At 39.7% G+C, this 67,423-nt stretch overlaps 2 protein-coding genes, 2 long non-coding RNA genes, 2 other non-coding genes and 1 pseudogene across 6 annotated transcripts; 4 read left to right on the forward strand and 3 right to left on the reverse strand.

The window, feature by feature from the left end:
• The first annotated feature begins 7,775 nt into the window (after positions 1 to 7,775).
• LOC133746341 (uncharacterized) lies at positions 7,776 to 10,871 on the forward strand (annotated as a pseudogene).
• Positions 10,872 to 12,257: 1,386 nt separating this feature from the next.
• On the reverse strand, positions 12,258 to 14,209 carry LOC133707125 (uncharacterized). The gene is made up of 2 exons (XR_009844930.1): positions 13,294 to 14,209; positions 12,258 to 12,618 (listed from the first exon to the last, which is right to left on the reverse strand). It is a non-coding gene; the product is annotated as an uncharacterized LOC133707125 (long non-coding RNA).
• A 5,438-nt stretch (positions 14,210 to 19,647) lies between these two features.
• LOC133707276 (uncharacterized) lies at positions 19,648 to 21,610 on the reverse strand. The gene is made up of 2 exons (XR_009845028.1): positions 20,684 to 21,610; positions 19,648 to 20,008 (listed from the first exon to the last, which is right to left on the reverse strand). It is a non-coding gene; the product is annotated as an uncharacterized LOC133707276 (long non-coding RNA).
• A 3,043-nt stretch (positions 21,611 to 24,653) lies between these two features.
• On the forward strand, positions 24,654 to 37,986 carry LOC133742270 (uncharacterized). Its single transcript, XM_062169942.1, has 6 exons — positions 24,654 to 24,723; positions 24,834 to 24,945; positions 36,198 to 36,300; positions 36,855 to 37,025; positions 37,147 to 37,382; positions 37,540 to 37,986. Exons 1-6 carry the CDS (start codon positions 24,654 to 24,656, stop codon positions 37,787 to 37,789), a joined length of 942 nt encoding a protein of 313 aa, XP_062025926.1. The 3' UTR covers positions 37,790 to 37,986.
• Positions 37,987 to 39,372: 1,386 nt separating this feature from the next.
• LOC133707595 (U2 spliceosomal RNA) lies at positions 39,373 to 39,567 on the forward strand. The gene has a single exon (XR_009845209.1). It is a non-coding gene; the product is annotated as a U2 spliceosomal RNA (small nuclear RNA).
• A 1,214-nt stretch (positions 39,568 to 40,781) lies between these two features.
• LOC133707604 (U5 spliceosomal RNA) lies at positions 40,782 to 40,899 on the forward strand. The gene has a single exon (XR_009845217.1). It is a non-coding gene; the product is annotated as a U5 spliceosomal RNA (small nuclear RNA).
• A 10,880-nt stretch (positions 40,900 to 51,779) lies between these two features.
• LOC133707275 (probable aldo-keto reductase 2) lies at positions 51,780 to 56,218 on the reverse strand. The gene is made up of 5 exons (XM_062132837.1): positions 55,994 to 56,218; positions 55,720 to 55,920; positions 54,440 to 54,612; positions 54,258 to 54,360; positions 51,780 to 52,287 (listed from the first exon to the last, which is right to left on the reverse strand). Exons 1-5 carry the CDS (start codon positions 56,204 to 56,206, stop codon positions 51,946 to 51,948), a joined length of 1,032 nt encoding a protein of 343 aa, XP_061988821.1. The 5' UTR covers positions 56,207 to 56,218; the 3' UTR covers positions 51,780 to 51,945.
• Positions 56,219 to 67,423: the final 11,205 nt, after the last annotated feature.

The raw sequence follows: 67,423 nt of genomic DNA on the forward strand, positions 1-67,423 counted from the left end.
GAGTATTAATATATCAACATGATATTTTCAGCAACAATAACCAAAAAAAAAAAATGGCTTAAAGCCTTAAATTGGTCACAAAATTGAATTGGACACAACTTGTTGATTAAGGACAAGTTTGTGATTATATTTATTGCTTTTACAAAAATCAGTTTTTTTCTAAAATTTCAAGTTTTTGTTGTAGAGAAACTGAAATTGAGAGAAATTCGTTGTGTGTTCTCATTGATAATAGGGGCCTCTTTATATAGAGGATTACAATGCATAGAGTCTGAATCATACAAGGAAATATAATCTCTAGATTCTTCTAATTAAACCCTATTACCACTAGGTCAAGTAACCTAGAGTTTGGGCCAAACACAAATTAGGGTTTTACTTGAACACTCCCCCTTGTGTTGCCCAAACGCGGTGCTTCTCTCGTTGCCTCATTAAAAACCTTGCCGAGTAACAAAAACCCAGTGGGACAAAAATAACCTCGGTCGAAGGGGAAAAAGAGCACAACACACCCTTCACGTTTCGAGACGAGCATGTAGACATCTCCCCCTGATGTCTGCGCCTCCCCCTGATGACTACGATCATGGAAGTTCAGATAATTTCCGCAAGCCAATTCTTGCCACATGTTTCTCGAACGTGGATTTGGGCAATCACTTAGTAAACAAGTCTGCCACATTGTCCTCAGATCGAACCTGGTTCACTTTGATCTTGAGGAGCTTCTGTTGTTGCTGATTGTAGAAGAATTTGGGCGATATATGCTTGGTATTGTCGCCTTTGATGTAGCCTTGCTTCATTTGTTCAATGCAAGCAGCATTATCCTCATAAATGCTTGTTGGCTCATCTGTGGTAGACTTCAAACCACAATTGCTTCGAACATGCGTAACTATGGATCGAAGCCATATACATTCACGAACTGCTTCGTGAAGAGCAATAATCTCTGCATGATTCGAAGAAGTAGCGACTAAGGTCTGTTTTGTAGACCTCCAAGATATCGCGGTCTTTCCCATGGTGAAAACATAACCAGTTTGGGAGCGACCTTTGTGTGGGTTAGAGAGGTACCCATCATAAGCAAAACCTTCCAAAACACTTATATCGTTTTGGGATGGGGAGAGGGAACGCAGTCCACCACGTGTGGCGTCCCTGGCACTTGATGGGTCCGAATCCATCTTCTCTCTGTAGGGATAGAACAAGCCCATATCGATCGTACTACTTAGGTATCGAAAGATATCTTTAACACCAGTCCAATGGCGTCGTGTAGGCGCAGAGCTATATCTAGCTAGCAAGTTCACAGCTAATGAGATATCCGGTCTTGTGCATTGTGCTAAGTACAATAATGCGCCTATTGCACTTAGGTAGGGCACTTCTGCCTCTAGCACTTCTTCATCGTCATCTTTTGGACGAAATTGATCCTTCATTGGATCAAGACTACGGACGACCATTGGGGTGCTTGAAGGCTTGATCTTGTCAGTGTTGAAACGCCTAAGCATCTTTTGGGTATAAGCTGATTGATGAATCAGGATACCATCTCTACGGTGATCGAGTTCTAAACCGAGGCAAAATCGTGTTTTCCCAAGATCTTTCATCTCAAACTCGGATTTCAAGTGTTCAGCGGTTTCCCTTAACTCTTTAAGGGTGCCAATTATGTTCATGTCATCGACATAAACCGCTACTATTGCAAATCCGGAACTTGTCCTTTTTATGAACACACATGGGCATAGTTCATTGTTGACATATCCCTTTCCAATCAAGTAGTCACTTAGACGGTTATACCACATCCGTCCGGATTGTTTCAATCCATATAGTGAGCGTTTCAATCTAATCGCAAACTCGCTCCGTGGTTTAGAGCCACTTGATTTGGGTAACTAAATTCCGTCTGGAATCTTCATGTATATCTCTGTATCTAGATCCCCATATAGATACGCAGTAACCACATCCATAAGCTGCATGTTCAGTTTTTCGGAAACTACCAAACTGACAAGGTAGCGGAACGTTATGACGTCCATTACGGGAGAATAGGTCTCCTCGTAGTCGATTCCAGGGCGTTGTGAGAAACCTTGTGCCACAAGGCGAGCTTTGTACCTTACAATCTCGTTTTTCTCATTACGCTTTCTAACGAATACTCATTTATGACCAACTGGTTTGGTGTTGGGCGGTATTGGCACAACTGGTCCGAATACCTTTCTTTTCGCTAGAGAATCAAGTTCTGCATGGATCGCATCTTTCCACTTTGGCCAATCAGCTCTACGTTGGCATTCATCAACGGAGCGTGATTCGATGTCATCGGTCTCAATAATCTCACGCGCCACTGAATACGCGAATACATCATCAATGATGATGGAGTTTCTTTCCCACGTCCCATGTACACTACTGTAATTAACAGAGATCTCTACATTCTCAGGGATAGGTTCTGACATTGAGGCGTCCCCCAATGATGTCTCTTGGACATAACCATAATCCGGAACATTCTCATGGGACAGATTTTGAGTATCGATGATCAAAGGATTTGTTTGTGCCTCATTCACTCTCTTTCTAGGGCGAGTATCCTTCAAACCAATCGGTCTACCGCGCTTTCTTGCGGGACCTGCGGCCATAGATGCCACATCATTGCCATGTTGGGCAATGGCGCCATCTCCTGGTGTCACAGGAGAGGCATGATGTCCAGTATTTGGGACATCGATCCTTGCAGGCACGCTTGTAGCAGGTATGTGTGATCTCGTCACTTTGGCAACATCAGAAAACGCATCAGGCAGAGTGTCTGCTACGTTCTGGAGCTCTATTATTCTTCGCACTTCAAGTTCGAACTGTGAGGTACGGGGATCGAGATGAGACATAATGGGGACAGACCACGACAATTCATGTCGTTCCTGTTGAACATATGTGTTCTTATCTCCCCCTAACGATGGGAAGACTGTCTCATCAAAGTGACAATCTGCAAATCTAGCGGTAAAGAGATCGCCTGTCAAGGGTTCAAGGTAGCGGACGATCGTTGGAGATTCATATCCAACATAAATGCCCATTCGTCGTTGTGGACCCATCTTAGTACGCTGTGGTGGCGTAATTGACACATAAATGGCACACCCAAAAATGCGTAAGTGCGAGATATCAGGCTCGTACCCAGTCACTAGCTGTAATGCAGAGTAAGATTGGGTTGCAGTGAGTCGTAGACGAATTAGCGTCGCTGCATGCAATATTGCATATCCCCAAGCAGAAACAGGGAGATTGGTGCGCATAACCAATGTCCGGGCTATCATCTGTAGTCGTTTGATAGCGGCTTCTGCGAGACCATTTTGGGTATGAACATGGGGAACTGGATGCTCTACATCAATCCCCAGTGATATGCAATAGTCATCGAATGTTTTCGATGTAAACTCCCCAGCATTATCAAGTCGAATTGACTTAATAGGATGGTCAGGGTAGTGAGCCCGTAGACGGATAATCTGGGCGAGGAGTTTAACATAAGCAGCATTTCGAGTGGACAATAGCGTGACATGTGACCAGCGTGTCGACGCATCAACCAATACCGTAAAGTATTTAAAAGGTCCGCATGATGGTTGAATTGGTCCACAAATATCCCCTTGGATTCTCTGTAAGAACGGAATGAGTATTTTGGGATCCTTTGCGTAGGACGGTCTCGGTCCTAATTTCCCGAATGAACAGGCTTTGCAGAAAGAGCGAGGGGCCTTAGAAGCAACCAAGGAGGATTTTGGTTGGGCCTGAGCGTCTGTAGCGCTATTAGAAGCAAAATGTGTGACTACATCTCCCATCATGGCGTTCGAGCCATGAGAATTTCTGTTTATGGCGTCATGGCCATTGGGAGGAACAACCATGGCGTCATGCTCATGGTTGGCGCCATTGATGGCGTCATCACATGGGACTTGGGCGGCCCTATGGCGCCCCAAGACGGCTGCAGCGCCAGATGCTGCAATTGTTGCGGTCTTGCTAAGTCCTGGAACCAATTTTCTATTCTTTCTTCTTCTCACTCTGAAGAATAGATGTCTGTGTGAAGTCTTTAGTATACGGAGCATCATATCACGACCAGGATGTCCTAGTCGGTCATGCCAAAGCCAATATGTGTCTGAATCCAAGAGATCTTCTCTTATGACATTATTGGATTCAATAGGTCGAATTGTAGTGACATAAAGCCCACTAGATTGACACATAAGCTTCTCTAAGATGCGCTTTCTTCCGCAATCATTAGAGGTAATGCAAAGGAATTCTATTCCGTTCTCACTATGCGTTTCCGCATGGAATCCATTGGCTCTAATATCTTTAAAGCTCAATAAGGTTCGATTTGCCTTAGGAGCGTAGAGAGCTTCAGTGACTTTAATCAAGGTGCCATTAGGCAAAAGGAATTGGGCCATTCCATGTCCTTGAACTAAACCTGATGGCCCAGCCATCGTAGTCACAGATGAATATGTAGGCAACATCTCCAAGAATAATTGCCTATGTCGTAGAATGGTGTGCATAGTCGCACTATCCGCAAGACATTGAAGTTCATCCATTCCTAAAAGAAAAGCTCGTAATTAAAAAGGAGTCATAAAGAAAAGAACTCAACTTTTATTAATAAGCCAAACGGAATTACATCATCGTTTCTTTAACCAAAGGAAATCTAATCCAATAAACTAGTTAATGCAAAACAATGGTAGTCGTCTAACTCCTTTTGGTAATTCCAATGTAAATGTGACCAGGTGAGTAGAGAGATGTCGGTGGAGCGAGGCTCACTTAAGTACCACTTATCTCAAAACCTTCTTAGACATCACACTCACATTGAGTACGCCTACTTTGAAGAAAGACTAATAACATTGGCATCTACTACAAAAATAATATGGCAATTGCCTACATCTCTTGGAAATAAAAAGACTTAATCAAAATCGCCAGTTTCTGGGTCTTGATCCTTGTAGTCTTCCACCCTTAGATCGAGATCTCCATCTTGATCTTCTTGTTCCATGTAATTTGCCTCCCTTGCTTCACGATACATCTTGTATGCGTTTGCAACGTTCTGGGATGCAGTACACTTCTTTGCCCAATGTCCACTTGATCCACATCTGAGACAAGCATCATTATGGTCAAGTTCCCTTGATCGAGGCGCTCTGGGAGCGTTTTGAAGACGGTTATTGCCTTTGGTGGCGTTACCACCATAACCGGAGGCTTGGCCTCTCTCTCTCTTCACACGTTTACCTCCACGGTTCCGTGCACGCCTATGTTGGCGATTTCCTTCCTCTTTAGGGCGAGAATATGGACCAGAATGTCCAGAATTATCCCTACTCTTAGGGTTTCGCTCCTTGCGTCCTCCCTTGGAGGCGCGACTATAATTAGACTCCGGATTTGACTTGGTTCCCATGGGTCTGGAGTTATAGTTCTTCACAAGTATGTTGTCGTGCTTTTCAACTACGTTCAAGGCACCAATTAGCTCATGAAATCTTGTGATGCGTCTAGCATTGACATCAATCCGATAGTTTTTGGCTATCATCAATGCAGAGACGGGGAAGGTGGAGAGAGTCATCTCGATCAACATCGTATCAGTGATGTTCTGTCCACAGAATTCCATCATAGACTTGATACGAAGTGCTTCTGAATTGTAGTCAAGTACAGACTTGAAATCACAGAAGCGGAGGCTATGCCATCTCACTTCTAAGTCTGGAAGCAGGGAATCACGGACGTTGCCAAAACGCTGCTCGAGTTCTACCCATAGTCTTCTTGGGTCTTCCTCATTGAGGTACTCATTTTGGAGCGCGTCATTCATGTGCCTTGTCATGAGAATGATGGCTTTAGCTTCATTCGCCTCTCTCGTAGCTCTATTTGCTTCAAAAGCAGCAGCTTGTTGAGGAGTACGCACGTCCTGACTTGGCTCTTGGATCGTACTCAGGATCCCATCAGCCTTAAGATGCTGGCGCACATCACGGACCCACTTGTGGTATCCAGCGCCTGTTGTCTCTAGTGGAGCGAAGCTCAACTTGTTCAGGTTACTCATCCTGAAAAAAAAAAAAACAAGAAAATAGGGTTAGTTTCGGAGCGAAGAAGGCTACCACGAAAAACTATAAAATTTCTGAGCGTAGTCGCTTCCAAGAAATTAGGGATTTTCTGAGCGTAGTCGCTTTCAAGAAAATCCGATTCCAAGAGGGGTTTTGGATTAGATCGAAACAATGATGTAAGTGGTCGATCGTTTTTCTTCTCAACAAACTCTAAGTTTGGAGGAGTCTACAAGCTCCAAGCTTGGAGTGAGCACGAACCCCCACAGTTCGGCTATTGGTCTCCCCTATGAAGAAGAAAGGGGGGGTAGAAGAAGGGATGTTGGAAGTCCCCGAGAAAAAGAAGAAGAAATTGAAGAACTTCAAAAACGGGAACTTTTAGAAAAGATTTACCTTGAAAAGTGGTCGGAAATTCTTGATCGGAGAAGTTAATGTAGTTGGCCGGAAAAAATCGCCGGAAAAGTCACCAGAAAAAGGTTGACCGATCGTTGACTGACGCTGACCGGAGGTGCTGACGTGGCGGTCGGTTGCTGACGTGGCACTCTGACGCTGACGTGGGCTGCTGACTGGACGCTGACGTCAGAGGCTGACTGGACGTTGATGTCAGTGGGCCTGCTTCTGGGCTTCTGGGCTTGGTTGACTGAAGCAGATGCAGAGGATGCAGAGGATGCAGGTCGCCGGCGGTTCGGTGTGCAGTCACTTCAGGCGGCCGGTTCTGGTGGTTCTGGGCCGGTTCCGGTGGTGATATTTCGGCTCCGGTGATCTGGGGTCATGATGCAGCTTCTGGTGGAGTATGGTAGCAGCAGGCAGGGAGGAAGGCTTCGAACCAGGCAGAGGGGTTTTCTGTATTTCCGGTGGCCGGTCTGGGTATTTTCCGGCCGGTTCTGGGGACAGTGCCGCCGGTTCTGGGCTTCTGGAGGAGAGAGCTTCAAGGAGGGCGGCGGAGGTTTCTGGGATTTGAAAGCTACGAATATTAGGTTTCAGGGTTAGGGCTTCGTGCTGATAACGTGTTGTAGAGAAACTGAAATTGAGAGAAATTCGCTGTGTGTTCTCATTGATAATAGGGGCCTCTTTATATAGAGGATTACAATGCATAGAGTCTGAATCATACAAGGAAAGATAATCTCTAGATTCTTCTAATTAAACCCTATTACCACTAGGTCAAGTAACCTAGAGTTTGGGCCAAACACAAATTAGGGTTTTACTTGAACAGTTTTAAGATTTTTGGTAAATAAAAAAACAGCTTTAATTAAAAATTAGCCTAAAAATTATGGATCATTTGGTAGCAGATTAAAAAACAATTCAAATATTTTTTTTTATGACAGAAAAACGAACACCAACTAAAAGACAAAACCTCTACAAACAAACACCCTCTCCCAGCTGATCTAAATGGAACGCTGAGAACACCGAAAAAGGGTAAACAAAAAAACCAAACAGAAGGATTATTAGCCAACGGAAGCTAAGCGGTTTGCAACAAAATTAGCCTCACAACAAACAACAAACATGTCGGAAGATTACCGAATGAAATTGAAGGGTCAAAGCCTTTATATCATGCATTAGTGTTTTAATCTGCTGAGGAGTATGACATCTGCCTTGAACACAATCCATTAAAATATTAACTAAATACAGAAAAATCGGTTAGGTTTGGCTGAACCGGTTTCATTAATGTATAAAACGAAAACGGGCACCGAGATGACCGTTTCAATTTTGTTTCTGACACCGATTAGCTGGTTCAGTCCGATTTCGATCTCTTCTCGTCAGTCCAGTGCAGTAATGGCCGATTTTAGTTTTTTTTTTTTTTTTCAATGTCAAATCGTCCACCCCACAAAACTTCAGCACCCTATGCATTCTCAAGAGGAGCTCGATCTGATGTGATCCAGGTTCTTGTGCTTGTCCACTGGTGATGGTGAGTGCACTTTTGTTTTCATTTGCTCCTTCATAAAGGGCCGTACGTATGGGATTGATATGAAAGAAAAAAAAAAATCTGAAATTCAAAATCAGAGTGAAAATACCGAAGAAGAGCCTAATTAATAACAAAGAAGAGCCTAATTAATTACCAAAATGAGTGTGCAGACCAACAACTAGTAAATAAGTTCATATCTATACTTAGAAAAATACTGTAATTAATTATAAAGTGGAGATCAATAGCAAAGCCCTGCACCCTCATAGAATAGCAACACCATATTTCTTGTTTTTTTTGGTTACAATAGCAACACCATATTTCTGTAGAGCCAAAGTATTTATGGTCAATATCTGGTCTATTGCATACCAAATATAGTTTAAGCTTATTTCCAAATAACCACCCACGTATTGGCCTGCATTCAGAAGAGAAATTTAAAAGGAAAAAAAAATGGCAATTTCATTGTAGATTGATATCTTGGGATGACCATTATTCTATATATTTTGTCTTTTCTTGTTAGCTATGAATGATTACTTCATCTACCATAGACTAGAGGCTAGCTACCGTTCCATATTGATGCGGTGCAGTAGCTGTAAGAATTAATATGGACTTATCAATGTTCACTATGGACCACAACAACTTAGCTACCTTATTTGCAGAATACGTAATTAGACAACAATGCTTTGATTATTCAAGTTTTATGACCTCTTTATGTATAATCAGTACTGAATACGGTATATATTGTTGATTACTTAATTATAGAGTAATCCTAAATGTACATGAAATAGTTTGACAAAGGCCTACATTAATTAGGACTAAGAATCCTTTATGGGAGGTACCTAGTCCTTGATGCCTATAAAAGTCTTAGATCCCTGCTCTATCAATCACCACGCGATTCATAAGCTTTGCCCCATAAAAGTTTGCATACAGGATTGGATAGAGGAGAAGATCTATCATGACTAATTCAAGTTGGTATACATGATTTATATTTTGTTCATCGTAGTGTTATGCTTATGTTAATCTAATTATGTTTTGTGTTCTTAGATTGAGTACAATCTTACTTTAGTTTTACAGTAGCTCCCTAATCTCAGCATACATCTCGTTTTGGGGAACTGAATTTTATAAAGGACAAAATTATTATAAAATTAGGCAAGTAAACTCTGCAGGTTGACTCTAAGAAGCAATGGCTTTAAGCTTTCAATCTCCTTACAAGTCTGATTCTTGCTTTACTTTGTTTCTCTGCTCTAGCTGGATCAAACAATATTTGATTGTTTCTGTCGATCTCTCATGGAAAAGATCGAGCACAAGTATGTGGAAGTAGGAGGACTAAAGCTTCATGTAGCTGAAATTGGAAGTGGTGCGTATGTAGATGATCGATCCAATATTATTCCCAGATCAGCTCTAAATTGATTTACTTTTTCCACCGAGTATAACAAATAATTATAATTAATGATAAGCATTGATTAATCTCTGATATGCAGGTCCAAAGGTGGTGCTTTTCCTGCATGGATTTCCAGAAATATGGTACTCGTGGAGGCACCAAATGGTTGCTGTTGCCAACAATGGCTACCGGGCAATTGCCTATGATTGCAGGGGATCGATATGGACTTTCTGAGCAGCCAGCTGAGCCTGAAAAGGCTACTTTTAATGACCTTGTTGAAGAGGTTCTTGGCCTTTTGGATTCTTTGGCCATTAACAAGGTAATGTGTATCTGTGTGTGTGTCTAGTAGTGTTTCTTAGAATTAATTTGTGTTCAAACCCAGTTAAGCAAGATAAATAGTGAAGTAATTTTAGAATTTTCAAATCCATATAGCCAAAAAAATTCGAACCCAGTTGAATAATGACCAGGCTTTCCTTGTTGGTAAGGAATTTGGAGCTATGCCTGCATACATAGTAGCTGCTCTCCATCCTGATCGAGTAGCTGGTCTTATATCACTAGGTGTTCCTTTTATGCTACCAGGTCCGACTGCTGTCCAAAATCATCTTCTTCCTGAAGGTTTCTATGTATCAAGGTGGCAGGTATAAAACATCTTGTCATTTTCTTGATCGACAGCTCTTTTCCCTAGATCTGCATCGGTTCTGATCATTTCCAAAGCTGAGTTATCACATATGCATATGCTAATTAAGTTGTTACCTAATTCAGGAGCCAGCTGGGAGGGCAGAAGCAGATTTTGGCCGCTTTGATGTTAAGTCAGTGATAAGGAACATCTACATTCTCTTCTGTGGAAGTGAGGTTCCAGTAGCTGCTAAGGATCAAGAGATCATGGATTTGTTTGATCCAGCTATTCCTCTACCACCATGGTTCTCTGAAGAAGATCTTTCAGTCTATGCATCTCTTTATGAGAAGTCTGGATTCCGTTTTCCATTGCAAATTCCATACCGGCAGGAAGAAACACAACTGTTGCATTTACTCAGTCCTAATCATGTTCAATTATTTTCCTTTAGCCCCTAGGATAAGAACGCTTGGTGTACTGATTTCATAATTTTCTCAAAATAACCAAAAAACAAAACAAATAGAATCATATAATCATAATTCTATATGAAGTAGAATATCTCCATCAGCATAATTAATTGTTTTTGAATTGTTTTCATTGATGTAGGTGTTTAGCAGTGGACTGCGGTTATACTGATCCAAAAGTCTCTGCTCCAACACTGCTTGTCATGGGTGAGAAAGACTACATCTTAAAGATTCCGGGGTTTGGAGATTACATACGAACTGGGGCAGTGAAGCAATTTGTGCCTGATTTGGACATTAAATACATTGCAGAAGGGAATCATTTCGTGCAAGAACAACTTCCAGAGCAAATTAATCAGCTAATTCTCACTTTTCTTGGAAAACATGGTATCTGACTTTATATTTCTCTACGTGCCTGGAGAATTCAAGGAAGAAAATCAATGTTCTGTTAGTGTATGTTAATTACATTGAATATTTGGGAAAAAAGAAACTACTTGCTTTGTTAATAAATCTTGTGATCTCCATCTGATTTGCTACTTGTTCTGAAAACTATGTTTATGAACTATGATTTCCTGTATCTGAGCACTATTCCTGGGGAATAAGTTCAGGCTATGGATATGAATCATTATGGGGAGTGTGTAAGAATACTCGGGCTAGGCAAGGTTGGATACAGTCAATAGTTTTAGAATGCATATCGGTGCTTTCACTGTGTGGTTGGCATGCATTGAATTTGGACCTGAAAAGGAAGATTTGGTCATTCATGATGACCTTGATCCAAAATGGGAGTTCGGAGGACATACATTGGAGTATAGGTTTTGAGATCGCGAATCTCAAAGAGGATTTAGATATGATTATCTGGTTAGGATTAAATGAAGATTTCATTGCTTCAACTGTAGTTGGAAGTACAGTCTTCTGATGCTAGAGAATGAATGTGTTTAGCATGGTCATCAGAACTCAAGTATGTCATGTTGAAATCTGGTTGAGATCCAATCTTGAGTGTCTTTATGAAGGCAATATGTCACGCCCCGAATTTTAAATACAATTAAAAATCCGAAACATGAATTAATACAACTCACATAAATACAACCTGAATTTTTTTCTCAAAACAACCACACCTCACATCGCTCGATATTACATAAACCAAATCTCAAATTTGTTTATTACAGCACACTCTCACCAAATTATATTGTAAGGCTCAAATGAGCATAACTCACCTCACAATTACAATTGCTGTAAAACTAAAACAAATTCTCTAACCCGCACGATCACCGTCCTGATTCTCCTGACCTGCAGGATTACCCGCTACACCGTTTGAATAGTGTACCGGGATTGCAACAATACAAACCCGGTAAGCTTTTTGCAAAGCTCGTATGAGTAAATGAAAGGATTGCACGATTTAAAGTAACAAAATCAACTCAAGCACATTTTAATTTTGTTTTGCATAAGAATTGAAGTGTACAACATCACTTCAAGCGTCAATCAACTCACATCTCATCATGACTACTCAATAATAAACAACTTCTTACTCAATATATACTCACAGGCTTATGATTTATTTATATAAATCATCCCATGCAGTATATTATACTTACAGGCTTATGATTAATTATATTAATCACCCCATTCAGTATATCATACTTACAGGCTTATGATTAATTATATTAATCACCCCATTCAGTATGTCATGTCATACCCAAGGGCATATGATAACTCGTTTATCCCCCAAGCAGTATGACGGCAGACAGACTAGAGCTCTAACTGTATCGTAAAGTGTCACCTGGGCCAAGGTTCACCTTACGAATGACTGCTTTTCTCAATTCACTCGACTCTTCATTTAATTCATCTCAACGACTCAACTATCGCACTTTACTCAATTACCCATTATCATAGACAACACAACATCTAAGATAAATCACATATTCCAAGGGTAATGCTCAAAATATAACTCAGTAAATCACACCATCCAATATATATTCCACGTAAATATATATATACGTAGTCACCCACACAAGAGTGACCACTAATACCAACTATAGTTCACATGCAATAAAATCTAGAAATTCATTTTTATAGTTTAAATACATTTTACTTACCTATGGACCGTAGTCGATCAAGTCCATATAATTTAAAACAAATATTTATTTTAGTAAAACAATTTCCACAATTTCTCAATTAAATAAAATCACCGAATTTCGGTTCGTGAATGAACCATGTGCGATTTACTCACCTCGATATTCCCGCTGCGTCTTCAATTCAACACAATACACACCGAAATCGTTCACCCAAGGGAGACCGTCAATCACCTAATCACACATGACCTTAACTTAGCCAATAGCTCAAAAACATACTCAAACGACAATCCAACGGTCGGATCGAAATTAAATGATGATCCAACGGTCGGATCCTCACGGATCGCCTTTAGGATCACCCCCCAAAAATCATCACGAAGATCCAACGGTCAGATCTTCCTGAATCGTCCTTACTAACATCTTCACAAATTTATACAAAAATCCGACTGACGGATTCTCACGAATCGCCTCCCTAATCACCGTTTTGCATTTGTACGAAGATCCAACGGTCGGATCTTCGCCCATGACCACACAAAGCCACTGGGACAGTCATAAGATCATCGTATCAAAACTACAAGACCATCTGACGGTCCTAACTTCACATATCACAAATCTAACGATCGAAATCGATCGAAACTTAAAAATTCATAACTTCATCATACGATATCCAAAAATTATGAATTATATATGCAAACGATCGTATCGACACGTAGAACACAAAAATGGACAGAAACTGTCCTTGGGGTGTCCGGAGGTCGCCGGAAACCACCATCACAGTGGCGGCACCGCCACCCATCCAAAGTCAAAATTAGACAAAACTCCCAACATCAAAGTCCTTCAACTCAACTCCAATTTCACTTTTCATAACTACACCAAAGTCAGATTATAAGCCAAAAAGTAGAATTTTACCTCGCAAGTTTTGAAACCCGAAGAACCCTAGTTTCCCAATCTTCAAAATTCGATCACCCCTGATCAAATCGCTGCAAGCCTTCTTGGGGATAGCTTCTACTTCCTCTGGGCTAGAAAAGCCCTCAAAGAACTCGAGCTATAGTGGCCGGAGCTGGGAGAACCAAGGTGGCGAAGGAAGACGATTTCCAGCTCGGCTGTGCGGCTTCTCGGTCTTCTAGCGGCCACCACGATGGTTATCTCAAGTCGATGTCTTCTGGAAAGTTGTAGAAAACTTCACGGTGAGAAAAATTGCTTTTGGAATCAGGTCGATCGGAGGCCTGTAGAGGAAGATATGGCCAGACAAAGTAGAGCCCAGAAAAAGTGGGGAAGAGCGATTTCGTCTCCGACGAGGCTCTCTTCTCGACCTTGTAGAGCCTCATACAGCTCGTATTTCACTTCGATTTCTTCTACAAACTCGTAAAGGGGGTCGAGACCAGAAAAACCCACTTTGTTTCACATCAATCGGTGGCCGGATGAGGAAGAACGAAGGTGACGAAGGGAGGGGGTCGCGGCTGGGCTCGGGAGAGAAATGGGGAGAAATTTCTGGAGTTCCAGAAATTCTGTCCTCATTTGCAATATTCGGATTTTTTTTCATATTTATAGAAAATCCCAATTTTCAAATATTCGTAACTTATTCATACGAACTCCGAATATTACGTTCCATATGTCCACGAACTCGTATCGACGCGCTCTACAACTTTCATGAAGGAAGTTTTCCCAATTTCCCAATGTATAAAAAGTCAACTCCTTTGACCCCCCTAAAACGTTCAGTTTTCAAAATAAAATCGTTCGAACTAATTCCACACTCCTCTAAGCTTCGTACTCGTGTCCACGACCACGAAATCATTTCCAAAACGTCATCGGAAATTAACTTGAATTTTTCGGGTATTACAATCTACCCTCCTTAAAGAAATTTCGTCCCGAAATTTAAGCGTAAATCAATTCCTCTCGATTAAGGTTGACCTAACTATAGAATCTCCATCTTTTCCAAATCTGTAGTAATCTACAAAGCCTCAGCCCTTTGTATAAAAATACATTCCTATGGCCACTAAATCCTTTCATCACAAACGTAAACTCACAACACAACTGCTCAACATCACTCCACATCAATTACACAAAATCATCACATGGATCATCACATAGATCATCACTTAGATCTTCACAGAGATTATCTCATGGATCCTCACATAGATCTTCACCCTGTACTGGCATACAAGCACAGTAAACACTCCCACAAAGCGTTTCGCTACTCAATTAGCATCACTCAAAACAAATCATCCCCAAAAGCACGCAAATAAATTATGTCACCCAGTGATGATGACTTGGGCTTGCTCAATCCTTGGGCTAAGCACTAGGGCTGGCCATTTGGGCCGAAGAAACCGAACCATCCACATTTCGAACCGGCCCAAACCAATTTGGGTTTAACATTTGGGCCTACCATTCGGGCCGAACAATTGGGCTTACTATTTGGGCCTAACATTTGGGCTTACTATTTGGGCCTACAAATTTGTAGCTCGGCTACGGTATGAAATTGTACATACCGTAGGTATACCGTATATACGTATGCATACCATACAGACTGTATATACGTATGCATACCGTACAACTGTATATACGTATGCATACCGTACAGACCGTATATACGTATGTATACCGTACATACCGTATATACGTCCGTATATCAAGCATATACGAGATCCAAAAATATTTGTAAGAGGTAAGGTTCGAACTCCCGACCTCGAACACGAAGGTTTTGCTCCCAACCACTGAAGCAAGAGCTGCCTTCATTAATATATGCTCACGTGTTATATTTATTATGTCATAAGCGACATAAATAAAATAACGGGGGAGGCAAGGTTCGAAACCTCAACCTGCCGCACGAAACCTTTGTCCCCCAACCACTGGAGCACAAGCTGTGCTTAATATAATGTGTACAAATGTTATACTTATTATGTCATAAGCGAACATAATAAAAATAAACGAGAGGCAAGGTTCGAACCTCTGACCTCTTGTACAAGAGCTTTGCTCTTCAACCACTAGAGCACCAGCTGCTCTCGTTACTATCCATGCAACTTCTTTTATTTATTCTATCATAAGCGATAGAATAACAACAAACTGTCGGTACACTCCACGTGCCACGACACGTCTCTTCCGTGATTTACGGAAAGCAAATCACTTTCGGCTAAAGCTGTCTGCCACAGCGTCTCGAGGTTCGGCCTGTCCCCTTACACGCTCTCCACGCGCCAACAACTTTTCCGGGTTTTCGGATGACTTTAATCCAACGCGTAGATTGAATCTCAGAGATCGTCCATCCAACGGTGGAGATCTGCTCACCTCGTTCTATAAATAGGTGCATCCTGGAGAAAAACTGTTCACACCAAAGAAAAGAAATTTTCCCAGCCATTCTCTCTCAAACTCTGCAGCCTTCCTCTCGAAACTCAAATCCTTTCTTCATCAATTTCAATCCTTCTCTTCTGATCTTCACTCCCATCTAGTTGATTCAATCCCATCTTTCCTCTGAACTTTCAGATCTTCAATCTTTTCCTCCAAATCTTCAATCCTTCTTTCTCAGATCTTTTCTTCCATTTGAAGATTCGATCTCATCTTTCCTCTGAGAATCTCAGATCTCCAATCACCAGTTCAACAACTCCAATCCTTCTAACAAAATCTCCCTCAAACACTAAACCATGTATTCCTCGATTTTCACATCCTCTCACTCCATGACCCAAGAGCCACGAACTCTGCAACTAATGGAGCTCCAAACCCCGCAACAAATGGAACCACAACAACAGCAACCAACAGAGGAGGGAGGAAACACCCAAGCAGCTGGAAGTAGTGCCAACATGGATTTCTGGCGAAGCCGTACCAGATGGATTCCTACTCCAGAACAAATAAGAATCCTCAAGGATCTTTATTACGTCAAGGGATTTAAGTGCCCATCTACAGAGCACATTCACGAGATCTGCCTCCAGCTGAACCAGTATGGACATGTTGAGGGTAAGAACATTTACTTTTGGTTCCAGAACGTCAGGGCTCGAGAGAAGCAGATGAATAGGTGTAATCAGGCTGCTCCAGTGCCCATGGGAACTAGTTCTCTTGGTACTGGTGGATCCATCGATCTCAATTTTGGGTCCACTGGTTCTACTGGTGCTGGTGGATCCATCGACATCAATTTTGGGCCAGCTGGTGGATCCATTGACATCAATTTTGGGTCCACTAGTTCTACTGATGATGGTAGATCCATTGATCTCAACTTTGGTTCCACCTATTCTACTGGTAATGAAGGATTTCTTGATTTAAATTTTGTTTCATATTCTTCCTCACACTTCAACACTAATACCAGTACAACTCTTTTGGCACAACAGGAGGACAAACATCCCTGCAACAACGAGGAGGAGATCACCAGGAGGTTCAAACTCTTCCTCTGTTCCCCGTGCACGGCGAGGACGTCTTTGGTAACCTGAAGGCTACTTCCGAGGAAGGTAGCGCTTTTGGTTACTATTCTGGTGGCTCAGGCGGTTACCACAGTGGCTCAAACGTTTCTCTTGAGCTCAGCCTCAATCCATCCGGAGCTGCTGACTAGGCTTAGTATAGCATAGTCCTCGTTTTCCTTTTTTTTTTTTTTTTTTTTTTTTTTTTTGTAATGTAAAATCAATAAGATGGTGTGCATGTTTTCTTTTCTTTTTGTTTAACCAACAACAACACCAAGGATCGAACCTTGGTCACCCAATACTATTTTCAAAACCATAAACAACTCTACTGCACACATCTTTCATAATGATGCAATAAAAACAATCACTCAAAACCTAGCAATCAATTAAGTCACACAGAGGTCAAGCTAGTATCCTCTGAGTCAAACCAAACACAATAATTTCGTCGCTAGAATTAGGGATTAATAAAGCTAAACACTTCCTGAGTTAGTTAGGAAAACCCACATCTTTAGAGTTACACTTACAACTCTAAAAAAAATCTCGATCATCCCATCTATCAATTGCTTCAACAAGCAATATGTACCATCTTAGCATCCACTAATCGATACTGGTACAACACTCGGTATCTCACCCACGAATCACCTCACTGCTCATTTGGTGGTAAGTCAACATCTAGTGGTCAAAATTCTGTGATTATAGCACTTCACACTAACCACGTCATAATCCATAATCTGTCCTCACAACAGTATCTGGCCTCATAAATTAGTTATACAACCCTAGCACTCCTAGAGTTGAAAACAACGTTATTACCTAAGCTCATACATCAACACAATGTCTCTTCATAGTCAATCCTATCACGAGGTCATATCAATCTTTCCATAAGTCAACCATACACAAAATCCATCATAGTAACAACGAATTATGCATTACTACTCAACAATAGTCAGTGAAGCAGCACCCACAATAATTTCCAATACCATCCGCAGACCTCAAACCACACCCTGACATTTAGCTAATATATAGTAGCTATCCTAAACACCAAACAACTGTGCATGAATGAATGCTCCATTATAACACAATTCCATCACTAAGCAACCAATAACGGCTAAGTATTCTTCAACTCAAAACATCTGCATATCCAACTAATGGAAAGTATCACAACTACTAGTCAAATACTCGTAACGACTTTAGATACAAGCATTGGTCAAACACCATGACCCCAACAACCAACGACTACAATGCACATAAGGATACTGTTTTTCGTGAAAACCATCCTCAATAACTCCACCAGAGTTTAATCCAAAGGTTCCCATTCCTCAAAGGTTATAACTCAAAGAAGCTACACAAACTCCACCACTTCACTTACAAAGTCAACCTATGCCATGATCACTTAACATACTACCCTTATTAAAGGTAACATAAGTATCTCCCAAATTACATCACTACACTCGAACACCAATATAGTCTTGAGAATTCTGTCTCATAATCTCTCACACTCCTATCATCTTGAGTTGGTGAGATCAATTCTCTTTTCAACTATTCCTAGGGTCTCAATCTCTTTCACCATTTCAACCCAAGAATAACATCCATCACATCAACTACAGGTAGACTAGGCAACTCAACCTCTAATGCCTCCACCTCATCCTCAACTGTCTCCATAGAAAGATCCTGTCCCTACATCAGACTCGACCTCTACCTCACCGACTCATCAGAGTTAAATCCAGAGGTTCCTATTCCTCGAAGATCACAACTCGCGGAAACTAAACTTATTCTAATACGAACTTAGTAGACAACTCTACCGTCCTACGGACTTACACGTTGTCTAGACCCCATACTAAGACATACCCAATGATTATACCAGTACCGAAGAGTATATGATGGGGATCCGCTACAGACGGGCCATCACTCGGGAGGTACTGGTTATCACCAAATATGTACCTTACGCTCTGATACCAAACTGTCACGCCCCGAATTTTAAATACAATTAAAAATCCGAAACATGAATTAATACAACTCACATAAATACAACCTGAATTTTTTTCTCAAAACAACCACACCTCACATCGCTCGATATTACATAAACCAAATCTCAAATTTGTTTATTACAGCACACTCTCACCAAATTATATTGTAAGGCTCAAATGAGCATAACTCACCTCACAATTACAATTGCTGTAAAACTAAAACAAATTCTCTAACCCGCACGATCACCGTCCTGATTCTCCTGACCTGCAGGATTACCCGCTACACCGTTTGAATAGTGTACCGGGATTGCAACAATACAAACCCGGTAAGCTTTTTGCAAAGCTCGTATGAGTAAATGAAAGGATTGCACGATTTAAAGTAACAAAATCAACTCAAGCACATTTTAATTTTGTTTTGCATAAGAATTGAAGTGTACAACATCACTTCAAGCGTCAATCAACTCACATCTCATCATGACTACTCAATAATAAACAACTTCTTACTCAATATATACTCACAGGCTTATGATTTATTTATATAAATCATCCCATGCAGTATATTATACTTACAGGCTTATGATTAATTATATTAATCACCCCATTCAGTATATCATACTTACAGGCTTATGATTAATTATATTAATCACCCCATTCAGTATGTCATGTCATACCCAAGGGCATATGATAACTCGTTTATCCCCCAAGCAGTATGACGGCAGACAGACTAGAGCTCTAACTGTATCGTAAAGTGTCACCTGGGCCAAGGTTCACCTTACGAATGACTGCTTTTCTCAATTCACTCGACTCTTCATTTAATTCATCTCAACGACTCAACTATCGCACTTTACTCAATTACCCATTATCATAGACAACACAACATCTAAGATAAATCACATATTCCAAGGGTAATGCTCAAAATATAACTCAGTAAATCACACCATCCAATATATATTCCACGTAAATATATATATACGTAGTCACCCACACAAGAGTGACCACTAATACCAACTATAGTTCACATGCAATAAAATCTAGAAATTCATTTTTATAGTTTAAATACATTTTACTTACCTATGGACCGTAGTCGATCAAGTCCATATAATTTAAAACAAATATTTATTTTAGTAAAACAATTTCCACAATTTCTCAATTAAATAAAATCACCGAATTTCGGTTCGTGAATGAACCATGTGCGATTTACTCACCTCGATATTCCCGCTGCGTCTTCAATTCAACACAATACACACCGAAATCGTTCACCCAAGGGAGACCGTCAATCACCTAATCACACATGACCTTAACTTAGCCAATAGCTCAAAAACATACTCAAACGACAATCCAACGGTCGGATCGAAATTAAATGATGATCCAACGGTCGGATCCTCACGGATCGCCTTTAGGATCACCCCCCAAAAATCATCACGAAGATCCAACGGTCAGATCTTCCTGAATCGTCCTTACTAACATCTTCACAAATTTATACAAAAATCCGACTGACGGATTCTCACGAATCGCCTCCCTAATCACCGTTTTGCATTTGTACGAAGATCCAACGGTCGGATCTTCGCCCATGACCACACAAAGCCACTGGGACAGTCATAAGATCATCGTATCAAAACTACAAGACCATCTGACGGTCCTAACTTCACATATCACAAATCTAACGATCGAAATCGATCGAAACTTAAAAATTCATAACTTCATCATACGATATCCAAAAATTATGAATTATATATGCAAACGATCGTATCGACACGTAGAACACAAAAATGGACAGAAACTGTCCTTGGGGTGTCCGGAGGTCGCCGGAAACCACCATCACAGTGGCGGCACCGCCACCCATCCAAAGTCAAAATTAGACAAAACTCCCAACATCAAAGTCCTTCAACTCAACTCCAATTTCACTTTTCATAACTACACCAAAGTCAGATTATAAGCCAAAAAGTAGAATTTTACCTCGCAAGTTTTGAAACCCGAAGAACCCTAGTTTCCCAATCTTCAAAATTCGATCACCCCTGATCAAATCGCTGCAAGCCTTCTTGGGGATAGCTTCTACTTCCTCTGGGCTAGAAAAGCCCTCAAAGAACTCGAGCTATAGTGGCCGGAGCTGGGAGAACCAAGGTGGCGAAGGAAGACGATTTCCAGCTCGGCTGTGCGGCTTCTCGGTCTTCTAGCGGCCACCACGATGGTTATCTCAAGTCGATGTCTTCTGGAAAGTTGTAGAAAACTTCACGGTGAGAAAAATTGCTTTTGGAATCAGGTCGATCGGAGGCCTGTAGAGGAAGATATGGCCAGACAAAGTAGAGCCCAGAAAAAGTGGGGAAGAGCGATTTCGTCTCCGACGAGGCTCTCTTCTCGACCTTGTAGAGCCTCATACAGCTCGTATTTCACTTCGATTTCTTCTACAAACTCGTAAAGGGGGTCGAGACCAGAAAAACCCACTTTGTTTCACATCAATCGGTGGCCGGATGAGGAAGAACGAAGGTGACGAAGGGAGGGGGTCGCGGCTGGGCTCGGGAGAGAAATGGGGAGAAATTTCTGGAGTTCCAGAAATTCTGTCCTCATTTGCAATATTCGGATTTTTTTTCATATTTATAGAAAATCCCAATTTTCAAATATTCGTAACTTATTCATACGAACTCCGAATATTACGTTCCATATGTCCACGAACTCGTATCGACGCGCTCTACAACTTTCATGAAGGAAGTTTTCCCAATTTCCCAATGTATAAAAAGTCAACTCCTTTGACCCCCCTAAAACGTTCAGTTTTCAAAATAAAATCGTTCGAACTAATTCCACACTCCTCTAAGCTTCGTACTCGTGTCCACGACCACGAAATCATTTCCAAAACGTCATCGGAAATTAACTTGAATTTTTCGGGTATTACACAATATGCTAATGTTTTCAATAAATGAATTTCTCTTTTAGCAATTTGGAGTCACCTTTATGATACTTGATCATGAAGTGAATGTTGTTTTCAACATTATAATCCATCTCAAGTGAATGATATCCCCTGTGGTATTATTTAAAAGTACCATGTTTTCAATATATCAAAACATCAATCTGTCCTGCAAAAGATTAAACTCACATATCCTCCTACTAATTTGGTTCAATTTTCCAACCATAAATGGCCTTGAGATAACCTTGCAACTATATATAAGAACAATATATTAGCCACCGGAAAAGAGACTGAGAATAGCAGCTTAAAATCTTTAAATATATCAAGTATTTAACTTTTTTCTTTCTTTCATTGATTTCATTCAACCATGGTATCTTTGTATCAGACGATAATTACATGCGTGATGAGCAGCACTGTTAATGAGCTATTCCTCCGTAGTAAGCTTACGCACTGCAATACTTAGTACCTCATCCTCAAGAGGAGCTCAATTTGATGTCATTCAAGTGGTAAGAATATACTATACTTGGAAAAATAATAGTAATATATACTTGGTCAACTGATTGTCTATAATAATTAGAATAATGCTTGGTGAACCATTTTTTTGGATACCACCTGTATCCCACCTCATGTGGCTAGTGATTTGGCACATCCACGTCATTTAATAAAATTATGTGATAGGTTGGACTTTCTTTTATATCAGCTGCCCCATAAGGTGAGATGTAAGTGGTATCTAAAGAGGTGGTTTACTCAGCATTACTCTAATAATTATGGTTCAAGTACATCATGCTGATATAAGTATAAATTTTGTTTGGTTTGGTTTGGTAGGGATGATAATAAGATTGTGCGTGTTTAGCATCTTGAAAAACAAGTGATTTCTTATCATTGTCCACTGGTCAGTGCTCTTTCTTTTTCGTGGAGCATTTCTCCCCTCCTTTGTAGGTATCTCTTTGAATCTATGCAACTGATATGAAAAAAATCTGAAATTTCAAATCACCGACACATTTGAGAACATATAATAATGTGCAGACCAACAATTAGTATATCCATTTACTCGGCCTTCCAATTTGAAATATCTTTAGCTACCAGCTATCGCCACGCTACCAGCTGGTTGAGCCTCATATGTTGCATATATAAGAATGTGATTCTTGCATGAGAGAATCAGAAGCCACAGAATATGCATTTCCATCACCAGGCATTGGATGGGTTGCATCTACAGGAGCAGGAGGAGCAGAAATTTCTGTGGTAGCCTCCTGAGCAATATTTGAGCTGGAATCAGAATAACCTGTCGTAGTATAGGCTGCTGATGGATATCCCATCATTGCATTTGTTTGAGCAACGACTGTCTCACTGTCTCGATCCCATGCTTGAGAATCAAACCTTTTAACTACAGTAATTTCCCTTGGTTTAAAACTGCAACAATACCAACAATAAAATTGTATGCAGGCTAACCAATTCGAGATGCAAGAGAGGTAGAGAAAATGGCTACTGTAAAATAGGGCAGTGTATCATGCAGGAAGTTTAACCAAGAGTTAAAACACAGTTGGGCATTAAGTAATACACAGCCCTTAATTTTTCAAATAAAAAATCGTTCTGCATTTTCTTTTTCATACACCTCACAACAAATAAGCACCTCCCATCTTAAACCCGTAGCATGTAGTGTTCAAGAATATTTCATAGCCAAAACAAAACTCCAACAATAAACAATCACCGCTTCCACTAACAACCTCGCATGCAAAAGCATTTAACTCCATTTAAACAATCAAGACCACTCTAAACCTATTATATAAATGTGAGGGAAAAAACTTGGGTAGAATGTGTGCTATTTATAAATCATAAATGATACCATTAAGGCAAAGAGAAAAGGAAGAAGAACAAGAAAAAGAATCAATCTTGATGAATTCCAATAAAAACACGAAACTCCTCACTCTAATTTCATAATCGAAGTTGTAATTCTTTAAAAAAAAAAAATCCTAAAAATAAGTAATCGTAACTAGTTATCTAACTCAATTTACACACTAAATCAGTAGGGAGAGAACAAAAACCTCTATCTAGGGATTAATACAAAATTGTAGTCAAATTCAAGCAATAAAGCGCAGATTAAATGCTCAGCACCAGAAATTAACACAAAAGAAGCGAAATTAACGACGCCTAGGCCTAGGGTTTGGCAGGATAAACCCTAATTGAAAAGCGTGGCTGGAAGAAACTGAAACGCGAATTGAACTGGAGGTGATGGAAGACTTACCTCGAGGTCGGAAAACGGCGCCGTATCCGGAGAGCTCCGTAACTAAGCTTCGCGGAAGAGAGAGAGAGAGAGAGAGAGAGAATTTGAAAGGCCGGGTTGTGGATTCATTCATTTAATTTATACTCATCCTGGATCTGTCACTCCTTTTTCCTCTTCAAGTTTCATATCCTGCAATGTGATGGAACTAATTTTTTAGAGCTTGAATGTTAATCCACTCCCTCTCCATTGTAAACAGACTAATTTTAAAGAGAAACCGGCCAATAATTTTGGATGCCATACATACTTTAAGCTTAACCCAAATACTCACCAACCAAAATAATATTTTAATTACTATTATTTACTCAATCCACCCACCAGTGTACTAAACTAATATGCTCTTATCAGATCACAGAGAAAATACTAAAAATTCTGTTAAGCAGTTTCGTTCATTATAGATTGTTTTTTGTTGTTGTTTTTGGATGACTTCGATCAGATATGGTACTTGGTATATTCTATTTTCCCTTTCGTTGTTAGCTTTGGATGACTTGATGCACCATAGACTAGAAGCTAGGCGTGCAGACTGTGCAGTAGCCAGCTTCCAGCTTGGTTTCAGCATATTCTTTCAGGATACTTCAATTCATAAAGGAGAAAATTATTTATCATTTAAGCTCTATAAAATGAGGCGAGCAGTTTGAATCCAGGAAGCAATTGCTCTACGTACGTACTGCATTCCATCTCCTTTGCTTCACTTCTATGCACTAGCTCAATCAAACAAAATTCGAGTCTTTTTATCAAATATCTATCATATGGAAAAGATTGAGCATAAGTATGTGGAGGTAGGAGGACTAAAGCTTCATGTAGCTGAAATTGGAAGTGGTAAGTACATGTACATGCATCGTCCAAATATCCCAGCTGTTTGAGTGTTTCCACTCATTACAAGTGATAATTTATAAGTAATGACAAGTATTTACTAATTCCAAATGCAGGTCCAAAGGCGGTGGTTTTCCTGCATGGATTTCCAGAAATATGGTACTCATGGAGGCACCAAATGATTGCTGTGGCCAACAATGGCTATCGGGCAATTGCCTATGATTGCAGGTAGAGGTGGCAAACGGGCCACTAAGCACGAGCACGGCACGGGCCCAGCACGCTTAAAAGTGGCCCGGCACGGCCCAAGCCCGTTAGTGGCCCGACATTACCCGAGCACGTTAGAATAACGGGTCGGGCTGGGCCTAAGAATATTGGCCCATTGGCCCGGCCCGGCCCAAGCCCGTAATGGGCCCGACACGGCCCGAGCACGACATATTGTGGGCCGGCCCATTACAAACACAAAATTTCATTTTGTTTTTAAAAATATTAAAAAACTACAATGATGAGATTTGAATATGAGACATTTTTATTTAAAATCTCATGACAATTCCACCAATGCTTTCTTTTATATTATCAAAATAATGAAACAAAACATTATATCCTTATTTTGACATAAGTATTTTTTCTAAATATTAAATATAAGTTTATTAATAAAGACTAATCTCATAATAATACAACTATAGAATGAAGGAAATAATATATAATAGATACTTTATTTCATAAACAATGACAGACGATAGAATGAAGGAAATAATAATAGGAACGATAGAGGTGGCAAACGGTGTCATAATAATACAACTATAGAATGAAGGAAATAATACAACTATAGAATGAAGGAAAGAATAATAGATACTAAATCTTCATTATATTAATAAAGATTAATCTCACAATAATATACTAAAAACCGTTCAAGTAAACCCTAATTTGTGTTTGGCCCAAACTCTAGGTTACTTGACCTAGTGGTAATAGGGTTAAATTAGAAGGATCTAGATTCCTATTCAATGTACGATTACTTTCCTTGTACGATTGAGATTCTATGCATTGTAATCCTCTATATAAAGAGGCCCCTATTATCAATAAGAATACACAGCAAATTCCTCTCAAATTCAGTTTCTCTACAACACGTTATCAGCACGAAGCCCTAACCCTGAAACAGATAGCCAAACCTTGATTCAAGAAGCTAAAAACCTTGAATCCGAATACAAAAACTTGAAGCCTTTTCTGCCTTCACCTCACACATTGAAGAACTCGATCCCAGGAGTCCAGAACCGGCGGCCTCACCCCAAGAACCGGCCAGAAACCCACCGAACCGGCCACCGGAAGCTCCATACAACTCGCAGCAAATATTCCACCGGTTCACCATCTTCCGGACCTCAAATTTCCACGAAATTTTGTCCAAAGAAGCTCATCCACCTGAAGATTTCGGAACCGGAAGAATTATAGCAAAAACCGGCAAAAACATTGCTGAACCGGCCGACTGAAAGTCCGACAGAAAAACCGGCAGAAGGAAAAGAAAAGAAAAAAAAAAAAAAAGAGGAAGGAGAAGCTGCAGCCCAGAAGCCCAGCCCAGAAGCAACTGTGCAGCCTAGGCCCAGTAGCAGGAAGAAGCCCAGAAGCAGAAGGGGTCCAGCCCGAGCCACGTCATCATCCACGCAGGCACACATTCAGCGTCCCTCTGCCTGCCACGTCAGCAATCGGCCGCCACGTCAGCACCTCCGGTCAACATCAGTCAACGCCGGTCAACCTTTTTCCGGCCGACTTCCGGCCACTTTCCGGCGATTTTTCCGACAACTTTTTCCGGCCAAATTTTCCGGCGACTTATTTCGAGGTATTTTTTACTAAACGTTCCCGTTTTTTAAAGTTTTTAAATTCAATTTCTCTTCTTTTCTCGGGGACTTTCAACCTCCCTTCTTCTACCCCCCTTTCTTCTTCATAGGGGACACCAAAAGCCGAACTGTGGGGGTTCGTGCTCACTCCAAGCTTGGAGCTTGTAGAGTCCTCCAAACTTAAGAGTTTGTTGAGAAGAAAACGATCGACCACACACATCATTGTTTCGATCTAATCCAACCCCTCTTGGAATCGAATTTCTTGGAAGTGACTACGCTCGGAAATTCCTAATTTCTTGGAAGCGACTACGCTCAGAAATTTTATATGTTTTCGTGGTAGCCTTTCACGCTCCGAAACTAACCCTAATTTCTCGTTCTCTTTCAGGATGAGTAACCTGAACAAATTGGACTTTGCTCTATTGGGAACAACTGGCTCTGAATATCACAGGTGGGTTCGTGATGTCCGCCAGCATCTCAAGACCGATGGAATCCTGGATACGATTCTCGAGCCTAGCCAGGACGTGCTAACTGTTGAGCAAGCTCAAGCTTTGGAAGCAAATAGAGCAGCCTTAGAGGCAAATAAGGCGAAAGCCATCATCCTAATGACTCGTCATATGGATGATTCGCTCCAGTACGAGTGTATGAATGAAGAAGACCCCAGAAGGCTGTGGGTCTCACTCGAAGAAAGATTTGGCAACGTCCGTGACTCCCTGCTTCCTGACCTAGAAGTGAGATGGCATAGCCTCCGCTTCTGTGATTTCAAGTAAGTTCTTGACTATAACTCGGAAGCACTTTGCATTAAATCCTTAATGGAATTCTGTGGTAAAGAGATCACAAATGCGATGTTGATTGAGAAGACTCTCTCTACCTTCCCCGTTTCTGCATTGATGGTTGCTAAGAACTATCGAATCGATATTGCTGTAGGACGGATCACAAGGTTTCATGAGCTCATTGGAACTATGAATGTTGCTGAAAAGCATGACAACATCCTTGTGAAGAATTATAATTCGACATCCGTGGAAATAGAGCATATTCTGGAATCCAATTATAGTCGCGCCCCTAAGAGAAGGCGCCAAGAGCGAAACCCTAACCTTAGGGATACTTCTGGACGTTCTGGTTCATATAATCGCTCTACTTGGGAAGGTAACCGCCAATATAGGCGAACACGGAACCGAATAGGTCAACGTGGAAAGAGAGAGGGAGGCAACGCCTCTGGCCATGTTGGTGGCGCCACCAACACTAAGAGTCATCTAAATGACGCTTTCAAAGCGCCTCAATCAATGGAGTTTGAGCAAAGAGATGTATGTTCTCGATGTGGAGTGTCTGATCATTGGGCACACATTTGTAGAGCTCGTGAAGAAATTGTCACCGCCTACAAAGCATATTGTGAAGCAAGAGAAGCTCACTATGTGGAACAAGAAGATCAAGAAGATGATCTAGAGTAAAGGGTTGAAGACTACAAATTTGGCTGGGATCAATAGATCGCCAATTCTGTTTAAGTCTTTATTTTCCAAGAGATGTAATAGGCAATTGCCATACTATGTAGTAAATGCTATTGATTTAGTTTTTCTTCACATAGGCTCATCCAAAATGAGTGTGATGTCTAGGAAGGTTTTGAGATAAGTGGTACTTAAGCGAGCTTTGCTCCACCGACATCTCTCTACTCACCTGGTCATATTTATTTTGGAGTTACCGAAAGAAGTCAAACGACTACCATTGTTTTGCATTAGCTAGCATTTTGGATTAGATTTTCTTTGGTCAAAGAAACAATGATGTAACTTCGTTGGCTTATGAATAAAATTTCGAGTTCTTTTCATTATGACTCTATTTTGATTCTAAGCATATGACTTTTGTGACTACGATGGCTGGGTCATCAGTATTAATTCAAGGACATGGAATAGCCCAAGTTCCACTTGCCAAATGGCACCTTAATTACTGTCACAGAAACTCTCTACGCTCCTAGGGCCAATCGCACCTATAAATAGCCAACGGATTCCATGCGAAAACGCATATAGAGAACGGAAATGAGTTCCTTTGCAATACCTCTAATGATTGCGAACAAATGCGCATCTTAGAGAAGTTTATGTGTCTCTCTAGTGGACTCTATGTCACTATTCGAGCTATTAATCCAATAAAAGTTATGAGAGAAGATCTCTTGGATTTAGACACATATTGGCTTTGTCACGACAGGATAGGTCATCCTAGTCATGATATGATAATCCGTCTACGAAAGACTTCACATGGACATCTTTTCTCTCGAGCGAAATGAAGCATGAATCAAAAGTTGATTCCTGGACTAAGTGTGACCGACGCTGCTGCCTAGGGCACTGCCTCCGTCCACCACCAGCTTAGGGCTGGCGTAGTCCTTATCCATGACGCCATGGATGGCGTCCATCATGGTGATGGCGCCCCAGGTGATGATGCAATCACCAACTTGCTTCAAAATAGCGTTTCAGACGCTCAGGCCCAACCAAAATTCTCATTGGTTGCTTCTAAAGCCTCTCGCTCGTTTTACAAAGCCCGTTCCTTAGGGAAATTAGGACAGAGACCGTCCTATGCAAAGGATATGAAAATACTCATTATGTTCTTACATAGAATCCATAGGGATTCTGTGGACTGATTCAACCAACTTGCGGACGTTTAAATATCTCATGATGATTGGTTGACACGTAAACACGCTGGTCACGTGTTGTGCCATTGTCCACTTGTAATGCTGCTTATGCTACACTCCTAGCAAATATCATATGACAACGGGCTCACTCCCCGGATCATCCTATTCCGTCAATTGGACTTGACAATGCTAGAGAGTTTACATCGAAGACTTTCGATGGTTATTGCAATGGGACTGATGTTGGACATCATATTCCCATGTACACACCCAAATGGTCTCACGGAAACGACTACGATGGTAGTCAAGACATTGGTAATGCGCACCAATCTCCTTCTTTTCGCTTGGGGTGATGCAATATCGCATGCAGCTATGCTAATTCGTCTACGACCTACCGCCACTCAATCTACCTCGGCGTTACAGCTAGTGACTGGGTACAAGTATCGTACTTACGCATATTTGAGTGTGCCTTTATGTGCCAATTGCGCCGCCACAGCGCTTTATGATGGGTCCTTACAGACGAATGGGCAACTCAGTTGGATTTGAGACTCCAACAATCGTCCGCCACTTAATGCCCTTGCTAGGCGATCTCCTTACCGCTAGATTTGCGGATGTCACTTTGATGAGACAGTCTTCCCGTCGTTAGGGGGAGATAAGAACACGAATGTTCAACAAGAACGATAGGAATTGTCGTAGTCTGTCCCCACTATGTCTCATCTCGATCCCTGTTAAAGTGACGAGATCACACAAATATGCTGCAAACATGCCTGCAAGGATGGACGTCCCTACGAGAGGACGTAGCGCTACCCTACACAGAGGTAGGCATGGCGCCAACGCCATAGAGAGTGGCACTCTGGCGTTACAGGCCATGACCCCAGCTAGGATGCATGGGAGGCCCGTGGGTTTCGAATGATACTTTGGCACACTCCAATCCTTTGATCATCGACACTCAAAATCCGTCTCATGAGTATCTTCTGGGTTATGGTTATCTTTGGGGGACGCCTCAACGTCAGAACCTATTCCTGAGAATATAGAGCTCTATGAAACTTACACTAGTGTACATGAGACGTGGGATAAAAACTCCATCATAATTGATGATCTAGTCACGCATTTCGTTGCGCATGAGTTTGTTGAGTCCGATGATATCGAACCACGCTCCGTTGATGAATGAATGCCAACGTAGAGAGATTTGGCCTAAATGGAAAGATGCGATCCAGGTTAAGATGGATTCTCTAACGAAGAGGAAGGTTTTCTGAGCTAGTGATGCCAACACCTCCTGACATAAAACCTATTGACTAATGGGTCTTCGTTAGAAAGCGTAGTGAGAAAAAGATATGGTAATCTCGCCTTATGGCGCAAGGCTTCTCATAAAACGCCCTGGAATCGACTATGATGAGACATATTCTCTCGTAATGGATGTCATTACACTCCACTACCCTGTCAGTTTGGTAGTTTCCGAATAACTGAACATGCAGCTTACAAATGTGGTCACTACGTATCTCTATAGGGATCTAGATACGGAATATACATGAAGGTTCATGGTGAACTTCATTTACCCAAGTCAAGTAACTCTAGACCACGGAGCGCGTTTACAAAAGAGGTTGAAACGCTCACTAAAGTGACTACTTGATTGGGAAGGGATATGCCCACGCTTTTCCATAACAAGTTTCGGATTCTATCGCGGTTCATGTTGGACATGATCTTCATTAGAAGCCCTTAAAGAGTTAAGGGCAACCGCTGAACACTTGAAATCCGAGTTTGAGATGAAGGATTTTGGGAGAACATGATTATGTCTCGGTTTGGAACTTGAGCATCGTGTTGATAGATGCTTAGGCATTTTGACAAGGTCAAACCTTCAAGCACCCCCATGATCGTTCGTAGTCTTGATCCTGAAAAGGATCCTCTTCGTCGAAAGGATGATGACGAAGATGTGCTAGAGGCAGAAGTGCCTTACTTAGTACAATAGGCGCATTATTGTACTAAGCTAAATGCACAAGATCAGACATCTCATTTGCAGTAAGCTTGTTAACTAAGATATAGCTTTGCGCCAACGCGATGCCATTAGGATTGGTGTAAAAGATATCTTTCAGTACTTGAGATGTACGATTGATATGGGCTTGTTCTATCCCTACAGAGAGATGATGGATTCGGACCCATCACACACCAGGAACGCCTCCAACACCGGCCTGCGTCCGCTCTCCCCATCCCAAAACGAAGTTAGCGTTTTGGAAGGTTTTGCTAATGCTGGGTATCTCTCTGACCCACACAAAAGTCTTCCCAAACTGGTTAAGTGTTCACCATGGGTAAAGACTGCGATATCTTGGAGGTCTACAGAATAGACCCTAGTCGCTATATCTTCGGACAATGCAGAGACTATTGCTCTTCACGAAGAGATTCGTGAATGTATATGGATTGGATCCATAATTACGCATGTTCGAACAATTGTGGTTTGAAGTCTACCATAGATGAGCCTACGAGCATTTAGGATAATGCAGCTTGTTTTGAACAAATGAAGCAAGGCTACATCAAAGCGACAACACCAAGCTTAATCAGCAACAACAGACTCTCCTCAAGATCAAAATGAACTAGGTTCGATCTGAGGACAGTGTGGCAGACTTGCTCACTAAGTCATTGCCTAAATTCCACTTTCGAGAAACATGTTGGTAGCATCGTTTACGGAAGTTATCCGAACTCCCATGACCGTAGTCATCAGGGGGAGATGCAGACATCAGGGGGAGATGTCTACATGTATGGTCTCGAAACGTGAAGGGTGTGTTGTGCTATTTTTCCCCTTCGACCGATGTTATTTTTGTCCCACTGGGTTTTTGTTACTCGGCAAGGTTTTTAACGAGGCAACGAGAGAAGCACCGCGTTTGGGCAACACAAGGGGGAGTGTTCAAGTAAACCCTAATTTGTGTTTGGCCCAAACTCTAGGTTACTTGACCTATATAGTGGTAATAGGGTTAAATTAGAAGGATCTAGATTCCTATTCAATGTACGATTACTTTCCTTGTACGATTGAGATTCTATGCATTGTAATCCTCTATATAAAGAGGCCCCTATTATCAATAAGAATACACAGCAAATTCCTCTCAAATTCAGTTTCTCTACAACAAAAACAATATATTTTGAGTTTTTTTTTTCTTTCTTTCTTATAGTGGAATATAAAAAATTATTAGAAATCTAATCTTAAAAAGCTAAGATTAAGAAAAACGTTGTAGAACTTAATTTATTTTAATTTTCTAAATAGTTAAATAAAATTAATTTTTATTTGTTCAAATTAAGATTTTAAAATCGTGCTTTATAGTGGGTACACTACGCCAATATTTGAATCAGACGACACACATCAGACAACTGCGCACATTTTTTTTGTCGTCTGAAAAATTCAGACGACAGCAAGAATTATTCTATTGTCTGTGATTCAATCATACAGCAGTTATTGTATAACAGGTGTGATATTGTCCGCATTTTTTAAAGGGACAACAGATTTTCAGATTGTTGTTGTCCAAATAGCTAATTTCAAACAACATAATAAATGTTGATGTTGTTTCATTGTTATTCAGACAATGGTTGAAATTTGATGTCGTCTGAATAAATCTACTCAGACAACACTTTTTACATTGCTATTGTGCAATTTATTATCAGACAATCACTATATTTTGATGTTGTCTGATATTTTCAGTTCAGACAACATCTTTTGTTGTCTGTTGTGTGACATTATTACATACAACTGGTCTTTAGTTTATGTTGTCTGTTTTTAGGGTTCAAATTTATTCAGCCCTAGTTGACTTATGTGTTTGGAAACTTATATTCCTACACTTAGCCAAAAGGCCCAAAACTCAATTTTTCAACTCGATCCCTCCATTGACCAACAAGAATTTCATTTGCCCGCCCATTTTTTGGCCAAAACTTAAACTTCCCCCTTTTCACACTCTCTTACCAAGTCAATTCGACTGTCATTCTCTCAAAACCCAGTCATCTGACCTCTAACCTCTTTCAGTTCCCACTTCTATCGTAGCTCTCTCTCTCTCTCTTCCCCCCCCTTCTCCTCTCTCTCACTCTCTGTCGATGTCCTTTAGGCATTATCTGTGGCAGGGCTTTGACATAATTTTCAGATCTGTGGCACGCCTCTTCTAAATCCTTATATGCTTCACACTCTTTCTATTAGAGTCGGATCTCGAAATGTTTTGGGTTTTTTTTTTTTCAGATCTATGTCATAAAAGATTGAAAAGGAGTTGAGGTATACAAGAGGCAATCTGCAGTCTGAACTTCAGTTGTTTTTAACAAGACTACAGAAAAATGGAGCGGCAGAAGAAGAATGAGCAAAAACAAGAACCGCAAATGGGGATTGGCTTGGAGACCTTGCCCAGCTGCGTATTGATCACCGCTATCCTCCCCAAGCTGGAACTGGAGACTCTATGCTCTTTCGCTTGCGTTAGCAGAGCAATGAATACCTCAGTCTCTATCTCAAGCCCTTCCTTCACTCTCCTGCCTCAATCTCTCCGTAAAGTCTTCATCTTTTATCTCAAAATTTAACTCATGTTTCTTGTCAATTCGTAAAAACTGAAGCTTTAATCGTAAACCCAAAACTTAACTCATGTTTCTTGTCAATTCCATAAGCACTTTACGAAACTTCTCTGTTTGGATTGGGTTTTGATACTGTCGTATAGTTCTGTTTACATCTTTGGGTTTTGTTAGATACGGAAAGCAGAGGTAGCGAATTGGGGAAAAGAGGAGAGACTGGAAGATTGGATGCCCAAGGTGAATTCGTGCTCTAATATCCTTAGTATGGTTTCATTATGCTTTGTTTCAGACACGATGGATTAATTCTGGGTTTGGGTTTATGGAATTCCTATCATTTTAAAGGTATCAAACGAATCCAATTTTGGGCAGTTTGGTGATAAAATCTGGGAGTTGACGCTATCAGTACTAATGGAATTCATATATTTGTCTTAGGCTGAAAGGTTGGTGGGGATTTGGGTGGAGTTTGCTTAGCCTACGTTACCAGTAAGTGATTTTCATCTTAGCTGGTGTTTGTTTTTCAATTAGTGTGTGTGTGTGGATGTATATACCAGTATATATATGAACGAATGCACAACAATGTTTTGGCCTTACATATGAACGAATGCACAGCAATGTTTTGGCCTCATAGTGAGAGGTTTTGATTCAAGTAAATGGTTGGTTACTATAAGTGTTGGATACTTGAGACTTTGTTGTAAAGCTTAATATGGATCAAGCATGCCGTTTCTTTTCCTAGTGCAAATTTTGAAGGTGTTCAATTCGTTGTTGAATTTTCAAACTACTATCTTCCTGATGATGAGGCATTCTGTGTACAATTATGGGCATAAAAGTTTTTGCCGTTCTTTGGCATATATGCACAGCACTACACTCATAATACCTACTTCACACCTAGGTATAATTGTGTGTGTGTGTGTGTATAATTATACCACTGCACTATATATATAACAATATGAAAATATTGCTGTACATTTCACTTTTATACGCTGCACTAATATATATATATATAGGTCTTGGGTTTGGTTTATTGATTTCACAATGAGTATATGGATTATATAATAATGCTAGGCTTTGTTTATAATATGATTTTGATGTTTTGGCTGGGATTTGGGTATTCCAAAGCTTGTGAACGTCTGATACTTCAACTTGAAATTCAGAAAGCTAGACTATCTTCAATACATATAATCTGGGGTTTTCATGAATGTTCATCATCCTTTCTTGTTTTCCCTTAATATAGTCTGTGGTTTACTTATTAGCTAACAACATAGCACTACTTACTTATGTTCAATAGATTATTATGAGTGAAACCTTATAAGGCAACAATCATGATTTCTGTTCTTTTACTAATTGATAGACTTGTTATTGCACCACAGGAGGGTTTGAAGCCAATAGATGTTGCAGCTGCAAGTAGGAACTGAAGTGTTGTGGAGATCCTCTTACCTTGATCTGTTTTGGTATTTAGACTCTTTAGGTATATATAGGCATGGATAATGTGCATTTGACACATTTATCGACAAGTTTATGTTTTTGGCCTTTAAGTATATAGGCAAGGTTAGTATGTGTTAATATTGGGATGAACCTACTGCTGATGGAATATTGTAGATCTTGTTGGATTCAATGGAAAGCTTTTGGTATCAATATTGGATGTGTTTGTGGATGCGTTGATTGATAGGTTTTTGTTAGATGCAATATCCAGAATGTATGTCTTGTTATCCAATCTCAAACAATGCAATTTCACCAGAAAACCATTGTCTGACAATTGAGCACAAAAAAATCACATAAAAAAATTGTTGTCTGTACAACATAACAACAATATCTTTTAAACTGGTTCTATTGCCCAACATTGTAAAACACAATGTCAAAGGTATATATTCTATTGTCTCACTTCATTAACCACTACATCAAAGTAGGAAAACCATGGTTAGAAATAAACTTCAATAACTGCAAAACCTAGAAAGCTGTTGTTTGAGCAAACAACACACAAGAGTTTACTTTGAGAAAAATAGAGTGTAAAACTTTAACAGACAATGCTACACTATAAGTTATGTTGTCTTAATGACCTCAGAAGTTACTTTTCTTTAGATTATGCTGACTTAATTCACTTTGGACAACAGCTACTTTAAGTTGTCTATTGTCTTTTATGGTGTTCAGACAACAGGTTTGTTAGTTCTTGCTCTTGTCCAAATTTTCTTCAGACGACAGAATCTTGCTGTTGTCTGATACCGACATCAGACGGCACCCACTCAGTCAACAGCAAAGAGGGGTATCAGACGACAGCGAAAAACTGTCGTCTGATCGTATTATTGGCATAGTGGTAGGCACGAGCACGGCCCGTTATTGACCCGGCACGAGCACGGCCCGACACGATATGGGCTCGGGCCATGGGCCAGGCCGGGCTTAATGTTTAAGTAAATGGGCCGGCACGAGCCCGACACGATAATAAATGGGCCGGCCCAAGCACGACACGAAGCACGACTAGGCCCGATTAAAATGGGCCGGGCCGGCCCATTTGCCACCTCTAATTGCAGGGGATATGGACTTTCTGAGCTGCCAGCTGAGCCTGAAAAGGCAACTTTCAAGGACCTCGTTGATGAGGTTGTTGGAGTTTTGGATGCTTTGGCAATTGACAAGGTAATTAATATTTCCTTGCGTCTTAGTTTGATTACAGAGAGCCCTAGTCATTCATAATTCCCTATCACTTGATGTGTGTGAGTCTCATCCTACAATGTTATTCACCAAGCAAAGCTCCTTTGATTAATTAACTCTTTAAGCTGTCATTATGTTAATCATTTGTCTTTGAACAAATGAAGTAAAGAACTGTCTTTTAGAACCAAGTGAAACATATATCTTCTTATAGATTGAGTGCTAGAAGCTAAATGAGAAGTACTAACAATATTAATTACAATACCTAATTACAAACTCTACAATGATCAGTCAAGACAGTCGATCGATCTGCAAGTGCAAATAAATAGGAACTGTTATATCCCACTCATGATAAACAACATTCCTTGCTAGATATAACTCTTTACTGTTGATATTGCTGTTTGGAAACTAAATTTAGTGGCAGTTTTATGGGTGCATCATCTATGCATTTATACGGTAATTTTTGAAGTACTTTTCGGTACAAGAACTTGAAGTTAATTATAATCATACATCATTCTAACCTAGCTTTGATAAATGACCAGGCTTTCCTTGTTGCAAAGGATTTTGGATCTATAACTGAATACCTCGTAGCTGCTGTCTATCCTGAGCGGGTAGCTGGTGTTATATCACTAGGTATCCCTTTCATGCTTCCAGGTCCCACTGCTGTCCAAAATCATCTTCTTCCTGAAGGATTCTACATATCAAGGTGGCAGGTATAAATCACGTATATATGATCATTTTCATGATCGACAACGCTTTTCCCTAGCCTGCATCAGTTGTAAACATGAGCTATGACATTATTGCATCACTAATAATGTTGTTACATAATTACAGGAGCCAGGGAGGGCAGAAGCAGATTTTGGCCGCTTTGATATCAAGTCGGTGGTAAGGAACATCTACATTCTCTTCTCCAGAAGTGAGGTTCCAATAGCTGCTAAGGATCAAGAAATCATGGATTTGTTTGATCCAGCTATTCCTCTATCGCCAGGTTTCTCAGAGGAAGATCTTTCAGTCTATGCATCTCTGTATGAGAAGTCTGGATTCCGTTTTCCTTTGAGAGTTCCATATAGGTAGGTAACTAATAACAAGAAACAAACTTGTTGCATTTACTACTCCCACACCATTTTCACATTCTTCTTAAACAGCACAAAGTATCATATGTTCTTAATTCAACAATATTTCCATAAGCATACTTAACTGTATTAGAAACTGTTTTCATTTATGCAGGAGCATAACAGTGGATTGTGGTTATACTGATCCAAAAGTCTCAGCTCCAACACTGCTTATCCAGGGTGAGAAAGACTACCTCTTAAATTTTCCCGGGACTGAGGATTACATACGATCTGGGGCAATGAAACATGTTGTGCCTGATTTGGACATTACCTTCATTGCAGAAGGGGGTCACTTTGTGCAAGAACAACTTCCAGAGAAAATTAATGAGCTAATCCTCACTTTTCTCAGCAAACATGGTATCTGATTCAACGTTGCTCTATGTGCCTGAGGACCAATTTAATGTTGTGTCTGGGGTATGCTAAAAAGGCAGGGCCTCACATTGCATATTTGGGAATAAATTAAGAAACAGTTTCCCCTCTTATTAGTTGATGTGATCTTTGTGTGATTTGCTACTTGTTCTGAAAATATATTTTATGTACTTCGTTTTTCTGTATTCGAGCATTGTTCTTGGAAATAAGTCCAGGCAAAGTGGCTCACATAGGGAAAATAGATTGTGAGAAACTTCTGTATCCTTCCTATATTATGCATCATTGCGTGTGTCAAACACTGGCTACTGGTTGGTGAGTACTAGACATGTGATATGCTAGTATCCGAAGGAATGCTTCTATGGTACCAGCATCCTCAATCTATCGTCCATTATGCATCTTCATGGTTCTATGTATCAGATATCATCATCACTTCATCAGGGAAATTCCTTTTCCTTTCCCATCAATACAGGATCTTGTAATACAGGTTTTTGTATAGATAATAAGATAACAAGACTTGTAGTGCTCATAGTATACTAATATAGGAAACCAGAGTGACCTAATAGCCTTGAAGCAGTCTGTTACAGAATTCACATTGTAGAAGTATCCAGAGCGTTAAATACCAAATCACAAGATTAAAACATAATACTCGAGTCCAGCCAAGTCCTAACTGTAGAGCTTCATCTTTATGAGACGTCAAAAGTCAACATAACAGAGCTTTTTCTTACTAATCTTCCAATCAAGAGGTAAAAATTTAAACACCATTATGTACAGGGAATATCAATGAATTAGAAATAAGTGAAAAGCTTATTTCTCCGGAACTTTGGTGCATGCAATGATGCAAATATATCCTCAACTAACATTAAAATGAAAATTAGCTTCTCAGTGAATCAAACTATAAAAATAAATAAATAAACCCCTCTGCTTGAGTTTTTTTTTTTTTTTTTTTTTTTTTTGACTTTTTAAAATTTCAAGCTTAAACTCTCTGCTTGAGTCGTTTTTTAAGCTCAAGCTTAGCTCGGATGGGGAACATACTCAAATTTTTTTTCTAAGTTACTGTATGGCAATACATATACAAATATGAACTCCCTATTTTTTCTATCTTTGATAGCAAGGGTTTTGCCCTCTTTTTGGTTACTGTCTCCAATTTACTTAGGTGTTTGAACATAACCTATGAAATCAAAGAGGCTGCAGGTCTTGATTATAACAAGAGAAGGAAAGAGTCATTCCATGTGTATGTTACCTTCTAATTATAACAAGAGAAGCTAGGTTGCTTCTCACTTTGTGTCTGTGTGCATCTCACTTCTTTTAGTGTCACAAATATATTTTCTTCTTTCAAGTTGTTCTTGCAGATGGGAGCCCTGGATCTCTCTTGAATACGATGCTAACATGGTGTAGAATACCATTTAATCCTAATGTCGGTCGATTGTGTTAATAAGAGCGGTTGACTCATAGGTGAGGATTCTTTAACACCCAGCTTTGCAGCTCTCTGCTAATTGTTGTAGTTCTCCCACATCGCTTATGTGACCAAGTACGGAAGCTCATGAGACTATAAAAGACGAAGCACAATACTAAAATAATCATACCTTTCTCGGCCTTTTGGCTAAGATCAAGTGTAGTATCTGTTCTTATCAGTTTAATATCTGATACGTGGACCAATGGTTCACACGATATTAAATTAATTTTTTTAAGGGGTGAGTCCATCACAGTAGCTTGCTACTGGGGCTCACACGTGTCATCCTTGTCTTGCACTACTGCAAGGTTTGGCGCACCCTACCAAAACAAGTCAAAGTTTCAGTAACCATCTAAATGTAACCAAGAGAATCTCTAAATACTGGTTAATCAGTCTGCTCAATAGACAGAAAATATAGTCTGCAACTTAGTACAATTCATTATCTCCATAGAGGGGAAATTTTCATACAATACCGACTTCCATGATCTAATCAGTTTGTACCAAACAAACGCAGGCAAACAGCAGCAAGTTAAAACTTGGGTTTAGCTTGCTGCTCTGTTTACAGAGCCTCTCTCTTAGCTCTTAGGTGGCTCATGCGAGGAGGATACAGGTCTTGATTTCTAGTTTTCTCTTAGCTAGTCAATTAACTACGGACAATTGACAGATCGAAAGCATTTGAATCTCAATATTGAAGGCAGGCATCCAGTTTAGTCTGTCTAGCTAACACATCAATAACTACGGAAAGGTAAGTAGCAACACTAACGGTTGCAAATTTACTTTTTATTGACTCCCTAAATTCTAATGATGTTTTTCTTGTTTGTTCTTTTCAGCCCTCTCCACTGAAGCCGAGCAACATTTACGTGAAGAATATGAATGTCACTTGCAACTTCAAGTCTGCATTGACATCTCTGTGCAGCTCTGCAGTCCCTCTACAGAAAATGCAGGTTCTTGACATTACTTTCAAGGTCGAAAAAAAAAAAACCTCAGACATGCGGCTTCATTTTTTATTGGCAGCCTCTGTCTGTGGTTTGGAATTCTAACTTCTCTATTAGTTGAAAGTGCCAGACTGCCAGTAAGCTAGATTTTTACGGTTAGCATGAATGATGAATCATACTCACTATTAAGCTTTCATTTAAGCCTCTGTGGCTCTCTATTTGAGCCAAAATAATATTCTAGACATGATTGTCCAAACACTATGCAGTGAATTGGTGAGGTGAAGCTAGTCCTTCGATGGGCAACACATTTCGCTTGGTAGTAGCGTTGGAACTTTGAGAGGAAAATATGTGGGATTGTGCCAGTGCTTTTGCTCGGTTTCTTTTCCTTAGATTTCCTCCAAGGAATGGAGTAGGTGCATTTATTATTTTTATCCCATCTCAAAGGAAGGTTCTGAAACGCCAATGATAATGCATGTCACTGTCATACTTAAACTATGACTAATATTAATGATAGATGCTACAAGTCCCACATCATAGAAGAGGAGTGTATGTCTAGTGTGAGAGTTATATAACAAACCAGCTCAGGAACTGTAAAATTCACGGAGCCATGCGTTGAGCACAAAGCGAACTATTCTTTCGCCTTTTACTAAAGAATACCGTGTGAGCGGCGCTCTAAGTGGCATACGCTTATTTTTGGAAGGGAGCACCACTGTGGGTGCCCCTCAGATTTTAGTTAGCAAGATTTGTCGCTATGAAAGATTTGTCGCTATGATGCATATCATTAACTGAAGAAAAAAATAAGGATATGGTTTTCTTTTCTTAATAGAAAATACAAAGAAGAATTCTGACCGGCAATCACATGTTAGCAGCACCCAAAGGGGCTTCTATCTCAAACACAGTAACTAATAATATGTTTGAAACCGACTTTGAGAGCAGTTGTTGGCTAGCCTTTGGAGTCTGGATGTCTAAAAGCGACTTGAGCGATTCTCCATAGCCATTGGGATTACATTTAGAGATGTTTATAAAAATCTTGGAGTCTCCTTCTAAAATATGAGAACGACCAGCAATAGAGGGTTGTCTTAAACCTTCTCTAAGGGCCAAGGCTTCATCAACAAGGACAGGGGAATGACGCAAAGGTTAGAATTGTTGTAGTATATATGATTACTGTTGTCATAGTTTATATGTCTATATCATGTATAGGATATGTACTTGAGTATAAAGAGAGGTGCTTAAGTGTAAAGATAGGTATAGTGACTTATATGATAAGCTTTATGTCAAAGGAGAACAAGCATGGTTATCTCTATCATCAAAGCCACAATGCCACAATGTAAAGCTAGAAATGGAGCTGTCATCAAGCATCTCACACCTCAATTGTATTCCTATAAATACCTCCTTGTATGAGATGAATAAACACACTTGAATCTCCATTTTCTGAAACATTGTTATGTTCGTTTTACAACACGTTATCAGCACGAATAGCTCTACGATTTGGATTGCAGATTGACAAGAGGAGAGGTGAATAACTCTTGGGTTGCAGAGAAGAGGCAGTTCATCATTCAATCAACTTCACTCTACCAGCTCTACAACCAAGTAGGTTTTTCCAAACAAAAACCGATTTTGCTGTTTCATTTTACCTACTGTTCTCTGTGTTCCAGTATTTATTTGAAATAGTAAATCAACTCCAAAACTCACCAAATTTTGTATGCTGGAGCCCCTGTGTGTTTACTGCATCTCTGTAAATTTTCATATTTTTCTGGGTAGTTTTGCTTAGTGTTTCAGTTCGTCTTTCGACTGTTGTTCAGTAGGAACTGCAGTCATGATTTATGACTTTTGTTGAAGCATCTAGTTTAACCTAATCCTCTATGAGAGACACTTATTTCTCTTGCACTATAATTGGCATAATTGAATGAAAAAAAAAAGGAAAATCAGTAGCTTTTAATTTAGCTATCAACTTCTTCAGTTCATGTATATTGTGGCAAATATTTATATATACTTGTTTGGACTTTGTGATAATGATACATCTTTCCTTCATTATTTATTATGATAATGTTTTGTGGTGTTACCTGCTCATATGAAATTTAAATATTTTACCCGCTTAAATTCTTTGCATTAGAATATATATGTGCGGAATGCAGGTACTTAATGAACCAGAAGTTCACACATAAATATTGAACCAGAAGTTCATACATAAATATTGAACCAGAAGTTCACACGTATCGAACCCGTAGTTTCGATAACATTGAAAGGTTATGAATCTTTCCAAGTAGGCGCACCCAATTCGATGCGATGTCTAGGCAAGATACAATGAGGCTGTGTACTTAAGAGAGCCTCGCTCCACCCAAACCTCATACTCTTACCTGGTCGTATTTAATTGGAGTTACCAAAAGGGTTGAGTAATAACTTTTCATTCATTGGCAGACCAGCTTGAGCCCAGCAGGCCCACTCTCCCTCTGCGGGACCTAGCAGCCCAGCAGGCCTCATACACCATTTGAATTACGCATGAAAGGCCGGGTCACAAGCCCGCAGACTAAGCTCGATAGGCTTCACTATCAAGCCCACTCCTTTGGTCCAACAGAATCAAATAAAAAGGAAAAATGATTTGATATTGTAAATAGATTCACCATATTTAATGTGTAATTAATTGCTAGAAGCATTTATTCACATAATTGTGTGATAATTAATATGTTATTTTACTAGCATGCAATTAATATCTCAATTGATTTGTGATTTTTATTTATCCAATTTGTGAGATTATTTCAATTTGCTCAATTCAATATTATTGTGTTACTTGTCTAAATTTTCGCACTAGAATATATGTGTAGAAAATGTAGGTACCCAATGAACTAGAAGTTCTAAATGAACCAGTAGTTCATACATATATCGAACTTGTAGTTTCGATAAGTTTCGATAATGCCGTTTAAGAAACTTGAAGTTTTCCTTCATAAATTCACTACACACGATAAAACCAGTAGATTTTACATGTCTAATCCAATTTTTCATACCATGTTATAGAACCTGAAGTTCTCATTACTTGCTTATGGATGATATTACCCAAAGCACTAATTTTATTTGTTCCTTTCCTGTAAGAAAGGTCAAATCTCAACATGTTTGACTTTGTTGCTTTGGAGGTCTCCAGAAGAAACTATCTAAAGTGAACTCAAGATGTGAAAATTCATCTGATTGCAAAGAAGATGAGATCAACAATCAATGCTAACAATGTCGTCATTGAGGCTTTTAATATGAGTGCCATAATTTTCAAAGGAAACATATGAAGAAAACACTCCAAGTTGAGTATCCGATGAAGAGGATACACAGACTCTTTGGGTCGCTCTAGAAGAGCACTTTCACCATCAAATGACCATTTTCTTGCTTGAAGCAAGACATGATTGGCAGAACGAAATTAGCCCATATGACCGTCTGCCACTTGGCCAAAGCCCAAGAGGCCATGTAATCAGGCTCCACGTGGTAGGAACCATGATGCCATAACTCAGCAAGCCCGAGTTGAAAGGAACACTGGTTCGGCCCGCTACCACCAGAATCAGCATGATCTTTGTTATCAATGTGGAGGAATTGACTGCTGGTCCCGCACCTGTTGTGCGATAGCCTAAGCAGTAGATGAGTATTACGCCGGTCGCGGAACTCGAAATACCAACTTTATTAAAAGGTCATTTCCTATCGATTCCACACTAGAGATCACAGATTTTCAGGCAGTTACTGAACATACCGAGGATTAGAACTCGAAGACATGGGTATAATTGGCCCCTTGTGCCATATCTATTTCATCTTAATGAATGAAACATTTTTGGATTTTGGTGATTTATGTTTTCAATTATTTTGGATTATAGAAATGTGGTTATGTTCGAATATATTTAATTCAATAAACTTATTCATACATGTGATCCATTGAATTAAATAAATGAATAGGCATATTCTGTGGGGAAGTTTGTTGTCTGGTTAAAAATGCTATTACGCACATCATACTCCCAGATCGGAGATGTTTTTCAAACTTATTGTCTATTCATACCTCTGTGACAACCGTATCAGGCCAATCCAACCTGATACAGGGTTATGGCAAAACCCACTATATGTTGTCCAATGGTACTGAACCTACCATTAATGAGGCCTTATAATCTCCACGTTCCAGAAGAACGTTATTGAGTATTAAGGATATTCGAACCAACGGTTATCACGCTGAAACCACTGAGAAAAATGAGTGTAATATCTTTGCATAACCTCCAAAGTGTGTGGCCAGAAGCGTACATTGGAGAAATTGGAATCTGTTAGCTAGAAGCTAACTAATTCAAGCAACTACTTGCTATGGCATGACCGTTTGGGACACCCAGGTCAAAGTATGATGCACCGTATCCTCAATTCATCGCAGGTGCATCCCCTTCTGAATAAGGGTCTTGTATATAATGACACGCTATGCCATACTAGACCATCATATGCAAAGACTAGTACATACACCACCATTTTTCTGCACAGAATGCAAGGGAAATTTGTGGACATATATATCCAACCACCATGTGGACCAGTTAAATATTAATGGTTTTGGTTGATGCATGTATCGACAAAGTGATCACATGTTACACTATTGTCCACAAGAAAACGCTGCTTTTGCTAAACTCTTACCCAGATCATGAAATTGAGGGTTCACCACTCGGATTATCCCATAAAGTCTATAAGACTTGATAATACCGGAGAGTTTACATCGAAGTCTTTCGATAATTATTGCATATCCCTTGGGATTGATGCTGAACATATAGTTCCCTATGTTCACATCCAAGATGGTCTCGCAAATAGAATCTTGGTAATGCGCACCAAGCTTCTAGTTTTTGCGTGGGGCTATGCAATCTTGCATGCAGCTATGTTGGTCCCGTTGAGGCCTACTGCTACCCAACCTTACTCCGCGTTACAGTTGGCGACTGGGTACGAACCTGATGTTTCGCACTTACGCGCGTTTGAGTATGCAGTCCGCGTGCCAATTGTGCCGTCACAACGTACAAAATTGGGTCCTCAACAAAGGATGGGCATGTATGTCGATTATGAATCCCATCCATTATGTGCTCTTTAGAGCCCTTGACAGGCGATCTCTTTACCGCTAGATTTGCGGATTGTCATTTTGATGAGACAGTCTTCCCGCCGTTAGGGGGAGATATAAGAACGTCACCGTTCCTAATAAACGGCGTGAATTAACATGGAATGTCCCCACAATGTCTCATCTTGATCTCCAAACCGCATGAAAATACTGAAGTGCGGACAATTCTAGATCTATAGAGACACTTTCTCTGATCTAGCTAAAGTGACGAGATCACATATACCTGCTGCAAATGTGCCTGCAAGGATAGATGTCCCTGTAGGACGCGTCGCCCCAGATGGACGAGGTACGACCATGGCGGCTAACCAGTCACATGTCCCTGCCCAGAAGCGAGGTAGACCACTAGGTGCGAAGGATTCTTATCCCCGGAAGAGGGTAAAACTGGCACCAACGAATCCACTAGACATCGCGATCTCAACTGATCCATCTCACGAGACAATTCCGGATTATGGGTCCGTCCTAGAAGAGACAACGTTGGGGGACGCTCCAACGTCTGAACCCACTCTCGAGAATAGAGAAATCTCTATAAATTATGCATGCTTAAGTGAGATTTGGAATCGGAATGAGATTATCATCGATGATATATTTGTATTCGCGGTAGCTACCGAAATTATAACTAGCGATGACATCGAACCTCGCTCTGTTGATGAATGTCAACGTAGAGACGACTGGCCAAAATGGAAAGAAGCAATTCAGGTCGAATTAGATTCCTTGACAAAGAGAAAAGTGTTCGGACCTGTCGTTCCCACACCTCACCATGTTAAACCTGTAGGATTTAAATGGGTATTTGTAAGGAAGCGTAATGAGGAAAACGAGATTGTAAGATACAAGGCTCGTCTAGTGGCGCAAGGATTCTCTCAACGACCTGGGATTGATTACGATGAGACATATTCTCCTGTAATGGATGTTATAACATTCCGCTACCTCATCAGTTTGGCAATTTCCGAAAAACTGAATATGCAGCTAATGGATGTGGTCACAGCTTATCTCTATGGGGATCTTGATACAGAGATATACATGAAAGTTCCTGAAGGACTTAAGATACCAGATACAAATAGTTCTAGACCACGGAACACCCTCTCCATTCGTTTGAGGAGTTCACTTTATGGATTGAAACAATCCGGACGGATGTGGTACAACCGTCTAAGTGAATATTTGATTGAGATGGGATATGTAAACAATGAACTATGCCCATGCGTGTTTATTAAGAAAACAAGTTCTGGATTTGCAATTGTGGCAGTTTATGTCGATGACATGAATCTGATTGGTACTCCTGAAGAGATCAAAGAAACCGCCAAGCACCTGAAGTCTGAATTCGAAATGAAAGATCTTGGGAGAACGAATTACTGCCTCGGCCTGGAGCTTGAGCACTGTGCTGATGGGATTCTGCTTCATCAATCAAACTACATCCAGAAGATGTTAAGACGCTTTAATGAGGATAAAGCGAAACCTTCAAGCACACCCATGGTCATCCGAAGTCTAGACCCTAAGAGAGATCCGTTTCGTCCCGCAGATGATAACGAAGAGATATTGGCACCAGAAGTCCCATATCTAAGTGCAATAGGTGCATTATTGTACTTGACTCAATGCACTAGACCAGACATTTCATTTTCTGTGAACTTGTTAGCTAGATATAGCTCTGCACCAACACGCCGCCATTGGAATGGTATAAAAGATATTTTTCGTTATCTTAGAGGAACAATTGATATGGGCTTATTTTATCCCTATGCATCAAGAAATGGATCAAACCCCCTTAATCCTCAGAATGATGCTCGCCTTGTTGGATATGCTGATGTAGGCTATCTATCAGACCCACACAAGGCACGTTCCCAAACTGGTTATGTCTTTACCATTGGGAATACCGCAATTTCTTGGAGGTCTACAAAACAGACCCTTGTTGCTACCTCTTCGAATCATGCTGAGATTCTAGCTCTTCACGAAGCAGTACGTGAATGTATATGGTTGAGAGACATCACAAATCATGTTCAAAGCACATGTGGCCTGCATTCCACCACTGATGAACCAACCACTATCCACGAGGATAATGCTGCTTGCATCGAGCAAATGAAGACAGGTTTCATCAAAGGAGACAACACCAAACATATTGCACCAAAGTTTTTCTTCAATCAGCAACAACAAGAGCATCAGAAGATTGAGGTCAAGCAGATTCGATCTGAAGACAATCGTGCAGACCTCTTCACTAAGTCACTACCAAAGTCTACATTCCATAAGCATGTACAAGGTATTGGTCTACGTAAATTATCTGAATTACCTAACATGTAATTTTCAGGGGGAGTTGAAATCAGGGGGAGTATCCAGAAGCATACCCACTTGACCATCGTGTACTCTTTTGTCCTTCGTCCAGGGTTATTTTGTCCCACTGGGTTTTATTACCTGGCAAGGTTTTAACGAGGCACATCTTTAGCATGGTCGCTCCATCCTGAAGATGTTTTGATTCAACATATATGCAATTGCTCATCTTTTCCCCTCGACCACGGGTTTTTCCCACTGGGTTTACCGGGCAAGGTTTTGGTGTAGCAAATCTAAATGCATCCCTCTCGTAGACATACTACCTACTTATGATGCTGATAAGAAGACTCCACTTATCTTCGAAGCTATGATATTGCTACTCCACACTCATGCGCGTTGTGCTCTTTTTCTCCTTCGACCAAGGTTGTTTTTCCCACAGGGTTTTTATTACTTGGCAAGGTTTTTGACGAGGCAACTTAAAAGCGCACAGCCTAGGCAACACTATTGACATGAAATATCCAAGGGGGAGTGTTGTAGTATATATGATTATTGTTGTCATAGTTTATATGTCTATATCATGTATAGGATATGTACTTGAGTATAAAGAGAGGTGCTTAAGTGTAAAGATAGGTATAGTGACTTATATGATAAGCTTTATGTCAAAGGAGAACAAGCATGGTTATCTCTATCATCAAAGCCACAATGCCACAATGTAAAGCTAGAAATGGAGCTGTCATCAAGCATCTCACACCTCAATTGTATTCCTATAAATACCTCCTTGTATGAGATGAATAAACACACTTGAATCTCCATTTTCTGAAACATTGTTATGTTCGTTTTACAACAAGAATCAGATTTCCTTGGTGATCATGAAAAACAAAACCAGCAGAGGCTTGATGATAAATTAAGTTTAAAAGTCTTATCTTGAGAATGCCATCTGATCAGCTTGCTTGAAACACGCTTTAGGGGAAGCTTGGGAGGATTAATATGCAAAGATTGGAAAGTAGTAGAGCTGCTGGACTTGCTTGAGTAGGATGCATGGTGACTTGCTTTTAAATAAGTTTATTCCTTGCACGACAAAATTATATCATTGTTTAGGTAACTCTAAAGCTACCCTAGATAGAAAGCTCTGAAATCAATAACTTGACAATTCAAACTCCAACCCCAATTTATTCTTAAACCTAGGACTACTATACACAGAGGGGGTTTCCCCAGGAATATCAACTGTAGCTACAAACTCAACTTGATCCGACACCTACTCTTTATCAACAACTTCTTCCATTGCTTTTTGGGAAAATTGGACTCCTTCAGAAGTTTCATCTTTTTAGGCTGCAGCTTATCAATCTGGACCTTGCTCTTGCTGCGAATTGGTCGACCAAATTTCCATTTCTTTGCAAGAGAAACTGCTATAGCCCCGGTCTTCGAAGCTAAAGCCAAGGAAGGTTCAAAATCTAGTTGAACAGGTGAGAAGGGAACCAGCTATTTCAATTTCTTAGCATAGTGAACAAAGGTGCCGGAGTCGGGTTAACACTCGTGATCGGAGCAGGATCGCACATAGTCATGCATTGACGATTATCAATGTGAGTAGCAGCAAGAGTCAGAACACGAAAATAAGTTACCTGAGCTACCAGCGCAAAGGTAGAAACACCGAGAGAGCAAGCAAAACACTAGAAAAGAGGTTAGGGATCGACATCATTTGCCGATGCAGCTATCAACTGATTCCCTGCATCCTAGAATTAGGGTTAGGGTTGGGACACATACCAAAAGAAGTATAACACAATCCGCCATTCTCCTACGGGAAGGGAGGACTAGTGCAGCCAGAAGATGGGCGCTCCAAAAGGCCCAAACCCGGCAAAAATTGATAAACTTCTCTTATTTACAATGGAGCACCACCGATTCTCACGGATTCAAATTTGCTCACCACCTTTAGTAAGGTGGTGATACCACCACTCCATACACAGTTGACACGTGTTGGTTGCACCATTTAATCATGGTTAAGTCTTTAGAATTAGTGTTAATAAATTAATAATATTAATGTGGTTAATGAAGAGAGAGAAATAAAAAGAAGCAATAATGTATTTCTTCCTTCTCCATTCAAACTCAGAAACATATCAGAGATGCAGAGATCTCAGTTTTGGCCTTTTGGGATTTGATTTTGAGTAATCCAAATTATTTCATTATTTCAAAAGTCTTAATACTATACTGATTACTCAGCCTCTTCCAATGGAAACCCAAACCAAAATTGCATCGAAACATTTCAAACAAAGAAAGGGAAAGCAATTTGGAGATTGACGAGCTGACGTCCGTTTTTGCTCGGTAGCCAATAACAGCTTACGGTGTTGTATCAACGAAACATAGTCAAGCTCATCGGAATCAGCAGCCAATTTGGAGAGGTCTTCTTCCATTTCAATTCAGATAATCAAATGAATCGAGCCTGCAATTTAGATCACCAATTCTAAAAAGAAAAAGCTATGGGAAATCAAGCTCTTTTGAATTTGAAAGGTTGGGTTCAAAAACGTAGCAGAGTGGGGTTCTTCCCAAGAGAGGATTCAAGCAAATTGGGTTTCGGTGAGATGGGGTGGCTACAATTGCAGACTTCAGTTTTTTGTGGGGTGCAAGAGAGAGAAAGAGGGGGGAGAGAGTAATTTTAATTTTTAATTAAAAATTTATTATTACTAACCATAGTTAAGTTTTCTCCTAAGAAAAAAAACTACAATTAAGTTACAATACACGTGGCATGTGTTTATTGAGTGGTGATACCACCACCAATATTTAGGTGGTGAGCAAATTTGAATCCAATTCTCACGAAAAGAATTCAAACTTAAAAGGGGGATATGCCTATCTCATTGACACAACCAAATACTTACAGGTACCCTGCTAGATCTCGGGCTTGTCAATCTATAGCACAAACCCTAAAGTGGAGCCAACCATTAAAGCTGCCTTTATAACCAATTAATGCTAGCAGAAGACCAAACACTTCCATCCACACTGAAATAGAAGTGATCGAGGCAGACTTCATGTTGAAGAGGCCATTGTAAGGTCAAAGCAAGCAGAAACTTTGTACAAAGCCAGGGATCCCCATTAACAATGTGATCCCTCTCCTTCCGAGAGGCGATTCTTCAAACCGCAAATGGATGGGACATCATTCCCATCAGAGCCTTTGCATCAATTTTATTCTTCACCGAAATCAGACGCCCAATTGCGCAGTGATGTCGGAAAATTGTAGAGTTGCAACAGCCCCCAAAGATGATTTTCCCATTCTTCGAAATGGCGAGCGACGCCATGAATCAGGTAGAGACATTGTCCGCAATTATGGAAAATGATGACGTTGGTGAGAGTAGCTTTCTGGTGTTTGTGAGAGTTGCTTTTGTTGTTGGTGAGAGTAACTTTCTAGTGTTGGTGAGAGTAGTAGCCTTTGGTGTTAGTGAGAATAACTTTTGGTGTTGGTGACAATAGCTTTTAGTGGTGGTGAGAGTAGCTGGATGTCGTCAGAGACCTCGCCGGAGAGGAGAAAAAAGAGAATTATTGATGATTTTTTACTCTAGTGACATTTTCGTAAGTATGTTGATTTTTGATATCTAAAATTTAAACAATTTTAAATCTAGTTGGTTAATGAAGAAAAAAAATTGTTAGTGGCATGTTGGCTAACATAATATTCAAAAATAGCCCTATATGTAATTGGTCAGTAAATATATTGGTGTATATCCATATCTTATAAACTATTTCACATTTTTGTTTAATTTTTTTTTTTAGTTTTTTTTTTTAATAAAAGAGATAATATCATCTAATTAAGGCTAAAAATGGCATATAAAATATTTCACACTTTCGTTTAATTTTTTATCATTTTTTTTAACAAAAGAGATAATATAATCTAATTAAGGCTAGAAACGCCATATAAATTATGTCTCAGAGAGACAAGCAAACAAAAAGACTTGATAAATAAGTCATGTAACGAGGGATGACTTCATGAGAGTCTAAACCTCCATGGTAGAACATGTAATCATCTTCTGAGGATTTGGATGTACTATACATCTCTAACAATTTAAGCACTTTTAACTTGAAAGAATTTCAGAATTTTTGTTCGCCTTAGATATTTTGTTACTCCTGGATACTCAGACAATTTTTTTATTTATTTTAACCCCATTTTTGATGGGGCTCGAACACATGACCTCCTTCCAATTTCAAATAGAATGTCATTATCTTGCCATCCCACCAAACACAAGAACCCAAATACTCAGACAAGTTATAAAATTCAAATTTTAATACAGAACTTTTTATTGTTTCAAGGACAGACATTAAACATATTACTCTGGTGGCTTCATAAATCACCAAGTCTTTGAACAAAAATACAAATTCACAAAATTCTCAAGGCACAAAGAGACATTATTGTGAGATAACTCAGAGATTCTAGGCACCTACTTATATGGCTTTCCATGAAGACAATGGTGGAGTGTCAGAGTTCATCCAAGTACTGTTGCAGCTAGTCGGATATCTGTCGCCCTTAACAGCATCTGGGGAAGCAAAAGATTCAAGCTCGGCCATTTCTTCTGGTGTCAGATTCACAGATAGAGCCTTAATGTTCTGGTTAAAATTCTCAATCTTGGTGGTTCCGGGTATAGGGCACACATCATTTCCTTGGTGATGAACCCAGGCCAGTGCTAGTTGAGATGGGGTGCAACCCTTCCTTGTTGCAAGATCACTTACTCGCTCAAATATTGTTTTATTATGTTCTAGGTTTTCACCTTGGAACCTGGGCATATTCTGCAACCAACGCAGTACATATTTAAGCATCAAGAAATATAGCTTTATCAAACCAAATGATATCCAAAGGCACTAATATGCAGATTGAACATAACTCGTACATAATACGAAAAATAATTTGGGCTTCTTCCAGATCAACTGCCGTATGTTCTTAGCACTGAAACATATTTGAGAATTGTAGTAAGAATTAGGGTTCTTGATCCAAAACACCAAAATGAGGCAAAATTATCTCGCTTACCCATTTTAAACTAAATTGACATTTTTACCCTCATCTTTATTAAAAAACTACATCCATGCCATTGCCCCTCTCTCTCCTCTCTCCTACCGGTCATGAGAAACTCTCTCTCTCTTTCTCTGCCTCCCTCATGCTGAGGGCCCAGATCCTCAGTGCCCACTGATGAACCTTGTCGCCATCGTTTCCGGTCAGATTGGGGAGCAGATCCTTCACCTCTCTCTCTCTCTCTCTGATCAGATTGGTGAGCAGTACTGCCGTCATCATCTTCTCTCTCCTCCCTCGGCTCAGTCGTCTTCTTCATCGTCGTGTGTGGCTTCGCTGAAGCCAGTGATGGCCACGAAGCCGCAAACTAGGTAGGGGAAGGATGAGGTGAATCTCTCTACACTTTTTTTTTTTTGGCTTGCTTTGTTTTCGAAATGGTTCAGTGGCTTGCTTTGTTTTCAAAATGGTTCATGTCAAAGATCACCACTCGAAAGCTGGGCAGCCAGGCTTTGATTGGCGAATCATATGTGGTGGTTGCTGGGTATGTTGGATGCTAGGGTGCCCAAATCAGAAGGAATTTTTATTTTATTTTTTTAAGTAATGGGAAAGAAGGAAAGGGAAAAAAAAATTTGAATGTCTATTGGGGGTCAATAGACGTCTATTGGATAGTAATAGATGTTTTGAATTAATATAATCTCCATTTTTTTCTTTAATCAAAGTTTTATTTGTCTAATTCCAGGAAGATTAGTTCCCATTCCGGCGACCGAAAGTTCTATTGGGGGGTAATAGACATCTATTGGTGGGCAATAGAGGTTTGTTGTCCTCTATTGGGGGGCAATAGACGTCTATTAGGGGGCAATATAGGTTTTCAAAAAATTCATGTGGGCGGTGGTCGGTGACCGAAGTCCGGTCGAGGACTCCAGCTAAAGTTGGCTGGAATCTGGCGAAGGTTGGCCGGATTCCCGCGACCAATGATGGGAATCCGGCGATCAGTGACCGGCTCTGGCGAAGTTTCCTTTGGTTTCTCTCTCTTCGATTTTTTTTTTCTCTCTCTCTAAGTAACAAAGGGGTGAGGGTAAAATGGTATTAAAAATTTTTTTAAAAAAAATCTTAATAGGGTATTAAGGAATACATCCTTAGAGTGTTTTGGATAAGAAGGAATTAAAAACAAAACTTAATGGGGTAAGTGGGAAAAAAATCTCTGAAAATGACAAAAACCCTAGAATTATAATAAGCTTCTTATGATTACGATCATAGCATGGCACTCCTTTTGTTGGGTAAGCATGACAGTGCACTTTGACTTGTCAAATAATCAATTAGCGGGGGTGACTCCAAAACTATAGTTACGCTGTGCGGTGAGAGCTGCTAGGCTACCTGACTCGCCAATAATATCTCTACTTTCTCAAAAGTGTCGGAATTAAAATCGAAAGGGCAAAAATGATTTGTCCTAAATCAAATTTGCAATACCCCCCTCTCAGAAACCACAGCTCAAAACATATTATGAATACTTATTAAATTTAATCACGTAGTGATCCTCTCGAGAGTGATACATTAAGGCTTGGATACTGGAATTACAATAGACTACTGAATGAAGTCAACCAGGACACACAAACACAGATTACTAAAGGCCAACTACAAACATAGGATTTAAGAACTTTCAAGGAGATAGAAGGACGAGACATGGGATCAGCTATATAATTAAGTTTATTATCTAATGCACATGCATATCACAAGTAATATTTGTGTAACCAACCTTTCGAGCATCATCATTGGGAAGATTTTCGATGAAATTTGCCCCCGATGATAAGAATCCTCTTCCTAGAGGACTGTATGCAACAATGCCAATGCCAAGTTCCCTGAGAAATTTGGGACAGTAATATCAATGAATTGCTAGCAACGTACTCTAATAATCTAGGTAGCTCCGTCAAGCCTTACCGACAAGTAGGGATTATTTCTTCCTCTACATCTCTTGACCACAAGGACCACTCCAGCTGCACAGCAGTTATTGGATGAACAGCATGGGCTCTTCTTATTGTTGAAGCTGACGCCTCAGACAGACCGATGTACTTTATTTTACCCTCTTCAATTAGCTTCTTGAGCTCCCCCACCTACACAAAGACAAAATAAAGGAATTTAATTAAGAAAATGAGAGCTTGCTCAAAATAACAGACTTACGCATCGCAATAACAAAAGATTAATAGTCTAGTAGGCAAGATGCATAAGCTACAAGATAATACAGAACATTATGTGATTTAAAAAATTTGGAAATGATATACACTGAAAATGATGACAAAATGTAGTGGCTTTTGTGTTTAACAAATGGTAGTTCACAAAATCTTTTCCATATAGATTAAAGATTATAAATTTCTGGACTGTACTGTAGACTTGTACTAAAGGATGCAACTCTAATCAACATGTACTTCTATTCATAGGTGTCGTGTCATAATGTAAATTTCCCTTATACATAGGGCATAACATAAGCCATATACATATGGGGATGATAACACAAGCGACTAGACATATGAATAAGATAACAGAAGCAAACTAGGTATATGCCCAAGATAGCATGAACATAGCAAATGGAAGCTCAAAAACAGTGCACATTTGATTTAAAATTCAGAATTAAAAATGATCTGCAGTTTAGTCATAATCTCAACTAAAAGAGGCAATCACATTAATTACCATTCTCCTACTGTATAATAGTGCATAAATCATATATACACGAGGAAGGAGGAGGAGCTTGGAGTAAATATGCATGGGTCAATCAAAGATGTAACGGTTTGATGGGCACTAAGAATATTTATAGAATCAATGCCTTGGATACTAAAAGCAACTTTTCATCAACCAAAAAAATTTGGCAGCCTAGAGATGATTTGTAAATCAGTGATTGTCAAGATAACAGAGAATCACACATCTTTACACAAACCGTGTGTAATGATTCGAAAGATGGGACTATTTCCTCATCACTTGACGCAATGCAACTAAAGCAAGATTTGTGAAGGCCCATTTACACTCAGCACTGACAACCTCTTCAAACTTGATCAATTCAATACGAAGCAGCTGAGGCTAATTAAAAAAAAGAGTATCTAGTAGTGGTCAAGCCCTCAGTTCCATTAGGGAAACCACAAACTAGAGAAAATTGAGTAACTAATTACATCTATGAATTAAAATGACTGCATGCAGCGATATTGAACAGAAAACAGAAGAGATCAAACCGTGACTTCAATGGGGACACGGGTGTCAATCCTAATCTGATAACAGAGATCAACAGAAGCAACACCAAGGCGTTTCAAGCTTCCTTCACAAGCAGCTCTCACATATGCCGGGTCGCCTTGAACCTCCATTTTGTTGTCCGCAAACCTGATACCGAATTTGGTGGCCAGTTCAACCTTGTCTCTCACCCCTCCACTCAAAGCCTGGTCCATCAATTCAATGAAATCCAAACAATCTCATATAAATAGGAATCGATTACAAGAGTGAAGGACATACCTTGCCGAGGAGAATTTCGTTGGTGTGGGGACCGTACAGGTCGGCGGTGTCGAGGAAGGTGACGCCGGAGTCGATGGCGTGGTGGATGAGCTTGATCATGTCGGGTTCGGGCTTCGGGGCGCCATAGAAGGCAGACATGCCCATGCAGCCCAGTCCTTGAGCTGAGACCTCCAGGCCTTGTGACCCGAGCTTCATCCTCCTCATGCTCGCCATAAATGCTATGTGTTAAATGCCTCTGTGAGTGAGTGAGCAGAAGCAGAGAGTAGCAGAGTTAGTGAAGGAAGGTGTTTGGGTGAGTTATATATAAGTTTGTTTGGTGCATGGTGGCGGCGGCGTCAGCAGTGGGGTGATGGGTGAAGAAGAAGAGCAGAATGGAGCGAGGGGATGGCGCGCGTAAGAGCGTACGTCAGAGTGACCAACAGAGATGCACCATTGACCAAACGGAAGCCAGACAAAGGACGCCAGTTCCCACTACCAGAAAAACCCCCATCACACACACGGATGATGGGGCCTTTGTTTTATAGCCATGTATATTGCCATTGCCCCAGGAATTTGGGCCGAAGCCTGGGATCTACTTGGGAATCCAGGGATCTAGTTGGGATTACTATATCCAGACGGTGGCGACTATCCCCTCTTTCGGAAGATCTCAGCGTTCCTCTATCCTCTCTTTTGAAAAAGGTACTATACTATTACAAAAGAAAAAGGAAACAATCCTTGAGAATAATCCAACTTTTTCTGGTTGGGAATCCCTGGTACGGTGTTAAGTTTATACACAAACGAATGGCGGGGTTTTGGCAAAATGTCCTCCGAGGAACAATTAATATATGGTCAGTACATGAACTTGTACGTGGTCTCCGAAGACCAATTAATGTATGGTCAGTACATGAACTATTGTAAGACTAAACCGTCAAACCCTCGCGCGCGCATTGCGTAACTTCTTGTGTGATTTCTGGGAAATACATAATGAAAGACTTGGGTGGGTGCGCATTGCGTAACTTCTTGTGAGTCAAGTCATCACCGAAGTCTGATAGCAATTTCCGCGTGGCACCGAAAGTTCTAATAGAAACTTTTGCAGAGGAATTGATTATGAAGACGTGAGAGAGAAAGCAATTGGTGACGTTATAAAAAGGGCAAGGAATTATAAAGGGTTTATATGTGTTGGGAAAAATTTCTATCATAAGATTGTGTGTGTGTGGTCCTTCTCTGTTAAGGAGGTCCTTAAATATTAGATTTTCTTAATAAATTCTCTTTTTGATCACATATCCACATCTTGACTGTTCAGTTTTTAGATCCTAATGTATAAATCACTTCTGAAAATTTTCAGCTAAATTGATGATCGTTAACGTATCAAACCAGAATAAATCAACAAACGAACCCAATCTGTCTAATCTGAATTGTTCGTGTTTATAATTGTAAATCGCAGTTATAAATGCCTTAACGATTATAAATTTAGCTGAAAATTTGCAGAAGTGATCCACTCATATAGATCTAAAAACTGAATGGTTGAGATGTGGATATGTGATAAAAAAAGTGAGTCTAACGAGCGACCCCTTAAAATTACCAAAAAAAAGAATCTCTCACTAGAATGGCTCTGTGTGTATATTTTCCCTATTAATTAATTATCTCTTTCAGTTACACGGGAATAATTATTTAAAAAAGATGCGTGTCTTTGGTGTGGTGGAAAGACAGTTGTTTGGACCCAAAATGAGCATTTTGGCCTGACAAGGCGTGTCTTGGAGAAATTGAGCCAATGTCAGTGGCTCAAGCTATATATTGTCAACAAGTTCAAAATATATTATTTAGAGGCTAAATAAAACCTACTATGGAAGATTATGCGAGTTGCAAGAAAAGAAAATGATGGAAGTATGGAAATGAAAAGTCAACTTTAGCACATTTTCCTACTTCGGCTAGGAGAAACTGAGCTAAACAAGGAAGGAGGGGTGGCAGACTAACCAAACGAAATCCAAATGAGCTAAAACTTTGCAGATTAATTCTAGACATCCCAATGGTCATTTCTTATGAAGAGTGCCAGAGCTCGTTTTGAGTGGAAAACCTTCAAACAATCAGTCCAATTTTCTGCAGAAGTAAAACTGGAAAACTGGACCTGTAAGGAGTCCAGCAACGTTTTCAGCCCAACGACATAGATTTAAGCTCTGAAATTTGGACAGCATGATCTACACTCATGATGGATCATTTTATATGAAGAAGTCGAACGCCCATTCTGATTTCTTGGTAGAGATATAATTGAAGGAATAAAGGAGCAGAAAATGACTTAAACCTAACAAATTCCATTAAGTGTTTAAATACTCAAACCTAATATTCCATTAGTGTTTAAGTGCTCAAACCTAACCCATTATGATTAATTTGTTTAAAGGCCAAATAGTATTGCTTGGTAGCCTATATATAGAGGCTACAACAAGTAACAATTCACCAATTCTGATGCAGACGGATTGATAACTAGGTTTACCAGCAATAAACCTAAGCAAATGATTCTGGAGTCCACCAGAGATAAAAAGAGAATAATCTCAATTTTATTGATAAAAGACAAAAGATGCGTTCTGCAGCCTTAAGGCGGCTTATTTATAAGAAAATAAACCCTAGGGCGACTAATAATGAAACCCTAAAGCCCATGGGTAAAAACGAAAACAACCAAAAATTAACTAGGAAAACCAAAACTCCGAAAAATAGAAAAATGCAGTTTTGAGGCCCTAAACGATCCCGAAAGCCCGAAAAATGCTACGATTTCCTCCGGGCGCGATTCCCTTTCCGGAAAGGTAAGGTGCGTCCCAATCGGACTCCGAGCTGTTTCGTGTCTACTAGTCACTTTTCGTTTTCCTCCTTTAGCACGATCCAACTGTTCTTCAAATTGGGCTGTCATCCGTTCTGCATCAAATTCATTCATCAATACATCTCTAAGATGATCTAAGTCTCTCTAGAGCCACCCCTCTTCTCCTCTTATCGGTGACCACACTCCAAGTTCTAGTCTCCTCAGGAGTCGACTTTCAATGCCACCAAACCCTCTGTCAACGTACTTCGGTCCTAGTCTCCTCAGGAGCCGATTGTAGTACCACGACCACAACGGTTACAGAACCAGCCAAGCAAGGGTAACGCCCTCGCAAACCAGCCAAGCTAAAGTCACGCTTTAGCAAACACTCCCAACTTCCTAGTGATTGCTCTACTTAGTCTACAACACTAAGTATCGATTCGGTGAATACAAGAGATCACAACCAAAGTCCTTACCAGTAAGGCAAGAAGTCCTTTTTCGAAAGGCTAGAAAAGAACCTTGTGACGAGGTTGGTGCTCTCCTCGTCCACATCGTTTGGTCAAGAAGTCAGGTCAAGGGACTCCCCGACGACTGCACCCACGGTGCTGGCACGCTCGCACACTCAAAAGAGATAGTTTGTACCAGACTGGTTTTGGAGCCAAACAGTTTGGCACGCCCAGTGGGACAACACCAGAGTCTTTTTGTATTCACCATCATTGGGATGCCAGGGGAAAATCTTTACCAAAGGAAATTCCTAAAGTGAAAAGATGGTCAATAGCACCATTGAGGCTGACAAGCTCGCTCCGCTTCCCATCCTAGATTATGTAAGTTTCGAAGAAAATGTCATAATATTGGGGGGCAATAGCGAAAAATATATAAAAGAGATAGAAAGGGAGCTTGCAAGTATATATTGACCACCAAATTCGGTGGAACGCTCAGCAGAGCAAGGTGCTAGATGAGAAACTCTTTGTGATTGTCATTGGCGACGACAATCAGGTCACTTCTCACAAAATAACCGTAGAGAGTTTCTCGATCTTCAGCAAGTTTAAGTGTAAACTGGCTGTTTCCGAGATTGAATTGCCTATAAGAGGCGATCAATCTAAAGGAAAAAACCTTCCTCTCGACCAGCCCGTCGCAGAAGAAGAAAGTAGCCTGCCCATGGTTGAAACACAGCCTTACACAGAGGCTGTTTATGGAGAAGATGATCCACAAGATTGTTCTTCTGACAATAAAGTTGTCTCTGAACAAATATTTGAATTCTCCACTGACCCAGCCATATATGTGGCTACTGATCAGATGCTTGGGGGGAAAGATGGAGCCCACGTTCATTCTGTTGATCACCAAAAGAAATTTCTTAAAAATTCTAATAGCCAAGCGGTGATTAAATATGATCTAGGCGACCAAATTGTCGTTTTTGAGGCTCTTGATCATGAGAATTCAGACCAACAAGTGGTCAAATACAAAAGCCAATTTGTGGCTAATTCTGAAGGCACCATGGTCTATAATATGGTAGTTGGCGACAAATCCGATCTTGGGACACCGTCATCTCCAAAGTTCCAATTGAAGATCATGCTTCGCCAACCAACAAAGATACTTGGGGGGCAAGATTACCCCTCTCACGAGCCAAATTCCTCCAAATTCTTCAACGCGAAGTATATTTGTTCTTTTCCTACAAGCTCTCACAGGAGGGATTTTTACCCTACAAATTTTGATACATCGGAGCTTGGAGTGAAGCATAGATGGCCTCCCCCGTGGCCTTCTGGAGGTTAGCCAAACATAGTGCTGCTAACTTCTTTCTTTGTTTTTAAATTTCCTGTCAATTTTCAGTTTTCACTTTTATTTTCGTCATTTGTGAATCATAACGGAATAGGTGAAGTCTCTTTTGTTAATATTGGCCTAAACTCCTTATTGGTGCCTAGTTCATGTCTCTTAAGGTTAAGGGAGGCTTTTATTAACACTTGTTGAACTGCCTTCACACTTATGACATTTCTCATCTTAGTAAGTATAGCCTATGTGAAATGGTGTCTAGAAAAGGGACAACGTTCATGACATGTTCTTGAATCCAGAAGTGCGTGCAAATGGGCCTAAACCACTATATGGGAGTAGCTCATGCCAAAATGGATTCTGCCTCTCTTGTTCGTCCTCCCCCATTTGGCAATTTCAGTAAGGTTGCCCGAAGGATTTGAAAGAAAATTTGTGTCTAGGCGACTATACTTGGGCCGCATGTCTAAACCTTGATTCACAATGTCTTATTAAAAAAAAAATACAAAAATACAAAAAGATTTTCAAATTTGTGCGTCGCGGAGGATGCAAAAAATTGTGTTCTTGCCTAACAGTGGCTTGAACTTGCTAATATACTTAAGAGGCCATTGGTATTGGTCTGGGCACATATACAAGAGGGATTTAATATGCCTAGTATGGTATTAGCAGTGGAGGAGGTCAAATCAATATTTTTGCCAATAATTGTGGCGAAAGCTGGGTTGGGAATTGTTGGCAGCGAAGTGGCTTTAATTACATGGCCTCGCGAAGGATGGTTCGCAAAGGAATATTGGCGATTAATATATGTATGCTCACTGTTCATATATATATAATTAAGAGGGAGAGAGGCCACTGTTCAAGTAATTTCAGTCAAGCCAATACAAGTGGCTTTGGAGCAACAACATTATAAGAGCAGTGCTAATTCAAGACCTCTTCAGTCAAGACGAAGACCTTTTGACTTCGAGGTCTGGGGGGCAATGTTTGGACCCAAAATGAGCATTTTGGCCTGACAAGGCGTGTCTTGGAGAAATTGTAGGCCTGGGCATAACCGATTTACATTCGGTTTTCCGACCGTTTCGAACTGAATAATATGAGGTCGGTTTCCGAACCGAATTAAGGAAGACAAAACCCCAAAATTTCCGAACCGAAACCGACTATATGCGGGTCGGAATCGGTGTTAGAGGTTTTTCCGACCGTTTTAAAACCGACCCGACCGATTATTATAATATATATATATATATATATAATTTATATTATGTGTCTTTCACTGATTGGTTTAAGTTTACTTTCAATACACCTTACCACACTGAATCTAAATGAAACAAAGAAAACCCTAACACCCCAATAGCCGATCTCTTATTCTCTCATTTCATTGAGACTCAGATCTAGAAAAAAAAAAAAAAAAACTATCTTCTTCGAGAAAACGCGGCTGCCATCTCCAAGAATTCGACGAGCCCCAGCTGCCATCTTCGAGTCTCCGGCAATCCGGCCTTTCTCAGCAATCTCTCTCACTCCTCCGAGCTCCAAAGTCCAGTATGTGATGAAACTACTCACAATCGTCAAATTGGGAATTTAGATTGTTGGGTTTCTACTTTGATTTCTGATGGGTTATTGTTTCGTTGTTTGATTTCTCCTTTGATTTACTGATTTCGATTGTTATATGACACTGGTCACTGGATTGTTTCAAAGGAAAGGAAGCTTAGGTTTGGGCTCTTGGGTTTGGGGTGTCTCTAAACAAACAAACACAAATTAATTAGCTAATAGCTACCTTAAAGCATTTGTCTCTAGAGTGATCTAATGTATGTATATGGAGTTTGAGTTTCTGAGTTTTGGAGAAGTCAAAAATTAGATGACATATATTGTATAATTGTTAAGCAATTAGACCGTGTTCATTTCATTCATAACTTCCAAAATGGAATTGTGCATGTTGCATATGTGGGCTGGTTGAAGAAAGCTTGTGATTGTTCAATTGTGACTGGAGTAGGTCAATCCTGACATGGAATTGTGCATATTGCATATGTTGGGGTATTGTTTGTGGATTTTGTTTTTGCTCAGATCATGAAATCTGATTGGTTTTTGATTGTATTGTTTGCACTTTGTTGATCTCCCACTTGTTTTTGCTCAGATTATGAAATTAAATAATTATTTCTTCTGCTTGCTCAGGCTAAAATTTTGTTCGATCTTTTTTTTTTTGCAGATGATGGAAGGAACTCAAAGAACTCCAACTACTCAAGGAACTCCAATTGTACTGTTTGTACTGTAGGATGATGTATTTGCAAGTTTGAATGCTTATATTTGAATATTCTTGTTTATAAAGTTTTGCATTTGGATGTTGCAAATTGCAAATGGACTGAAAAATTCCAACTGGACTAAAAATTGACTTAGAGTAAGCATAAATATTGGGCTTCAAAATACAAAATTTGGGCCCATAACACAACCGAAACCGACCCGCCCCGATTCAAGAAATCGGCCCAACCGAAAATTCGGCCCAGGTGAGCAAAAAAATGGTGTTCGGTGCTAGAAATGGGATTTCCGAATATTTCGGTGGGTGTTCGGTTTGGGCCTGAAACCGACCCGGCCCGACTTTGCCCAGGCCTAAGAAATTGAGCCAATGTCAGTGGCTCAAGCTATATATTGTCGACAAGTTCGAAATATATTATTTAGAGGCTAAATAAAGCCTACTATGGAAGATTATGCGAGTTGCAAGAAAAGAAAATGATGGAAGCATGGAAATGAAAAGTCAACTTTAGTACATTTTCCTACTTCGGCTAGGAGAAACTGAGCTAAACAAGGAAGGAGGGGCGGCAGACTAACCAAACGAAATCCAAATGAGCTAAAACTTTGCAGATTAATTCTAGACATCCCAATGATCATTTCTTATGAAGAGTGCCAGAGCTCGTTTTGAGTGGAAAGCCTTCAAACAATCAGTCCAATTTTCTGCAGAAGTAAAACTGGAAAACTGGACCTGTAAGGAGTCCAGCAGCGTTTCCGGCCCAATGACATGGATTTAAGCTCTGAAATTTGGACAGCATGATCTACACTCATGATGGATCATTTGATATGAAGAAGTCGAAGGCCCATTCTGATTTTTTGGTAGAGATATAATTGAAAGAATAAAGGAGCAGAAAATGACTTAAACCTAACAAATTTCATTAAGTGTTTAAATACTCAAACCTAACATTCCATTAGTGTTTAAGTGCTCAAACCTAACCCATCATGATTTGTTGAAAGGCCAAATAGTGTTGCTTGGTAGTCTATATATAGAGGCTACAACAAGTAACAATTCACCAATTCATTCATTAATACATCTCTAAGATGATCTAAGTCTCTCTAGAGCAACCCCTCTTCTCCTTCTCTTTCTCTTACCGGTGACTACACTCCAAGTTCTAGTCTCCTCAGGAGCCGACTTTCAGTGCCACCAAACCCTCTGTCAAAGTGCTTTGGTCCTAGTCTCCTCGGGAGCCGACTGTAGTACCGCGACCACAACGGTTACGGAACCAGCCAAGCAAGGGTAACGCCCTCGCAGACAACACAATTCAACAACAATCTCTAAGATTATCCAAGCCTCTCTAGAGCAACCTCTCTAAGAGCAACTCCTCTCCTTCTCCTCTTACCGGTGACCACACTCCAAGTCCTAGTATTCTCAGAAGCCGACTTTCAGTGCCACCAAACCCTCTATCAACGTGCTTCGATCCTAGTCTCCTCGGGAGCCGATTGTAGTATCGCGACCACAACGGTTACGAAACTAGCCAAGCAAGGGTAGCGCCCTCGCAAACCAACTAAGCTAAAGTCACGCTTTAGCAAGTTCTCTCTACTTCCCGGTGATTTCGCTATGCTCGATCTACGACGTCGAGTATCGATTTATGTGAACAAGAATAAGCTCAGCAAAACCACTGCCACAAGGCACAAAGAATCCCGCGACGAGGTTGGTGCTCTCCTCGTCCACAATCGCTAAGAAGAAGTCAGGTTAAGGGACACCCTCAACGACCTCACCCGAACGGTGCTAGCACGCCCACGTAAGAAAAGAGACTGTTGACCAGCTCAAGAAAAACTGGAGCCAAACAACAGTGACTTCCTATTTCATGAATTCGAGCCCCATCAATGGTAGGAAATGGTGGGTTTAAAAAAGGGGAATTTGATTCGACACCCAAATTCACACACCCCTTTTAGAATAAACTCATCCATAAGAGTGTTTTAATATACACCCAAACCAATTAATTAGGTTTATTTAAAATAAAAAAACCTATTAAATAGGATAAATATTAAAACTCAATGTTGTTAAGAATTACTAAAGCTGCCACTATCAAATTCCCCATTCACCTATTAAATAGGATTAATAGTCAAAATCATCTAGCAAATATTATGGAGTTTGATTGACGTTATTGTTGGTATTACCTTCACTTTAGATTTTATCAGTACTTAATTTTAGGTGTTTACATTAATCTCATCATTATCATATAATGATGAATTTTTGGTATGTTTCTTCCTATATATAGAAGCTAGTGAATTCATTCGTCATTTTTTCTTTGGGTGGAGACCTTTCACAAAGTTGCATATGATTTCAAAGGATGATTTCAAACGACCTATTCATGAGGTTTATTTCATCATTTTCTTATGGGTTAGAGAGTTTCTTTCAAATAGGTACATATATCATATTCGTAATTCAAATTACCTACTCATCAGATTTATTTAGTATAATATCTTTGTTAATCTCTTGATTTTGTGTAAATCTTGAATTGGATGGATGTTTAGTTATTAGAAATTTCAATTTATGAATCTGGTACAAAACTTAGTTTCATTCCTTCAAAATAGAATCGTTGTTTCTAATTACCAGATACTTAGATTGCTTTAATATATATGTAATACCTATGATTTAGATGTTTGTTTTTGTAGTTTTAAATTATTTGTGTGACTCTATATCATAGGTTGCTTATTCCATGACCTATAGTATTGACAATTAATATACCTATAATTTAGAGAATATATTTTGGATATATGTATGTAAATCCTAATAGAGTTTTACCTTTGAAATAGATCTATGAAGGTAATTTGCAATTGTATAAGAGCAACTCCAACAGCTTCACTATATTTTGATTTTTCTCTACTTTAGGGAAAAATAAGCCTCTTTTGCTCCAACAGATTCCCTATAACTATTTCTACTTTAGGGAAAGTGAGGAAAGAGAAAACCAAATTCCCTATATTTACAGCAATCTCTAAAAATTTAAGGAAGAATATGGAGATTTTAGAGATTGCTGTAAAATAGAGAATCTGTTGGAGTTGGAGAATAAAAAAATGCTAAAGCTTTGACTTTTACTTCCCTATTACACAAAAATTATAGGGAAGCTGTTGGAGTTGCTCTAAGGAATCACAACATGCAGGGCACTAGTAGTTGGGAGATTTTTGAAGACTACATTGCAAAGTGCTAGTCGAGATGACGGATGAAGTGTTATAATGTTCTTTATATTAGGTTCGAAAATGTAAAGTTTATATTTCAATTGTAAAAACAAATTTAAAATTGTTTATTTCAATACTGGATGAACATCATTTACGGTTGTACTCATTGTCCCTATTTCAATAAATTTTTAGGTTTATTCCTTCAAAAAGAATGTGTATTTAAATTACCTTGATATTAGAAATAAATTTCTTAATATTGTAAAGTTCATTTTCAATTGTAAAACAATGAATGATAATAATGAGTTTACTAAATTATAGTGCAAAAACTCTTGCACATTCAAAATTATTTAATGTGCCAAAATTAAGGGATAATTATATATTAAGCAAACTCTACAGTTACACATTAACTATTATGTGGTCCTTGACCACCCCATAGAATCAGGCACCTATGTGGAGAAAAATGTAGGGGCGGAAAAAAAAATATCTTAAAGCAATCAATCTACATCAAGTACAGTTTACATGGGCTAATTACATTAACTCGACCATTTTAGAAAATTAATGAATATGGAATGATTGTATAACTACACCTATTAGAACAGATACGCAAAATAACATACCTTAATGAGAGGATGTTTAATCATGTCGAGAAAGAGAAATATTTATATAATAGGAATATAACAGAATTTGATGATACACAAACATATTTATTAAAAAATAGCAAATATATGGATCACATCGGAAAGGAAGAAATATAGGATAATTAAGGCAATTAATCGTTTTAAATAAGAGAAAAATCAAGGATTAAATTGATTGTATTAAATTCTAAATATTTAAATTCAAAAAATAGTCAACAGCTATATTTGAAGAATATTTTATTTATTCAATCAGAAGGGCAAAAAAGTCAAACTAAAAATCGTGAACTATTTAAAACCTATAAGGAATGTTCAATTATGTGAATTGGGTGTAGATTAAAAGAAAATATAGGGGTGGGTTTTTCTTAATAGGAGCTTTGTTTTTTGGGTTTTTATCTAATTTTCTCTTTAAAAAAAATATCATTTAGGATTTTTTTTTGAATAAATCATTTAGGATTTTTTAGTAAACAAAATTATTTAAATAAGTATTTTCATCAAACTACTCTTATATAAGTCTAGGGATGGCAAAAATCTCGAGCGAGTAGGTTAATCGGCCCTAATGGGGAGAGAAACGGGCCTAATCGGGTAAGGAAGATAATTTATTCCGGTCAAAATGATAATTTATTCGGTCAAATCTTCCGGCTAATAAAATGATATTCTTAACCTTAATTGTCATTTTTAACTTTTTTTTTTTAGTAAAGCCACGAGGGCGAAATAATGTATTCATCACAAGCCAGAATAGGCTGTTACATACCCTTCCGCTGACATTTATAGACAGACAAGAAGCTAGTGATAGTACCCACAAGTGGTACGTACATATAGTCCTACTCATTATATATGTAAATGCGTAGAGGTAGCGGATACCCTCTTTCGGTACTACTC

The sequence above is a fragment of the Rosa rugosa genome, chromosome 4 (assembly GCF_958449725.1).
Source record: "Rosa rugosa chromosome 4, drRosRugo1.1, whole genome shotgun sequence".
Taxonomy (NCBI): domain Eukaryota; kingdom Viridiplantae; phylum Streptophyta; class Magnoliopsida; order Rosales; family Rosaceae; genus Rosa; species Rosa rugosa.

Coding starts and splice junctions, on each gene's coding strand:
- LOC133742270 (XM_062169942.1), top strand. CDS start 24,654: ATGGAAAAGATTGAGCATAAGTATGTGGAGGTAGGAGGACTAAAGCTT. Junction 24,724..24,833: donor TGTAGCTGAAATTGGAAGTG/GTAAGTACATGT, acceptor TTCCAAATGCAG/GTCCAAAGGCGGTGGTTTTC. Junction 36,301..36,854: donor ATGCTTTGGCAATTGACAAG/GTAATTAATATT, acceptor ATAAATGACCAG/GCTTTCCTTGTTGCAAAGGA.
- LOC133707275 (XM_062132837.1), bottom strand. CDS start 56,206: ATGGCGAGCATGAGGAGGATGAAGCTCGGGTCACAAGGCCTGGAGGTC. Junction 54,613..55,719: donor GTGTCCCCATTGAAGTCACG/GTTTGATCTCTT, acceptor GTCTTTGTGTAG/GTGGGGGAGCTCAAGAAGCT. Junction 52,288..54,257: donor CCAATGATGATGCTCGAAAG/GTTGGTTACACA, acceptor CGTTGGTTGCAG/AATATGCCCAGGTTCCAAGG.